Source organism: Drosophila takahashii, chromosome 2L (assembly GCF_030179915.1).
Source record: "Drosophila takahashii strain IR98-3 E-12201 chromosome 2L, DtakHiC1v2, whole genome shotgun sequence".
In the NCBI taxonomy this organism is placed as follows: Eukaryota; Metazoa; Arthropoda; class Insecta; order Diptera; family Drosophilidae; genus Drosophila; species Drosophila takahashii.
The window spans coordinates 17975501-18034647 of NC_091678.1; the positions used below are offsets into that span (position 1 = coordinate 17975501).

At 39.5% G+C, this 59147-nt stretch overlaps 4 protein-coding genes and 1 long non-coding RNA gene across 8 annotated transcripts; 3 read left to right on the forward strand and 2 right to left on the reverse strand.

Annotated features, from left to right (window-relative positions):
* The first annotated feature begins 5506 nt into the window (after positions 1-5506).
* On the forward strand, positions 5507-19858 carry DIP-eta (Dpr-interacting protein eta). 4 transcript variants are annotated; one of them, XR_011417575.1, is made up of 12 exons: positions 5507-5769; positions 6234-6331; positions 8119-8264; positions 8319-8380; positions 10997-11155; positions 14559-14687; positions 14757-14894; positions 16106-16258; positions 16324-16377; positions 17307-17399; positions 18469-18920; positions 18980-19858. XR_011417575.1 is itself a non-coding variant. In XM_044395039.2 (11 exons), the coding sequence occupies exons 1-11, from the start codon at positions 5649-5651 to the stop codon at positions 18657-18659; spliced, it is 1344 nt and encodes a 447-aa protein (XP_044250974.1). In that variant the 5' UTR covers positions 5507-5648; the 3' UTR covers positions 18660-19858. The 4 variants fall into 4 exon arrangements, 3 of the variants coding, with proteins under 3 accessions (XP_044250974.1, XP_044250975.1, XP_070067704.1); XM_044395039.2 differs by having other exon boundaries at positions 18469-19858; XM_044395040.2 differs by lacking the exon at positions 17307-17399 and having other exon boundaries at positions 18469-19858.
* Positions 19859-23694: 3836 nt separating this feature from the next.
* On the reverse strand, positions 23695-29072 carry LOC108067913 (serine/threonine-protein kinase dst2). Its single transcript, XM_017157190.3, has 2 exons — positions 28918-29072; positions 23695-25497 (listed from the first exon to the last, which is right to left on the reverse strand). Exon 2 carries the CDS (start codon positions 25486-25488, stop codon positions 23917-23919), a length of 1572 nt encoding a protein of 523 aa, XP_017012679.2. The 5' UTR covers positions 25489-25497; positions 28918-29072; the 3' UTR covers positions 23695-23916.
* Positions 29073-36200: 7128 nt separating this feature from the next.
* Positions 36201-38364, forward strand: LOC108067928 (coiled-coil domain-containing protein 34). Its single transcript, XM_017157207.3, has 2 exons — positions 36201-36652; positions 37558-38364. Exons 1-2 carry the CDS (start codon positions 36320-36322, stop codon positions 38170-38172), a joined length of 948 nt encoding a protein of 315 aa, XP_017012696.2. The 5' UTR covers positions 36201-36319; the 3' UTR covers positions 38173-38364.
* Positions 38365-46153: 7789 nt separating this feature from the next.
* Positions 46154-47635, forward strand: LOC108067927 (coiled-coil domain-containing protein 34). Its single transcript, XM_017157206.3, has 2 exons — positions 46154-46311; positions 46367-47635. The coding sequence occupies exon 2, from the start codon at positions 46388-46390 to the stop codon at positions 47483-47485; it is 1098 nt and encodes a 365-aa protein (XP_017012695.2). The 5' UTR covers positions 46154-46311; positions 46367-46387; the 3' UTR covers positions 47486-47635.
* Positions 47636-52295: 4660 nt separating this feature from the next.
* Positions 52296-52880, reverse strand: LOC138913890 (uncharacterized). Its single transcript, XR_011419770.1, has 3 exons — positions 52816-52880; positions 52497-52596; positions 52296-52425 (listed from the first exon to the last, which is right to left on the reverse strand). It is a non-coding gene; the product is annotated as an uncharacterized lncRNA (long non-coding RNA).
* Between the last annotated feature and the right edge of the window lie 6267 nt (positions 52881-59147).

A 59147-nucleotide genomic window follows, 5' to 3' on the forward strand; every position in this document is an offset into this window, starting at 1 on the left:
GTCTCCATTCAAAAAATCATAAAAAATACAAGGAAAAATATTTTGAAATTTTTTTTTTGCAGTTATTAATAATTTTGATTGGGGAACAACTTTGCATCAAAACATTTTTGTTTTAAGCCCCAGGAAAAAAGTTGAAAATTTGACTTTCGCAAAATTTGCTCACTTTTCAAAGGGGTCTTAATGGGTTAAGAACATTTTTGTGTCATTTAAACGGAATTGAAGTGCTCTTTCTATAGGTGCCAAAAGTTTATATTATTAGTTCAAAATATAAGTACAGTTAACATTTACATTTGTGAAAATACTTTTGACCACCCCTGTATGTTGGTCTTGTTTTTGGCTTATTTGTCAAACAATTTATTTACTACTTTTATTTTCCAGCCAATAATGTATAAATTTAAACTAGGAATTATTACAAAAATAACAAAATAACGAATAATAATCTTTATTTGAAAGCCGATATTTACATAATTGCGATTTACTAGAATGTATAAAGTAGGGGTTTGTATAGTCTTATTAATCGTAAAGAATAACTTGTAGGTACATTCAAGGGTTCATTCCTTACAATGGAGAAAATGGAGAAAACGATGACGATTTCGGGAAAAAAATCCAGTTACCCAACCTTTTCTGAAAAATTGAGTGTAATGTTTGTGTATCCTTGCGTGATTGTGCACACTATTATCGTACATCGGTTGCCAATTTTTCCGTTATTTTGTGTGTTTCAAAAATTATCATTTTTTTTTAAATATTTAATCTGAATGAATATTTCTCAGAAGAGTATAAGACCGTTAATAATTTGCAATGATCTCGATCGTCATCAGAACACACACAAGCCAAATGTTCAAAAAACAAACGCTAAATCTAACTATGCAAAGAGGGACTTTCGACACACTCGCCTCGATATGGCTTCGGATTGTGGTCAGGCTATGGGTCTGAAGGCACAGCCATCACCTGTCCCTGTCCCTGACTCCGACTCCTGACATGGCCCGCATGCTCTAAATTATTAATAATATTGCCATGCCCATTTGCTAGACATTTTTAGTGCCTGTGCCTACCGCGTTCCGAGTTCTTGCCCCCCTTAACCATTTGCAGTGCTGTCGCTTTCCTGTTGTCTTTTGTAGTCTACTTTTCTGGGCATGCAATGCGGATTTAAATGTATGTGTATGTATGACAAAGGACACATACCACACATGCCGGCAACTTTGCTTTCAATTCCGCTAAATTATGAAAAAATCAATATGAACTCAAAGGGAGGGGAAAAGGAATTTTAATGAAATGTCAGTTTAAAATGGTTCCTGTCAGTTTGCGGGCGCCAGAAAGTAGGCTTTTATTTTTTCCAAACGGAAAATCGTTTGCATGTAGACCTTCATGGCCGAGGCAGCTGGAAAGTTAATCAAGGTTTTCCAATCATAGGGGCGGACTTTGGAAAATATTGATATCTGAGTCGGACACCCTTCTACTTTTGGGTCAGAACTTTTTTAAGTTCTTTTATAAAAATAGTTTGTATAAAAAGTTCAGGATCAATATTGGATCAATAATAACAATGCTCAACGTTGTTTTTTTTAATATGTATATACGTATATAAACATATCTACATATTTACTTTACGATCCTAAGTATGGTGGTTATTATCTTAAAAAGCTGGAAATACGGCTCCTAATACACGTAAAATATTAAAGGGTATTTGGGTATCGACTCTCGAAGATATCTTAAGTCAAAACACTAAATGTGGTTCCTTTGTTCCAGCTGCAATTTTACAAAGACCATCATTTTTATACCCGTTACTCGTAGAGTAAAAGGGTATATTAGATTCGTGCAAAAGTATGTAACAGGTAGAAGGAAGCGTTTCCGACCCTATAAACTATATATATTCTTGATCAGGATCACTAGCCGAGTCGATCTAGCCATGTCCGTCTGTCCGTCTGTCCGTCTGTCTGTCTGTATGAACGCTGAGATCTCGGAAACTACAAAAGCTAGAAGGTTGAGATTTCCCACACATATTCTTGGGCTTCCTACGCAGCGCAAGTTTATTTTAGCCGAGTGCCACGCCCCCTCTAACGCCCACAATCGCCCACTAACGATTTTAAAATGTGTCTGGCGCCCACACCTTTTAAGATTTCCGAGAAGTATAAATGCAATTTTGTTGTGCATATTTATACCTATCGAAATGTAGAAGACATTTTTCAAATCGGACCATTCATTAAAAAGTTATACGCAATCCAAATTTCTATATCTATCTCCCTCGCACTCCCTTTAGCTGAGTTACGATTATTAGTCGGGACACCAACCCGACTAGTGAGTGACGGGTATTAGATAGTCGGGACACGAACCCGACTATAGCGTTCTCTCTTGTTTTAAAGTCAGTTTTGTTGTCCAGTGTAATAACCGACACAGAGAAATTTGTTCTAAACAATTCATTGTCATTGTGATGGCATATTTAGGCTTTAATTTTAATTAAATATTTATTTTGTCTATTCTTAGACCGCGATTGTATTAACATTGTCAGTGCTAAAATAATAAGAAATCTTACACATGCCTTCTTTTTATTTTTTCTTATAAATAGTAACAGTTGCGTTGCAATTCTGCAGGAAAGATCGTAAAAATTTATCTGTTTGTAAACATATTTTGCGCAGAGTAAAAGCTATTGACATGAATGTGTACAAAACGTATTTTTTTATGCTTTCCTTTGTTAGGCCTAGTACTCACTTCAATCGAAAAGCCTACGAAATGAAAATCTCCATACAAAATTTTGATCACGAAATTTTCCGCCTGTCATTTTTGTATAGAAATTTTCGTTTCGTTGCCTTTTTGATTGAAATGAGTACTAGGCATTAGGGTAAAAGAGATTTGCTATTTTATAGGATCAATTTTTAAAGATAATTGCCAATATTTTTTTGTATTGTATTTTGTTTTTTTGATCTTGGAATCGTAAAATCGTAATACAACATTTTTGTTGTATGTATTTTGTTGTTATCACTATGGACGGCAGTCCATGTAGTGACTAAGCGCACAAGGAGAGTGTGCAAAGGCGCAACATGATAAAAATGATAAAATGTTGGAAAGTGTGTTTAATGACGACTGTGATAATTTTTCGTCACAAATGTTGATATCAGAACTTTTGTATGTTGAAGGTGCGATCGTCACTAGTTTTTTACCTCGTTAAGATGTGTTTTTTTTGGATAAGAATACAATTTTAAATTGTTGGTCAACTTTTTTTTCTGGGCTTAGAGTGGTTAAGGTGTCTGCCCCATAATCTCTGGGTCTTTCTTCGATTAAAAAATAAAACTAATTAAAAAAATTGATAGGAAAAAACAAGTGATATTGTTAATGTACAATTTTACCCAAAGTTTTAAAACGAATTTCTGTTTTTAGGCCTGTATTTTCAAAGGACAAATTTGTGCAAGCGTTTTGCATATTTTCTAACTTTTTAAGCTTTGACGAGGTGTCGCTTCTAAACTAATGACGAACTCAACTTAAAGAGTTGAAAAAAGAAAAAGCTCAACTTACCAGTAAAATGAGTCTTTGATATCCGAAATCGGGTTATCAGCTCAAAATAAAAAATAAAAAAAAGGCCAATAACTTTTTTTACATAAAAACAAGAGAGAACGCTATAGTCGGGTGCCCCGACTATCAGATACCCGTTACTCAGCTAAAGAGAGTGCGAAGGAGATGGAGATAAAATCTTTGATCCGCCGTAACTTTTTAACGAATAGTCCGATTTAAAAAATGTCTTCTACATTTCGATAGGTATTGATAAACACCATAAAACTGCATTTTTAGTTTTCCGAAATATTGAAATTTTTAAAATCGTATATAGGCGATTGTGGACGTTAGAGGGGGCGTGGCATCCTTTTGAAACAAACTTGCGCTGCGTAGGAACTCCTAGAATATGCATGCAAAATGTCAATCTTCTAGCTTTTATAGTTTCCGAGATCTCAGCGTTCATACAGACAGACAGACGGACAGACAGACGGACATGGCTAGATCGACTCGGCTAGTGATCCTGATCAAGAATATATATAGTTTATAGGGTCGGAAACGCTTCCTTCTACCTGGTACATACTTTTGCACGAATCTAAAATACCCTATTACTCTACGAGTAACGGGTATAAAAATTAACACCATAGAACACATTTTAAGTACCCATTTCATAATAAGGAAGATGTATATTTCCGGAAAATTAAGGTTGTCTTTGATGAAGAAGTAGTCGATTTTATTTTGTATACTGGTGTCATTTAACACTTTTTTTATTTATAATTATTCGTGTATGCAATAGTTATTTTAAGTTCGAACTTAAATATATTTTGTTTAACAAAATCAACAGTCGTTTTTGTTTATGTTGTAGAGGAACGAAGTTGGTTCACATACGCAGACTGAATTTGCTAGAAATACAATAACTTATGTTTGGGATCGAATCGTGTGGAAGATCATTTATCTAAAAAAATAAAATATCCAAAAAATAAAAACGAATGACTTAGTGGGTAGAGCACCAAAACTTAGCCATTCATGACCCAATAAACCCTTTTCGCAAAAGTCTGATTACAACTGCATTGGCGAGCCTTGGCCCGCACAAGTTTTGTCGCCCATGTCACTCAAGAGGTGCCCTTAACTTAGCTCCGGCATTAAGCACAACTATTTCAGACCCATCAGTGGTACGTTAGGATGCACGATTTGATGCTTTATTTACGAGTTCACAGCGATGCGGCTGGCAACGAAACATTTCATTTCCGTTCCGTAAACAGTTTTGCCCTCCGGCCACGTTTAAAAGCCGTGAAACAAAACGAAGCGGGCTAAAATGAAATGAGCAGAGAGGCAGAGCATGCAACACCTTTTCCAGAAGATAGTTGCAGGTTGGTAGTTAATTTCTGGCAGCTGTTCGCCTGCAGAATTTACACAGCCAGAACACGCAAAATAAGCCAAGAGCGAGGGTCTACAGCCGGAGAAAGAAATATATGTTGAGCCCGCCTCGATTCGGTACGATTCAGGATACGTCCGGATTCCGGAGTACGGAGAGGAAGGCCGTTGGCCCTCCGGCTCTGCTTTAAACTTGAAACTTTTTAATTTGGCGTATTTTCGACCGGCATCGCGATTATTGTTTGCCATTGTTTCGTAGTTTTGATTCTGTTTTCAAGTACTTTTTGTTGAACTTTGCCCTGTTGCCTGTTTACACGCATAAATAGCAACAGCAATAGCCAGAAGTTGATGCCATTAGAGGGGCGCTAATGACTGCCAATTACGAGGCGCGCGGATATTGCCCACTCAACCCTCAACCATAATTTGAAGAGGTTACAGGTGCTGGGGATTTTATGAAAGTGGAATGGCTGAATTTCGGTGTCCTTGTTTGTCTTTTTACACCCCATTTAAGCAGATGTAGTTTTTTCATCAGTTCAAGCAACAGATCAGGATTGAAAATTAAAATATATATAAATTCATAAATAATCCAACTAACCAAATAAATTTTTTGTCTAAAAGAACACAGTTTATAGAGTAACTGCCTTGCTTAACAAAAAATCAAACGAATAAGAGAAGTCTAGAAATGTTTAACATGATTTCTTACAAAAAGCTTTACAAGTGATTATCCGCTAAGACAACCCAATGGTTTCCGGTCACTAACCAACTCAATCAAAGAAAGTGAAGAACACATATCCAAAATGCAAACAAAATCCCCCCAATACCGTGCCCAAACCTGTGCAATAAATGTAATACTGCTCTTAATCCTGATGAGTCAGCAATGCAATCCTCAGAGAGTGGAGGTGCCAGCTGAAGTAATCGGTAAGTCAATTTATTGGAGCTTATATAGAGGGCGATTGTTGAAGGGAAAACATCTTAAAATAACCCATAGCAGCAACTTCTTCTGTTTGATAGAAGAATAATTTTTAAATTCGCCACAAATTAGGAACAATAAAGATTTTTCTTAAGAATTTTGGGCGGACGGGTTTGGTATTCTTTTAATATTTTTTTGAAGGGGTAAATTTAAATTTTAATTTACCCTATTTTTGCTTCTAGTAAACTTTCGAAAAAATGATAATTTACTCTATTTATAATAAGCCATTATTAAGCGCTGACCGACATTTTTCGATTTCCCGAAAATATTTATATTTAACATCCCATGGGTATACCTAATTGTGGGATTAGGAATGATTATTTAAGCCATCCCAATTTGCATTATATTCCAATTATTTGCCAATCAAGCATAACCACCCTCTCAAAACGAATATCCCTTGACTTTATTACAGTTGATCCCAAATTTAGTTCTCCAATTGTGAATATGACAGCGCCCGTGGGACGTGATGCCTTCCTAACGTGCGTCGTTCAGGACCTGGGTCCTTACAAGGTGAGTAGAGGGGGCAGCCAATCCGTTGATAACTGAACTTAAATTAGCAAATCAGCTCGGCAGTGGTTCCGTTATACACATCCGCATCCCACATCCACTTCCACATCAACATCCACATCGCTTCGAGCCGTGGGCTCAATTACACACTCAATAAGCAGCCACAAAACCGAAACCGGCCGCATTAATATTCATTAACATTTCACCATCCCCGGACACAGCCGTGTAATCTCAAAGACCAAATCTCGACACCCAAAAGCGGGCAACAAGAGTTGAATGGCAGTCGGAATGAAAGTGAAAATAAAAACATAAATAGGGATATGCCGGGCTTACTGGATGACAAAAGCGAAAATCACATAAAAAGTAATTGAAATATGAATGAGGACGTGTTAAGCGAGTCCGGACCGGAGTGGCGTCCTCGTCCTCGTCCTCCCCCTCAGTGTCTGTGTTTTTATTTGTGTTTGTGTTTGCATTTGCATTCGTTTGTCTCGTTGGGGGAGCAAGTGTATCCGTATCCGTGTATCCAGCTCCCAACTCCCCGGCAGGTAACAGCAAATGTACGAGTGGATCTCCATTGAAGTGAAAAGCTTTGTCCTCTCCCTTCGCAGGGGTTGGCAGGTCCTGTGTAGTTCGGAAAGGGGACGCCACCCCTCAGTCAGTGCCGTGCACAATTAAGCAATGTTCCGCTCAAAGATAATTGAGCAGGCACTTGGGTGTAATTACTTACTTTATGCTGACAGCCTGCTGGGACCCAAAACAAACCCAAATTCAATTTAAACCAAAATAATTCATTAGCCTTCGATTGGACCGGCTGGATATTAGCCGGTATTTAATTTATTTATGTGCATACTTAAATATGCGGTTTCACAAATAAGTCAAATAGCTTCACGTGTTGACATGTCGGCCGTATGGAAAGGAATGGGCAAAAGTCCCCCGGCAGCTGAGCTACGATGCCTCATTTTCACATGCAAAGGTCGAAGCAAAGGGTTGGACTCCTTCCACCCCCGTATTCAAAATATTTCTGCTTTTTAGCTTACAAGCTGCGTGCTTTATCGCATAATAATTTACCTGGGTAATTGTACAATTACGGGCTCCTCGTCGGGACTGTGTGCCAGTGTGTGCGTGTGGGCTAAAATTTCTTGAATAGTTCTGGGAATAGATTTTTAGTGTATAATTGAACAGCGTTGCATGCTAGTTATGTTCAATTTGGGAATGTGATTCATGTTGACGAACTGCAATCGCAACTTGGTGCTAGATAACTAAATCACCGGAATGTGATACGAGTCTGGGATTTTATTAGTCATATTTAAATTACTCTTAAACAAACTTGCAGATAGTGTGCAATAGAAAAGCTTAGGTAAAAATAGTTCTGATTACATACAATCCATGGATTCAAGACTAAACCTAAAATAACTTTACCTATAGAAAATTACACCTAACATTAATTTAATGGTAAACCTTAAACGGTAAATTTCAACGAACTTTGCAACTTTTTAATGCGTTTTCATAGAATACTATCCAATAATGTCGCTGTAAATATTTATTAAATAGTCAATAAGGCATTGAGTACACAAATCTGTCACATTTCTATGGTATAAAATAAAATAAATAAAATACGATAGGGTTCTGTTATTAAAGTTTATCAAAATGTGTTTGAATTGCATAATTTAGTCGATGATCGAAGTTAATGTTTGACTTTCTAGAGGAAATTCTCAAATGTCGTTGAGAATTGTTTGTTACATTGTACGAGCTCTCCATCCTCTAATTATTACCTAATCTTCGCTTAACAGGTTGCGTGGCTTCGGGTCGACACACAAACCATTCTGACGATACAAAATCATGTTATAACAAAAAACCAACGCATTGGCATCGCCAACTCTGAGCACAAAACCTGGACAATGCGCATTAAGGACATTAAAGAGTCGGACAAAGGCTGGTACGTACACTAAGTGAATACCCCGATTCGTCATAATAATTGGTAATATTTCAGGTACATGTGCCAAATCAACACGGATCCGATGAAAAGCCAAATGGGTTACCTTGATGTTGTGGGTAAGTGGATGGGGGAATTGCCAGGGGTTTATTTTTTGCTCATTACGTTTCGGCTGTCAAACAATCATACGCCTCGTTGCCGGGACTGGCTCTCCCATTGTTCGAACTACCGTTCCGCGAAACAGAAATATTAAAAAACAAGAAAGGAAGCTACCTTCGGCCAGCCGAAGCTTATATACCCTTGCAGATAAAGTAATACTCACTCGGTGCAGTTCCAGGGATTCCAGATTCAGCGTTTCTATTTTTGAATTTTGTTTTTAAGTAGTCAAGAATTAAAACGCCTACTTCCTACAAGTAACAATGAATTTTCTTATATATGCTTGAATATTCCTATGGGAGCCTTAAGATATAGTGGTCCGATCCGGCTCGCTCCGACATATGTACTACCTGCAATAGAAAGAAGACTTTCGGGAAAGTTTCATCGCGATAGCTTTAAAACTGAGAGACTAGTTCGCATAGAAACGGACAGACGGACAGACGGACATGGCTAGATAGACTCGGCTATTGGTGCTGATCAAGAATATATATACTTTATTTGGTCGGAAACGTCTCCTTCACTGCGTTGCAAACATCTGACTGAAATTATAATACCCTCTACAAGGGTATAATTAAATGCAAAGAGAAGAAATGAGTTGAACAAAACGTTTCTGCCGTGCGCAAAAAAGAGAATAGCACTTGCCCGAGTATGGGAGTCCGTGGCTTATTAAATTCCACTGGCTAATACGACAGGACCAGGAGCCAGAACCCCTGGGCGACTTTCATTGCGAGTGCTTAAACATGTTTAACCGTCCACTGAACCGCAGAAATTGTTGATTTTGAATTAAAACGGCAACGCAGCAGCGAGAGGCATCGTAAGAAATACTCCCGGCCTATGAAGTGTTCACCGGGCACATTTGGGCTGTCCATTTGCGGTCGGGTCTGCCCCCATTCCAAACCCCTTCGCCCCTGTACCCCGCACCCATACCCGCACTCAACTCAACTGCCTAAATACCTCTCGCTGGCGAATCTAAATCAAAGCGCTAAATATTTTAGCCACCATTGCAGTCGGCGCGGCATTCACCGGCAAACACGAAAAAGTATAATCAACTGTGTGTATTTGCACTGGATAATCAGCGGGCCCTGGCACAGTGGGTCTAAATTAACTGAAAAGTGTAAATATATTTTTTATGTTGCCAAACCCATTTGCAATTTTTTGTATTATTGGATTTTTTCTTGAGTTCGCCTAGATAAACTTGCAATCCTTACAAAATAAAACCATGTATACTTCTAAAAAAAGCATCATAAAAATTAGATGCTTAAATCCCGTAATTGGTCCATTTTTAATTTACAAAATATAAATTTATATACATTATTTTTAAATGTCCAATGTGGTATTGGTTTATACTGTTTAGCCAGCCTCGTTACCACTGTAACCCGCTCAAAATGGTTGCGAGGGAAATCCAGAGGAGCCGGAAAATCGGCCACGGAAACGTTCGAGTTTCGAACAAGTGGAGGGTGGATTGTGGACGGTGGTCGCTGATGATTTTCGTGACCGAGTGCAGTTAAATAGTAGACGACAAACCGTGGCGGAAGCGGCACAGCTCTCACCTTTTTGGATTTCCAATGGCTCCCCTCCTGTCTGCTTCTCTCCACACATCAGGATGTGCACACAGGAGGGGATTGGCTTGTACCCTCATGGCGGCCGGCATTTGGGACATTTAAGCAGATGAAATATTCATATTAAAATGTCAAAAAAATTTAGATTTCCGTTATTTGTAGTCAGCCCTAGTGCGAGTTGTTAACAATTAAAGCCCCAAAACAATGCAACTGAGCAGGCCATCATCATTGGTTTTGCTTACACCGCCCCACCTTGTTTTCCGACAGTTCAGAATGGATCTTTAGAGCCGAGACCCACCACCAGTCCAGTTAAGTTTCTGGGGCTGCAATTCGCCCGCTCCCAGGCTAACCTTGGCCACTTAATGACCATCCAGTGGTCACCGGCCACCACACGGACTGACTCACTCGCTGCCGAGCTTAACAAGCTGTTTGTCAACACCAGCACATTTTTTGGTCATTTACCGACCACATAATTGCGGGATATTATATGCATACAATCCAGGGACCAGCCCCCTGGTCGTCCCACCACTCGCCTCGACCTGGTATTATTACGTTTTCACGGTTCATAGGTTTTCCGCTGTGGCTGTCCGTCCGCGCTTCTGTCCGCTGTCCTTACCGCAGCGACGGTTGTAATAATTTGTGTGTTTCGGGACATGTGAAAAGTTTGTCCTTAAAACAAAGGCAAATGCGAGGACTGAACTTCCCAGTTCGCCCGAGGGTTGAATGCAGGCGGGAATATCATGGTGCTGATGGTGGCGGACCAAATGAATCACTGCCTCTGCCCACCCAAAGGGCGAGCTAATTATTTTAATGAAGAATTACAAATTTAAAATATTTAAAACGATTGCAGTTCATTCTCAAAGGCCCGTTCTCTCTTCTTTTTCCCTCTGTCTCTTTACATGTGAAATGCATTATTTTCGTAATGTTCGTTATAAATATTATCTAACCACGACAAACGTCTGGCGACCTCGATGGCAACCCGATGGCAAACCGATGGCCAACTGTTGTTGCCGGCTGCAGTACCGCCGGATATCCTAGATTATCCTACGAGCACGGACATGGTCGTTCGCGAGGGCAGTAACGTGACGCTCAAATGCGCTGCTACCGGTTCGCCAGAGCCGACAATTACATGGCGACGTGAAAGTGGAGTGCCCATCGAGCTGGCCAGCGGAGAAGAGGGTAAGTCGGGGCTCACATTTTGCTATCAAGAGTTTGCACACTGCAAAAAGTTTAAATGCACTGCCTATATCGAGTTTTATATCTACAAAATGTTGTTCCAAAAATATATACATTTACATTTCATTTTGTCAATTTTTTAAATTTTCAGTTGGGTTTTTCCAAAATGTCTCTAAATGTCTTGCATATAATAATATTGTATTGAAAAGAGCTACTCACACAAAAAAAACAAGTCGCTGTCAAATCGATATGCGCATGGTAAATTATTGCATACGCATATCGACACATTCGAAACTCAGACTGGCCTGTTGTTTATTTTCGAGCACATAAATATTTGTTACTGATTTGTTGATTGAAGAAGCCAGTCAACAATTTGTTTGCCAATTTATTTTTAATTCCCAACTTTAACAAATTAAGTCAGACATTATTTACAACGATTGTCTAATTGTACCTTTTATTGAAAAAATTGTGATGTAGTTCGGTCAAAGAAAATATGTATATTAATTATCAAACGAATTTAATAATCATTCAAAATTATGTATTAAAATATTCGACATAAGTTCAGTTAAACAAAATATTTTTACAAATTACTAAACGAATTTCTTTAAATAATCATAAAAAATTATATCCAAATATTTTGTTTCTTTGAAAATACCTTTCAGCTATAATAGCTTTACCTTTCCAGATGTTTTTTTTCTGCAGGGTTGTATTGCTGATAGCTTCTTCCAGTTTCTCACAGTACTGTAAAGCCACCCCCTGTTTGCGCCCACCCTTCTGATTTGTAAGTACCTGTGCTGTTGTTGCCGACTCCACATAGCCTGCATGAGGCTTGCCATCCAACATTTTGGAGTACTTTTACACAAAAAGGCAGCGGCAACCGAGTTGGCCATCAGCAGTTATAGCTGCAAGCTGGCCCTAGGCCGAGTACTGCCCAAGGCTATCGAGTGGCGGGTGGTTCGTGGCCATGGCACCTGCACCTGCACCTGCAGGCTGTAGAATGCTTGGCTGTTTGGCTGTTGATGATGATGACGTCTGACTGACAGAATTAGCAAATGGTTAGGGACCGATCGTTGGTGGTGGCATGGTGGCAACTGGCGGTTGGAGCAGACCAGATTTACTAATTGGCCTTGAAGTGTTCGTCAGTTGAGAGGAGTGGCCAATTCGAAGTTCTTAATTTGGAAAGTTAGGCGGCCGCAATAACAAGTTCCATTATAATTTTAAAATTGTTTGTTTTTAAAAAGTGAATTTCAATTTGAATTTTATTCGCATCACTTTCTGTTTGAGATTATAAGCTTTTTTATTGGCAATTATAATTTTTAAATTTATTTTAAATTTGAAAAAAAAACAAAGTTTTGGATATTTCTGACTTCCTGATTTCTCACCTCGATTTTTGACTTATTTACTTATGTTATTAATAAAAAGCAATCCACTAAGCATAGTGGGCTGTAACGTAAAAAAAAACAAAAAATTTAACAAAGGCCATAAAAAGCACCGAAAGCAAAGTAATAAGTGAACTCAAATCAAAGGTGCTGCAGAAAAGATCCCCTTAAAACCCCCAAAACAGCAAATGTAAAACCAAAAAGAAAACTCATACGGCTAAATGAGAGGATGCAAAAAATCAGCATAAAGAGAACAAAAAGCTGGCAAAATGACCTTTTCGCCGGGGCTTAAATGGCTGCCACCCAGTTCAGCCCTTTCTCGGCCAAACGAGTCTGCTTCCTGTCCGGCAACTGCACTGCCTCTTTTCCGTTTCCCCGGCTTCATTCGTGTGTGCTTGTGTTTTGCAGCCAGTGGGCTAGACAAGATTGGAAGTCAGGGGGTGCCATGTATAAAGTTTGTCGGCGATGGAGAGTGTATAATATGAAGCTTTACCATCGGATACGGCCTGCCTTTAAATGTTCGTTTGTATTTCATGTGCGCGACTTTTATTTAGACTGTTCTTTTCCATATAAAAGTAAAGTCAACAGAGTTAGATACAATAAAATTATAATGATAAACTTATTAATTTTGCCTTAAATAAAAATATTGTTATTTTTACTAAAACTATAAAGAAATTTTCAGAATTTGTATAATGTGAAAAAAAATATCAGGGGCGTTTTATTACCAATAAAATGGTTTCTTGCTGGTCGAAATTAGTATAGTAAAACTTTAAAAAAATACTACAATTTTTAGATAATTTCATTTTAGACATTTCATTGATCAGGAAGTCCTACATAACCGGCAAGCCAAATCTCTGATCTCTAGTGCAAAATTGGGATTTAATTTTGTAAACTGGTGCTATCAAATCTCTTTTACCAAAGAGAATTTCCCATTCCGTTTGAACTTTTTTCTATTTTTTCGATCCCCCCTTTTGTTTTTCTGACCAAAGTTTGTTTCATTCGAAATTTGATTATTTCGTTCCGTGTTCGTCGCTGCTGTGAAATAAAATGAAATCGGCTGAACAGAAGTAAAGTTTTATGCCATGGCGGGGCCCAAACAAAATTACACGTATTTCGTGCCTATTACGTTTAATGACCGCACTGTGAACCGTCGCAACCGAACAGAAAAAAACATCGGGCTGGGGAGTTCGGCTAATAAGCGACTGGGTTGGACTAAAAGTGGACCCCGGGCTCAAAAGGCCAAATCAATAAACGAAAAATCAGCATATTATTAGGTGCCACAACTTTACCTAACAATATCAAGCGCAAACTAGCCAGAACTTCCGGTTCCGGCGCACCCAAACAGCACCACACTCATCCGTATCGTCGTCTGTGGGGTTGCTCAATTCCGTTTATATAATGCAAACCTCGGTTCCACTATGATAGCAGGATGTTTGTTCGGAGCACGAAAACGCCGAGCAGTGACATAAAAAGTCACCAGCATCCAGCATCCATTACATATAATTTTGTTATGTTGCAGTCAACTTTTGTTGAATGCGCAGCACTAGAGCTGCACACATTTAGTCCCCAGCTTAGAAAAATGTTATTACTACTATAATAATGGCAAAGTTTTGCTCATACTTTTGTTGTTAGGAGGTAATTACAACAGAGTATTTCCGTTTATCCAACAAATAACTTTTTAAGAGGAAATAACTGTCTATATGAAGTAGAACGCAAATCTTTTTGATATCAAGCTTTAGCCGAAAACGTATAGCTTTAAAATATATTAGACTGTGAAGTTACTCAATAACAAGAAGGGAAGCTTAAGTGCGCTAAATGGTATAAAATACAACATGATTTATTTGATTAGTTCATCAGTTTATTTTAAACCCCGAAATATTTTCTTTGAGGGTATAATTGAGGGTATTTTTAATATACATTTTTTAATATAACACATTTTTACAAAACTTTAAGCTTATACACCTTCTTTTTCTAAAAACTACCTGATACCATTATATTTAAACTTATCTCGAAAAATATACTTTCAGTTGTGAGTATCGAAGGCACTGATCTAGTAATACCTAACGTAAGACGTCACCATATGGGCGCCTACCTCTGTATTGCTTCCAACGGAGTTCCACCCTCGGTGAGCAAACGGATAACGCTTGTCGTGCACTGTAAGTTTTAAGCACTATATAGATAAGATTATTATATAATTACAAACATTTCCTTCTTTCCAATTTAAGTCCCACCTATGATAACTGTACAAAACCAACTGATTGGAGCTGTGGAGGGAAAGGGAGTAACTTTGGATTGCGAGTCTGAGGCTTATCCCAAGTCGATTAATTACTGGACCAGGGAACGCGGGGAGATTGTACCACCAGGTGAGAAGTGTAGCTTGTACCAAAAGAAAATCTAAAAGTAAGCCATTAAAATCTCGACCACAAGACCATTTAATTTCCTTATATAAGTACGTGTCAAAATGTACATGATTTATCCTAAAATTAAGGTCAATGGACTGTAAGGAATATTTTGCTGAGTGTAGGCACTATTAAAATAGAGGGGATTTAAGTTAAAAGATTAAATTACTGGTAGCACTAACAATTCCTTAATAATATATATTTTTTTTTCGTCAGTGTAACCAATTAATTCATTTTTTGTTTACAAATCAAATCAATTTTGGAGGCCCATATTCTTATACAATGTAAGACTTAAGAATTTATGATTTTTCTTAATTGTTTTACGAACTACGAACGGTTTGTTTTAATTAAAAACGGACTCAGATGTTTGACTTTTACCGTAAATATTCCTTTCTGATCCTTACAGAAAGTTAATTTCAGTGCTAAAATTATCTCTTTACATAAGCCTAATTACTTATTTGCATTGAGTACCATCGCTTTATTACTCAACACTCAGAGAATGCTAGGGGACATTTAAAAGGTCATAAACCGTGACGAGCACATTAGCACATTAGCACTAAGCCCGAAGCCAAATCAGACCGCCGACCAATCCCTGGGAAGAAAAGTTCGCAGCTTTCCCAGCGGAGCACACGACCAGCTAACCGGCTAACAAACTGATGACCGCCGAGTGCAAACTCGACAGACGCAGACACACCAAAAAAGTTGTTAATTAGCTGATTTAGACGCGGCACTAGCACTAGGAAGCAGATACTCGCCAGACAGGACCTCAGTCCTGCGGTTTCCCGAATGTCGGTGAACGCGGCGATGGCGATGGCAACGATGGCAATGCAATGGCTCGAAGATGTGGATGTGCTGGATCCGCAGCCGTTGTCATAACTGGGAATTAAATTAATTTACAATTTTGTTTCTGGCAGATTTTAATTGACACCAGAAAAACCGAATCAGCCCCACTCGCCCCACTCATGCCTCCGGTGTGACATGAGTTCGTGCATAAATTTATGCCTGTCAGCAACATTGTTGAAACTTTTGCCCGCCCGTACTTACGGTCGATGTGCGCGTGACATGCATTTAATTATTAAATAACGCAAAATTTCAATTAAATATTAATTAGTTTATTATTTTAATGAAATATTAACTCAGAAATCAAACCCCTCGCCCTCGCCCCCGCATTTCAGGTGGAAAATACTCCGCGAATGTCACGGAAATTGGCGGCTATCGCAATTCGATGCGGCTCCACATAAATCCCCTTACACAGGCCGAATTCGGGGCTTATCGCTGCGTGGCGAAGAATTCCCTCGGCGACACGGATGGCACAATTAAGCTATATAGTAAGTAGTTCTAAGAACCCATTGTAGTTCGGTTGCGAGTTGAGTTTGCGTTTCGTCACCAACAGGAATACCCCCAAATGCCGTCAACTATGTGGAGAACTTTGAGGCCCGGCACAAAGGTGAGTAATACAGAGCAGTTTAATAATACTTGGGTTTTACTTTTCTATAAGATACAAGGGCTGCCACAGAAATTCTTACGTTCAAAACTAAACAGAAAAAGAAATGACAAAAGATCAGATCTAGTTATTCATATAATTTTGATATGAATAATGATTATGTTTATCTTATTTTACAATATTTGTTCAAGAAATACTACATTTGGTATTTTAGAACCATATTTTTATAACTTTTTTGAAATGATTTAATATAAAGTTGATACGTTTAAATCATAAATTTAACATTAATCATAATCATAATCATAATTTTTATTGATATGAAATAAAGTAGAAATTACGGTATTTCATATGGAATATTTTTCGGTGTATGAATTCTTCCCGATTTCTGAGGGCACCCCTTCGGAAAGAATTCGATACGCCGAATACCCTTCATTCGAATCTCGAACCTGGTAAGAAAATTGGGCTACCCAACTCCCAAAAGTAGAACGAACGAGACAGAGCGCGAGAAAAGAAAAATTTAATAGCCACTTGGCATAAATTTAAGATGAGCTCGAAACATTCAACTTGGCTCGGCTGGCGGGGCAGGAATCATGGGAAATATAAAGCTGGGCGAAAAAGTAGAAGGCGAGCAAAAAAACGCATAAATAATTCATATGCCATGCAAATCCGTTTCAAATCGTCAACGCCACGGATCAGGTGAATGCTGGCAGACGAGTGGCGGTGGAAGTGGAAGCTGTGGTTGAGGTCAAAGCTTAAAACTCGGGAGTGGGAAACTCGAAACTGGGAAGAGCAAACAGCAAACAGCGACAGGTCTATTATGAATATGCATCGCAGATGCGAATCCTTTTCGGCAGTAATTTAAAGATACTCAGCGCCTGTGGTGCGAAGCCCTAATAAACTTAACCGCAATTCAATAATTTCTCGTTGCACAGGCAAGAAGCGAACGAAAAGCTCGGAGTCGCATCATCCGGCCAGAGCCCAGGAGCACAGTGGCGAGGATATGGAAAATCCGGGAAAAAGAAAAGGTAAGAGAAAAAGCAGAAAGGAAAAAGGAGAGAGTGCGGCGTGCCGATTAGGGTTATGGGCCATATTTCAAGCATTTGCCCTGCGGTTTGGGTCCAGCTTAACAGGCCACTTGAGACGGGACGAATGCCATAAAAAAGGGGACCCACTCCCCACGTCACTGTTTAACGGATTTTCACACTAATTTGCAAAGCAGAAAGACCCACAGAAAGTGGGGAATGATGAGAGGATGCGGCCGAGTGAACAAGCATACTTTTTCGGGCCAGGTAGCAGGTAAAAGTTTCCCTTATTCCGGGTCTCGGCGAATAATTGTATATCAATAAACACGCTCGGCTTGGCTTTATGGCAATTTAATGATTTGTAAATACTTGGCCACAATCAAATAAATTCTTTCCCAGTCGTTGGTGGCCGAAAGTTGAAATCACCGTGCTTTGCTTTTTTTATTGATTAAATAAGTGGCAGGAGAAGTACTTTATTTTGAAGCTAAATAAATTGGGCCCTCTGTTAATATGATAGCTTAAAGATGATTTGAAATACAATTATGATTTAAAATTAAGGTTGTCCTATGAACAATCGACTATCAGATACCCCTTTACTCAGCTACGAAAAGTGCGACAGAGATGGAAATATGCACGCTTGCACTGCTTGAATTCCATTATGTGCTCATAACTTTTGATTAAATGGTCCGATTTGAAAAATTTCTTCTACATTTCGATAGGTATTAATAAAATCTATCAAATTGCACTTTTACTTTTTTTACGAGTAACGGGGTATAACCATGTTAACAGATTTTAGTGGATAATATTTACTGTTCATTTACTGTTGTTAATACGCCATATAGCAAAAATAGGGGCAAAGTATTTCCAAATTGTTAAACACCGAGCTCGCAAAATTGGAAAGTGCCTGTGATTCCGTACACAAACCCACCGCAGGGCAAGTTTTTCCCACCCCAACTAACCCCTAACCACCGACCTGGCCAGCTAATCAGTTCACTCAAAAGCCTTATCCAATTTCCGCTGCTGCCCAGCCATCCCATTAACATACGAGTGTCTCCGTCTCCTCTTCCCGCAGCCGATTTGAGTCTGAGTGCGGAGAGTATTGACAGCATTTACGGATCCTCGGCAGCTGGGACTCGGCGGCAGGACCTCGGCGGTCTGCTGCTCCTGCCAGTGACTTTGGCCATGGCACTGGCACTTGCGACGACGGGAGTGATGCGGAAAACTCAGATGACACTGCCGCCACAAACACTGACGCATGTTTGACACAGACGCCGAGTTGACATGGACATGGAGTCGGCGCTAAATCTGAACTTGCTGCCGGATCTGAAGCTGGAGCTGGAGCAAGAGCTACAGTCTGTGGCAGTTGCAGGGGCAGTGCAATGATGATTGAGTTTGTCAATGCCAAACGCTGCTTGGCGCTGATTTATGGCTCGTTGCGGCTGCTTTTAGTTAAAGTTTGTCAACGCGGAATTACATATATCACAGCCATGATGCGGAACGCGGATCATCGCGCATCTGTAGCCAGTAAGTCAACTAGGCTTCCTAATTCCCAATCGCGCGATTATTCAGCAGTTGGATTCCAGCTAAGGCTTCAGTGCAAACTTTGTAAAATATCGCAGATTGCAAATCAAGTACGGCACATGTATATAGACTTATGGCAAGGTTTTTGTTTAACTCTAGCAGGTAAAGGGGCTATGTATTATATAGAGTTTGTATAAACCAGAGTTAAAGTGACTTTTAATTCCAGTTTGTTTCGTTTCCAATGTCTTCGAAAGAGAATTAAGGAAAATATATCATACTTACACAGGAGTTTAAACCAGTATTTAAGTAAAAACTACCCTATTCGGTATACAATAGCTATATCGCAAAACTGCAAACAGAAATTAATATCCGCCAAAAGCTTAACAGCTTTAATGTAAAAACCAAAATTATATATTAATTAATTAGCTCAGCAGCTGGCTGTGTTTCCCGAGGACTTTCTCCGTTAACAAGGCTTAATTTGTTGTTCTACGTCGCTTCATTGCTCCTGAAATTCCAAATGTTTAACAATTTTTAACTCTAAAATTAAAATAAATTGAACACATTTTATTTTGGTTTTCCTTCTAACAAAAATCAATATATTTAACAAAAAAAAATGATAACAGAAATACATTTCAGTTATTTAATGGTAATATAAAAATACTATACAGGCAGTAAATTTAATGCAAGAATTAATCTGACGACTAAGTGCGGATAAGGCTCCATTTAATATAGCTAAATGTATATTTCCAGACAAAATTAAATTGTTAAAAAAGCAAAATATATCAGTTATGTTTATATTGCTATTATGTACACAAACATACATACATCTATCAAATATCGATATTAATGAGTATTTGTAAGCGACACATGTACATGACAGTGTAAGCAAATTGCCGAACAGACAGGAATATTTATAAAATAAATAAAAGTTTAACATTAAATTGTTAGGAATAAACGTGTTTTAAGTGCTTGGGACTTTAGACTATATTTTGGTTAATTTTTAAATAAACTATCAAAGAGTCTTAGGGAGAGCAATAATTTCAAATACATCTAACTGGGTACTAAAAAACCAAATTAAAAGCGGCTACAAATTTGAAATAAAGCAAAAAATGGCTTTCATTAAGAAATCTTTAAGTGCTGGCTAACACGCAAAACCAAACCATCAAAGCAAAGCCGAAATTAGAAAATACAACTCGGAAAACTCTTCAAAAAGCTCAGGCTAATAAAAGCCCTTTCCAGTCGGTGAGAGTGTGAGTGCAAGGACCTGCCGGTGTGTGTGCGTGTGTATTACGGCTAGTTTTTATTACATTTGTTTCCAGGAATTTTCAGACATGCCAAAACAGGTGCAACCGCAGCACCATTCGGCTTACGTGAGTTGCTTGTTTGCTCCTTTTTTAGTGCATTTTCATGGATTTTTCTCTCGCATGGTTTTTTCCTGCCCGAGTGGCGGGGTGCCATGACCCATGGGTATATCTGACAGACATTTTTGCATATAATCCATATAAATCTCAAGGTTAAAGTGTTGTAAATATGCATTTACCTCACCGGAGATTGGGTAACGTTAACCGTAGCCATTGCCCAAATGACCTAAATATTTTCGATTTTAATAATGTCAAAATGTTTCTGGGGTATTATGCTGGGTGGTGCAGTTGAATGTTGCCAGCTTGCTTAAAAAAAGTGATCAAAGTTTAATTCTCTTGCATTACAGGCAACGCTTATAACGAGTTTCAAACAGCTTTTATCGTTTAAAGTACCTGCAAATGGTAGATGTGTGTTAATATAAATCGATACAAACATTCAAAAAGTTCATGTTCCTGAAAAAGTTTTACTTGGTTTTAAAGGTAAAACTAAGGACTGTAGAAGTTATCACTTTTAAAATACAAGTCACCTGATAACTGTTATTTTCCCGACTTTTATTTATTAAGTATAAATACGAAAATACCTTTTCTTATATCTGTCCCAAAAAAACTATGAAAAGACTCTCTCAAGAGTAGAATATTGAAATTGGGGAATTCTTCAGTGTATGAATTCGTTACTGTAATTTTTGAGAGAGAGATTTTTTCAGAAAAGAATGGAAAGAAATCGCATTTCGATAGCCCAAAGAAACAAAGAAAGCAGATTTCTAACTACTTTATAAACAAGAGATGGAGATATGAAAGCAGCAAAGCGGACAGTCGCTTGAAGTGGCGACATCTAACGAAAAATTCATTATTTGTCCATAACTTTTTAGTGAGTATTCCGATTTAAAAAAATTGTTATAAATTATAGTTGGTATAACTACTGAAATCATTATACGGTTTTTTCTCAGTGTCCTGATTGCTTTAAAATATCCGTTACTGCTGGATGTTCTTCTTACACTAAAAATTTCTTAGTGCCTTATTTAATTCTCGAATTGCTCACCTTCATTCTGTGAAATTCAATTAACAGTAAGCAATTACACAAGTTTAGATACGCTACCCGAAGCAAATATATATTAGCATAATTACAGGTATTTTGCGAGGGGAGGCAAAGGAAATTCAAGCAGTGGCGCCAGTTGTCGGCAGCAAATGGCATCTGGCAGCTCTGAGTACAATTAACATTACTTAAATACACATTAAGGTTAAAGACGCGCAATTTCTTCATGTTTTGCGGCTATTTTTTCAGCGTTGAGTTGTTTATCAACTGAGGGGTCCTAAAAATTGCGTGACGCACAAAAGAAAAGCATTTCAACGCACAAAGCGAAGGGAGTGGGAAATGGCAGGAATTGGGGAAAAGGGGACTCAATGGTGAACAGGAAGGGCAATGAAAATAAACACAGTAATTAAGTTAATGAGCATTTTGAGATTTATTATTAATTTTCTTTTGTTCCCTCGGAATTGTGGTGCAAAAAATCATTTCGAAACATTTTCTGTGGTTATTTATTATAATTATCGGCAAGCTTTCGCTTTCGTCCTGCTTTTTTTCCTGCCTTTGATTTGCATTTAAAATACTCCGAGCTTGCTAAAATGCGCTAATCCGCATTCTGTATTTTGTTTTACAATAATTGTTTTATATTGTTTGTGGCTGCGTGCGTGCCCTTAATTGTTATTTAAATGCTTTGCAAATATTTTTAAATATTTGCAGGCAACTAACGTGATCTGAAAGCTTTGGTCGAAAATGTTTCGTTAATTTATAGGCAGTCGTAAAAATCAGTGCCGGCATGAACATTTTGTCATTGTGCCAGTGATTACGCCATTCTCATATGAAAAGGGCCCCATTTAGCAGTTGTCCCTAAATTTTACGATTTCGCATTAAAGTTTATAGCTTCGCAAGAAAATGTAAAAATTCGAAGCAGCTGAGGAAGAGGGCAATTCGTGACCCAGACAAAGTTGCCAACATATATATGAGTAATACGCAACTGAATACGCAACACTTGCAGAAACTATTAAAACAATCATGAAATTCAATAAAGGAATAGAAATATATGTTTGATTAATAAGCCTCAAATGAGCTTAATTTATTTATCAGTCACCGTACAGTTAGACAAAAAAGGCCCATTTAAGAAACATATCACAGCCCAAGACATTTTGAATTGAAACCATTATCCGCGGCTCACAAAATAATGATAGTGCTAATGACGAGAGGCCCGAAAGCGATTAGGCGAGCTCACAAAACGTGTAAACAAATTGCCAGCTTACTAAAGGACTAATCACCCGAAAAACCCTCCCTTCTCACACTCACATACACGCAAAAGCCCATAAGCTCCCTTGGACCCTGTCAGATAGGCCCCATAATCATGTCCGACTCGCTACCATCGTGTAAACAAAACTACAATTAATCAAAGATTTTTACCTAACGGGACTATATTACACGAGGCTTTGGTTAATTGCATAAATAAAACTCTGACGACCAGGGTGGATAGAAAAAAAGCTTAATTAAGCCTGCTCCACCACCTGCCGACTCCCCATGGACCTGGCAAATAAATAATAAAAACACAAATTGACACAAACGCACACAATGGTGGGGAGATGGGTAATGAAACAAACACGGCAATGGTCTACAAAATACAAGGACGGCATTGCCAACAAGGAAGTGCAGTGTCCTCAGACTCTGGGATTGGGGAGGATGAGGGACATAACCATAACAGACCCAGGCCAAAGGTTATCGTTTGTAGTTTCTTTCATGGGACGCAGTGAGCACTGCTTTTATTAACCTTCTTGGTCTGGGTACGTTAAGTGGTGCCACATGGCACTATCTACGGAGAGCTCTGTGTTTAGCCACTTAAACAATTTTAATTGTAATTTTTGGGTATGTGAAAAAATACACTTTTATACATTTTTATTCTACCTGCTTGTAGGGTACAAGTTTGTACAATCGTCTTAAAGGACCTTAAAAGAAGCCTGGCGCCCATATCTTTACGGATTTGTATTAGTGTAAGTGCCATTTTATAGTGCTTATTAATACCTATCGAAATGTAAAAGAAAATTCGTAGATCGGATGATTCATTGAAAAGTTTTGAGCAAATAATGGAATGCAAGCAGTGCAAGCAGTCTTTACTACTTGCATAACTTTATCTCCCTCGCACTTCCTTTTGCTTAGTATGGCTATCTGAGGCTATGGCTATGGCTATGACGAGGTGCTCGACTACAGAGTTCTCTTTTGTTTTTTTTTAGATTCCCCAGGCCGATTTATAGAGTTTATATGGCTAAAATGCGGGAAATTAAGGATCTTATATCGCAGACTGACTTTCTATGGGCTACTGAGCTATACAAGTTATATAATGACTCCCGAGGTTCTACAACATACAAATAAGACATAATTAAAGATGCTGATCCTGTGGTTTATTGGTTAACTTGCGAAGCTAAAATAATGTGGGATCCACCGCCACTATTGAAAAAACAAATATATAGTAGGTTTATAATATTTTGTCTGGTCCAGCAACCCTGGTGATGTCATCCTGACTTTTAGAACCAATGGTTCTTGTCCGTTTTTCAGCTTGAATGGGCGATGGACTAACGAACTTTTGAATGCGCAATTGATCTTAACGACTGCGCCCAGACTCCTGCGGATCGATGTTGGACACCCACTGCACGGGATTGATGTAAATGTTCGAGATGGTGCCGCGCAGTGTATCGAATCCCTGGTTGAGGGGCACCGGCTTGGCCCGCTTATCCACCTGCTTCATCCAGTTCTTCCAGGCGCCCTGCGAGCGCTGCTTGCGATCCTCCTCCAGCTTCTGCTTGTTGTCCTGCAGTCTGCGCAGGCGCTCCCTTTCGCTCTGCTGCTGCTGCCTCTTGACTCGCTCCCACTCCTGGATCCGTTGCTTTGTGACCTCGGGCGGTACTTTCTTCACGGGACCGACGCTCGAGCCGGAACCGAAACCGGAAGCAGATCCGAAACCGGAAATATAGCTCGAGGCCGAGGAGTTGCCCGAGCTCGACTGGCTGGAGGTGGAGGTCTTCTTCCGGTTGAGCTGCTGCTGCTGCTGTTGCTTCTGCTGCTGCAGCTCCTTGCGACGACACCACTCCTGGAAGCGTTCCTGGGACAGCTTTTGGCGCAGGGCCACCTCGGCCTCGCGCTTCTCGCGCTCCTGCTTGGCGGCCAGCAGGCTCTTCTGCTTCTGGGCCGCCTTGCGCGCCTTCCAGTCCTCGAAGGCCGCCTGGCCGTGGCGCTCCTTGCTCTCCTCCAGATTCTTGAAGTACGTGGACGTGTCCGAGGTGGCGCTGGCCAGGCTCAGCGAGGGCACGATGTTGCTGCGCCCATCGGAGGGCTGCAGGGCACCGCCGTACATCTCCGACCAGCTGCAGGTGGACATGGAGGAGCCGTCGTGGAGGCGATTGCTGCCCCTGTTACTCCCAGCGTTGCTCAGATTGTAGGTGCGACTAGACAGCTGATCCAATTCGAGGTCCGCTGGTGATGGCAGTCTCTTATCCTTGAGGGCAGACTGCTTGTGGTAGGTCCTGCCGCTGAGGCCATCCAGTTTGTCTTGCTTGAAAAACGTCTTGGTGCTGACGTTGTCCAGCGTGTCCTGCTTGAAGAAGGTCCTGCCGCTGACATTGTCCAGGTTTTCCATTTCCTCACCGCGCTGCGTCACCGTTGGCGTGCAGCTGTCGAAGGAGCTCAGGCTCATCACATCCTGGTCGAAGTTCATCACGGTCTCCGTGTCCGTGACAGCCGCATCATCCCCCTTGTCCATGCTCTTTTGATCCACATCCTCTGCAGGCACATCACCCGATTCCTCCGGATCCTCGTCTGTGAAGTTCATCATGCGACTACGCAAGGCATCGATGGCCTCCTCCTCTTCCAGTTGATTGCAGAAGCTCAGAATCGAATCCGTTTCACTGCCCGAAACGTCGGCTGGATCCTCCAGAGAGTCCTCAGTCGCTTCTTTGGGTTCGGGTTCCACCTCGCCATCGATCTCGGTCTCGCCGTCTCCCTGACCCACAAATCTCACGGTGGGAGCTCCGTATGTCCGGTTCGTATAGCCGAGCACCGATTCCGAATCCTCGTCACTAACATCCGACAAGGACAGCGGATGCATGGTGCGCCGACCAGACACCTGCTGACGATCCACCACCGAGCCATCGCTACTCCGACGCGCTACAAAGGCCATTCCGGCAGTCTGCGGAGAATCGACTAGAGTAAGGAGATGTGGAGATTGGTTCAGAAAGGAATTCTCTCGAGATGTCGAGACGATTTGTTGTGTCGGCGAGTGTCTGTAGACTGCTGATTGGTGAACTCTAAACACAGTCGAAGTGAGGCTTCCAGCACAGACTACTTAGCTGGTCGAGAGACGTGTGACTAAAATAAACCCATATTAACACAAAAAAAAATGTCAAATCGATATGCGCCTGGTAAATTTCTGGTATTGCCTTGCATTTCGTTTTTACCGAAATCTCTCTCTCTCGGAGATTCTCTGACTTCGAAAAAGAGAGAAAAAGCAATGGGGCGACTTAAATTACGTGAGTGGGAGCGAGACACATTCGAAATTCGAACTGGGCTGCTGCTTACATTTCGAGCATATCGAATTGAGGTGCCGGCATATCAACATCAAATCAATCATCATTTCATATCTTTTTTTTGGTGTAGTAAAATTGTAAAAACTTTCCCGGTTTTAATACAATTTTCAACGAAAATCAGAAAATATTATAGCAAGTAATTTTGATCAGATTTCTCGCCAGACACTTAACAAATTTGTTATTTTTTTCTGACTGCGCCACAGTGCTGCCATTTTGTCCTCTTTCCGGACAGATCTGTCCTTTTTTTAACGGGTTTATCCGGAAAAAATTTCAAACATCCCCTATCCGGAAATCTGTCCTTTTTTCAAAAAAAAGGTCTTGAGTGTTATTTTTGCCAGTCGAAAGTGTGTAAACCTGTTTTTATATGCTAAAACGCCTTTTTAACCATCAATCTTACAGTTCGGCACTTAAAAAATAATTATTTTTACAAATTATCAAAGAGACGTAAAGCAGTCGATGGATTTTCTATATAGTACGATTTTTTCTGTAGCAAAAAAAGAGAAAATCACTTTAAAAATTTCTCAATTTTTACTCTCTGCTTTTTTGTCAGAAAAAAATTTCAGATTTTAACGACTTCTAAGGCCGGTTTCTCGAGTCCCTGTCAAAGTCCCTGATAGCTATCTGTTCGAAAAACTTAAATACCAGATAAACTGTTCGTAAAAGCAAATCCGCTTTCTCGACTGCTTTAATTTATCTGAACGAGAAACAATTACAGAGTGCTGTTTACGCACAGAATTGTGCTGTGAAGCGCAAAAAATGGCATGCTTCGATTATTTTATCAGCTGTTTGGGTATAATTTTAAGGAAAAGTCAGCTGTGATTTCGTTTCTTCTTCTTAGTTGGCTTTGGGAAATCAGCTGTCATTCTATCGAGTCGAAAACGCTTAACAGGGACTCCGAGTCCCTGTCAAAGTTATCTCTCACATTTATGCTCGAGAAAGCCAAAATGCCTTAGCAGGGACTTTATCTGTTCGAGAAATGTTAGCCGGCACTCGAGAAACCGGCCCTTATTCGGGTTTGACGCAGATATGGCATTTTTTTGTATTACCAATATAGTTACTTGAAATGCTTTTATTATTTTAATAATTTTAGATTATTACGTATACGCACAAAAATTAACCATGGTAAAATGATCAAACAAAGAAGGATGTGAGTCGGGCGCAGTAGGTCATTACATAATTGAATTTAATATAAAATCCATTTAAATTAAGTAATTATATAACCCATTGGTAAAACAGAAAAATGGAGGCGCATTTACTTTTGTCCCTTTTTTTGTCCTTTTTTAAAATTTTTTGTCCTTTTTTTCCCAGTTTTTTTTGGCTTATCTGTCCTGTTTTTCAAGCTGAGTGATGGCAGCACTGCTGCGCCAGATGAACTCGTTGGTTCGGTCCGCGCTCGGAACCGAGGCAAAATGAAAACATTTTAACTAATGACAAACAATTACTTAAACAACGAGTCGAACGACAGCGAGAAGGGTGAAACCGAAGGTAATTAAAACCCTACACCACACACACATGCCCGCACTCCACTCATTTTGTGGGGTTTTGGGTGTTTGAGCGTAAAGTCGCCGGCTCAAAAATCGTTTGTTGTCCTATGTGGGCCGGCGTGTTGGTTATTCCCGTTCCTGCTCTCGGCCAGGTAATGAGCCTCTCTTTCGTTTTTAATGAGTCTCGGCACACAGAGATATAGTACGGCTCACATGCGGGCCCCACTCAGGTGTAATAAAAAACTTATCGCCGCTGGCTTTCGGGCGCTTTCGGTCGCAACGTTTGACAAACACAATGAAATGATTTTGTACGTCGTTAATTGTTGTATCGTCGTTTACCATCGTCTTGGCTCTCAAATTAAATCTGAAAGGTGGGTGACACAATTAAGTTGGCCTTTTTTCAACGAGCTGCCAAATGACTTGTCAAAAAGTGGGTGGGGCTGGCTGTGGGGCTTGCGTGTGTGGGCCGTCTATTAAAGCCTCACTGTTCTATTTCAGGAATCAGGTCAAATGATAATGTTTTTTAAAAGCCGTTAACCGAGTCTTTGTATATAAAGAAGTAGTGAGGGTTTTTTTTCGGAAACCAATAAGTTAAATTATGTCATTAATCTTGTATTGCAAACCAAACCTGTCTTTTCCTTATAGAATTAAAGCAAGAGAAAACGCTTTATTTGAGTGTCTCGACTACTCGTTATTTAGGCATGCAACTTTAAAACCATAATTAACGGGCGGTAGAGTTAATCCCAACTTTCTAGTTTCCGAGATCATAACGATCACACGGACGGACGGACAGATTTACGGACGGACATTATGTATATTCTTCACAAATCGCGGTCCATCAAGCATAATTTTTTCCCTAAACTAGAGTATTAAATAACTTTATAAATACCTGTCAAAGATTAATTACACTGTTGCACAGCATGAGGAAATTCCAACAAGTGGTTATGCCATAATGAATTGTTTAGTTACTTATTTCAGGCACGCACCCAATAAAACTTTTATTTTAAATTATAATTATATTTTTTACCCGTGTTATTGTCACGGACCAAGCCATTGATTATTGGGCGATTGCTCGCTGGCTGTTGCTCTTTGGGCGCTAGTTTAATTAAAAACGTGACAATTTTACCTGCGGCCAATGCGGCGCATATTTCATACGCCATGTGTGACCACTGACCGACTCTCCGATTCCCCGACAGACGTTGTTGTAGCCAGGCGCCTGTACTTCCATTTGAAAATACAAAATACATATATAAAATGTTGTTTACATTCATAACAAACATTTCACGTTTCGCAGTCGAATGTCGTTACATTTCACTTTCGCCTGCCACAAATTTAATTAAGTGTATGAATATGACGGCGGTGGTGGACGAGGCCACAGGGGATTGTTTTTTAATCAATGAAGCGTCAAATTGAACTGATTAATATTTCCTGTTCCCAGGTTAAACAATTTTGTTTACACTTTTTTCATGAGTTCATATAAAAGGTTTTGAAATAAACGGATTTACGACACAATAGGTTGGCAAGCACACTGTGACTTACCAAAAATGCAGCTGATTTCTATTATGTCCCGCGTAGCCACCTCTATTCTTAAAAGTGAAAAGAAATATAATTATCTTCCTGTATTTTTTGGAAAATGTAGGACTAAATATGTGTGTTAAGTCCGACAGCTTCAAAAAGCTAAGGCCCACTGTGATCTGTGCGATTTTACCTAATTAAATCGAGTGAATCTGGCAGACAGACTTAAAAAGTCGATGACAATCTATCCACCCCATCTTGGTCTCTTCATTGACGGCTTCAATTCTTTGGCAGCTCACGCACAACTCAACCGCAAACAAATCAGATAAGTAACTCCCCAAACGAAAGAAAACCTGTGAGGAGGAAAAATAAAATGCGACAACCTCTGGCAGACGAACTTTGTGGGCCAATTTACTTAAGTGACTTAGTTTCAACAGGTTAAATATTTTAACTTGCTACATTATTTTGCAGTGTAAATTATTTCACTATATAAATATAATATATTTCTTATTCACTGGTATTACATGTATGAATATACAAATGAATTATTTTATTTTATTTTAAGTCATTCAAAATTAGAGTTTCGCTGGGATCGAATTTATATTTAAATATAAAGATAGAAAGATCATCTTTAAATAACGAGGATTTTCAAAAAACTTTCGCTCTTTCAGAGTTTTATTAACTCAATTTAACACTATGCACCCTCGATGTCAACAACAGCAGCGGTGGCAGTTTATAACTTCAATTAGCAGTGGCCAAGGTGAGCTGATTGGCTGGCAGGTATTTCATATTTAATTAAGGAACTTTTAAACAATCGCTGCTGAAGAATTGCCGACGCCTTATCAGAGTGGTAGTTAAGCCAAAAAATGGAGTTTCCCGACTCGCAGGCAAACTAGTGAAAATTTGAGTGTCGCATAAAATCCCGTCTGACATAGTTTTTGAGGGAATATCGGTCTAGAAGGCAGACGCCGAGCAGACACAGTCAACCGCAGCACACACCTACACACACATGCAAACCGAAGGCTGAAGGATAAAGGACGATAAAGGAGATGGTGCGAGGAAGATGGCGGCGAGACAGCAGTTGCAGTTACAGTTGCCCCTAAGCCGTAATTGGTTGCGTCACTGCGTAAGTCACGAGTTCGCCTCTAGTCCTTCGAGTCCTTCGAGTCCTTGTCGTTTCCATGACGACACCAATACAATCACACTGACACACTCTGACGCACACACATGCACCGGTCGGAAAGTATGCTGTATTTAAATAAGATAAACGCAAGCGCCCACTAATTGAATTGCTGACAAGATTTGCCAAGCACCGACCCACAGCCTGGGAAAACCCGTCCAGATTGTTGTCGTCTCCTGGAATTTCGGTAATTAATAATTCCAAGTAAGCGGAAATGTGAAACAAGCATGGAGACCGTATCAGGATCAGAAGGAGCACGAGCAAGTTTCTCCATCTAATTGTTGCCGAGCGAAATTTAGTCTCGGACTGTGTGTCAGTGGTTTAAAGTTTATAGTGGTTGCAAGTTTGTTGAGCCATCAGCAGTTCATGAGCGGAAAAGTAGAGCAGGATGAGTTTCGCTGAAACATGATTGTGAGAAGTGTAGGCTAAGCAAAGAACTCAGCAGATACGGTAGAATAATTCGCGAAACCGAGGAAGAAAATTAAAAAAAACCTTTTTGGGTAGGTACACGATTATAATTAAAGTCGACACCTATTGCCGAAAACTTTGATTGCTCATAACTTTGTAATAAATAGTCAGATTTTAACAATTTTGAATGAATACTTTAAGCAAGAGAGAACGATATAGTCGTGTATTTCGACTATCAGATACCATTTCCTCAGCTAAAGGAAGTGCAAGACAGATGGAGTTAGGCATTATTGAAATTCATAATTAGCTCAAAACTTTTTAACGAAAGGTCCGATTTAAAAAAATGTATTCTACATTTCGATAGGGATTAAAAAAAGCAACAAAATTGCTTTTAATAAAAGCCTTTTATACTTTTTTCAAAATCTTTAAGTATGTGGGCTTCATGCAACATATCCTCTTACTCTTTGAGTAACGAGTATATGTATATTATTTGACTATTAAACTCTGACTTCTAACACATCAACCATTTACCAACTTTAAGAATATTTAATATTTTAAATTCCTAATATAAACAGCCCCAAACAGACAGACAGTCCGATGGTAAGTGAGTTGAGGAGAGTGCCGTATGCCAGACGATGCCGGAATGGGCTAAAAGCCTTAACCTCTCTGGCGAACACTTTTAACTGCATTCCCACTCTTAATTCTTTATTTGTGGGCCTCGCTCGGCAATTCAGGGCGGGGACGGTGGTGAAGAAAAAACGAGGAAATAAGCTAAAATAAAACTGATTTCATTACCTTGATTAGTTGGTCTCTTCAAGTCTTCCCCTGCTATTTGTCCGTTTGTTTGCCTGACTTTTTCTGCACACACATTTTGAAATCCCACGATTCGCTTATGATGGCAGCCAGCGGAAAGATGGTGGCAAGGATGGGAAGGCCAGGACCTGATGTCGAGGTTGGGCTTTTGCCCAACATCGCTTTGCATTCGCCATTTTTTGGGTTCAATGCAAACATTAACCTCATTAGCATTCCGCTCTGAATGGATACGTTTACCCGGGCGGATGGTACCTGCCCTCCCTTCGGTTTCATTTACAATGCCCCTTTTTTATTTTTAATGGATTAATTTTTATAGTTCAAACCGATTTGTTTGTTTTCAATTGAGCTGTAAGTGGTATTTGAGAGCAACGTTTTAACAGTATTTTTTTTACCAGCTAATTAAATAAAAGGACTCGGCGGAAAACATGGTGATTTCAGCTGAGAAACTACAATAATATTTCCTTTATCCCGCTATTTTACTATTGATTTAATGGATATATCTATAATATTTATTATTCTATAAATTTATATCAAATAATTTATATCTGTTTACAAACTTTTGGTATTAAGTATAGGTTATATTTCGGCGGTTTAACATTTTTTTGGTTTGTCCATCATCTGCAATTTTACACCATTCAGAACTCTCTTGAAATATCAAGAGCTCCACTTGAACACGACTTACTCCTTACTATTCCGCAGTTTAAGCAGAGGCACTCGTTTAATCTTCACCTTTTTTCCAGCATCGAAGTTGCAACAAGGAGCAGAAAGCAGCTTAATTAAGCATAATATGGCTCTCATCTCGCCTGCAGCCTTCCAACAAGTTCTGCACTTTTTTATGCTGCTGCCTAAGTAGCTGTTGGTAATTTTTTCTAAGCCACACTCACAGACCAACACTTCTCCGGGATGCCGTGAACCTTGCACAATTTTAATTGCATTTCCGCTATTTTTGATGCCCCTTGAATTTATAATTCCATCGGGCTGGCTGTGCTTTTTTGCTTCTTCGTCATCTGGCACATCTAGAGGACACGTCCTGAGAAAAATAATTCAATTAATTACAAAGCGGACAGGTGCAAGGCAGCTACACTTAATATTAATCATACGCACTGCAAAACATCATAAAAAGGCTGTGAATTTCGTGGCCAAAAAAAGCAAGGCCCTCTGACTCGCATTTGTATTTGTAACAAACATGTTTATTTCATTAGAGCTACACATGCGGCCATTTCATCCAACCCCTCCCACCGTCACGCCCCCGAGGGATATCATTTGCCCTAGACCCAACGATTCCGACATGAAAAATGCGTTCGCGAAAAGTTGCCACGAGTCCGCGCTCACTTTATGATTGGGGATTTTTCGTGGCGCCACTAATGTGCCATAGCCGCCTTGCGTTTTCCTTTTTTTTCTTGCTTTTTTACCCACCTTCTTCTACAGCATTTCTTGCCACCGTTGGCTTTTCCCAGAGAGGCTCTGCTGTCGACATCATTACAAATAAATTGAGCGTGAAAGATACATTTCGCCAACATTGACATGCAGCAATGATAGGCACATTTCCCTGCACTCTCTAGGGGTTTTCCACGGGTTCTGACTGCTCGTATTTTACTTTAAAATAACCTCAGTTTTTTTTGAGCAAGTAGTTTACATGCTGACTGAGAATATCTAATTTTATTATTTAAATCCGAAAATTGCTCTTTCTTAGTAAATTTAAACGATCCTAAGAAAATGTTGCTATTAGATAAACGTTATTCTAAAGATTTAAAAAATATTCTAAAAATATAAAATTGGATAATAAAATTAATGTATTTATACGTGTCAGGTTGCCATATAAAAAATATAAGCCTCTAAGTCAAAGTCCTAATTAGCTTTCTTGTTATGATTAGCCTAAAAGGATTTAAAATGTCGTAAAATGATTTAATTATATAGTGTGCTCAAAGAAACACGAAGCCTCAGTATACATTTAGATTTTCCATTGCCTCCCTACGACGCACACAAGATGCAAAGTATGTATGAAGCAATTTTATTCGAGTATCTGTCCTTCATGTGCGAAAATTTCAAAATGCGAATACAAAAGTCAATTTGTTGAAAGCGAGAGGGAAAAAGTTAGAGAGATGGCTGCAAGAAATGTAAGCATATAAACATAACCATGAAAGATATTTGATATAATAACATACGTGACCGCATTTACAATTTTCAAATCAAATCTTAGCAGCTGAAGGCTAAGGGGCGTGTCGGGGCATCTTGCCATTGTCTGTCTATTGCCATGCATGTAAAATGAATTCGATGCTGAAAGGCAAGAGTGTTCTGGAGTGGGGCTCCCCTCCCCCACAGTTAAGTGTGCTTGGCATGCTGTGAAATTTGTTAACATTTATGCATTATCATTTGGGCTTACGACATTTAATGATAGCTAAGATATGCAGCATATTAGGGGGAGGAAATGGGGAATGTGCCAAGGCTATCCTTGCTATTTAAGGGTGGTGTCGCTCAAGCTTTCTCTAATTCCAACAACTAATTCTCATACCCGGTCAACTTTGAACAGGCTTTCATTTAACAATTTGATTTTTACCATCGAACTTATTAATTGCCATGCAGTATCCAAAAAATGTTTTAAATGATCTAATTGCATGTTGCATCTAATTAGCATGTTCAAATTAATAGCCAGCTTATTTTTATTATAAATTAAATATACATTTAATTGTTTTTAATTATACATTTACTTCAGCAGATAAAATTACCGTGTTCAGTTCTAAATCTAAAGGAGAAACAATAACACAGTGCCGCCTAGCGCCCACATCCTCAAAGATTTTGTAAATTTGTAGATACCATTTTGTAGTGTTTAATACTACCAATAATGCAACATTTTTAAATCGGACCATTCACTAAAAAGGTTTAAGCAAATATTGCATTTTCCGCCCTTTCAAGCGACTGCTTTGATATTTAAGGTACTATAGCGTCTTCCCATCATTCATCTTATGAACAAAAAATTTTATGTGATGACAGTTTAAGTAAAACACATGTAAAAAACTTAATTTTCGTGTACCTTAAATTGATTTTGAGAGTTAAAGCGTTTTTGCTCTGTAGGTAGAATCTACCTGATAGATATGTATATAAACAAATTAATGAAAATAATAGTTTCATTATACCGAAATCATTTATTACCCACACACTCGAACACATGAATATTAGTTTCCACACTCAATCTATAATCTGCACACGGTGAAAAATTAGTTGGCTCAGTGTCGGCCCGTTGCCATAAGCCCAATTAAGTTTGTGGTTTCCGCAATGTCATATTTTTGAATTTACTCGTTTACCTTTTTTGACAGTTGCCTGGAGAGGAATGGGCCTTCTCACGGAACATTCGGTATGGCCCAGAGTTGTGGAGGAGGCTGGCATCGCGGCGTATAATTAACAATAATGAAGTCGTAAAACCGCAATGCAATCAGCGATGCGCAAAACACACACAACTGCACCCACCCGCTCCCAAACAAACGGTCGAAAGGCCGAATCGCACAAAATGCACACGCTGCCGAGGGGGATTGGTGTTCGGGTTCAGGTATTTATGTGTCTGAATTCCTGGGCATCCCACTGCCCCCCTTATTCAATCTCCCAACCCACCCAACTCGAAGTCAGGGTCACACGGGCATTATAAAATATTTATAAACCATTTGCACGCATAATTAGCCTGTCATTACATTTTGAGATTTTCGGTGTTCGGTGTTCGGCGATTCTCCTGTTGGTTTGCGTATGTGTCAGTTGGCTCAATTGTGCATGCATACGAGTGGGCTTAAATTCGTGACGATGCATCTTGCCCACCAAAAATTACTACATGCATTAAAGCATCCTGCTCCACTTACCTACAATTAGTTAAAAATATTACACATCAAAAGAGATAATTAACCACACTCAAGGAAATGTTAAATTTACAACTATAAAATATTATATTCTATTTACCATGCGCATATCGATTTGATCCCGTAGTATGTTTTTTGTTTTGGGTGTTATTTACTTTAAGCAAATAAGAAACAGGAATAAGGAAATAAGTCTTTAAAACACTTTAGTCTATTTATAAAAATTCTATCAAATATATAAGCCCGGAAAATTTCAGATCTGTAACGATAAATATAAATTTGAATCAAAATTTGTAGGTTCTTTGAAATACAGTTTTTTATACAAAATAATCAATTTTAAATCGGTCACATGAATAAGCTTTGGTTTAGCCATCCCACGAAAAATAAGTTTTATATTGTACCTGCACGATATCATGATTCCTGAACTCTTTATAGAGTTTCGAAATGTCAACGCGGTCTCCTGATGGAACCATTTATAGGTATTAAATTTTTTGCAGGTCGAAAGTAATACGAGTATTATTACAAAGTAATTATACCCTTCGAAAAATGAGACCCACGACCGGCGCGAGCTGATGGCCAGAATCCAGGGGAGTGGGCGGTGGGTGGGGGGTGGTTTCGGTGGGTTGGGCGCCGAAATGTCATGTCATGTTGCGACAGGCGTCGGACCGTTATGCACTGCGCCGGCGAAGGTCCGTGTACATGTGTTCGGCCATAAAGTAATCAGCGGAAATGTCAATGGGCCGCCGCCATTTACTGATGTGTCGGCAACTGAGGTTTACACCGTCAGCCTCGACGTCATCGCCAAGGCACGTGTATTCTTTATATTCGCTAGTTCGTTGGCAGCCGTCGTTGTTGTTATTGTGGCACTGTTGTTGTTGTTCCCGGCATTGTAATTAAAATTTTCCGGTGCATATGGAAGTGCAATTGGTCGGGCTGCAGGTTTAATTGCGCGGCTATGTGCAGTGTCAAGCATTTCAGGGGTTCCACATTGACGAGCCCTGTATGGGGAAACTGAATAACTGAAAGCCCTGCTGACAGCCGAACAATTGCGTAGGCATCGCTTTTTAGTTACAAGTTGGAATCTTGACAACCCGGTTGAAAAGTTGAAAAGCCAAAAAATTATTTCGTTCAATAGTGTCTTTACTACTCCTTCGTTCAACAGGCTTACACACTCCAAATAAAAGCAATGGCATTTTGTGGCCACGTCAGCGCCTCAGGGGAAATAGTCCTCAGGGACGAGATCTTCGCCAGCAGGACCCGCGTAAGGAGATCCTCATCGCCCAACGACTCTCCCAACTCGTTGTCGTCGACGGATTCACTCCTTCAAGGCACCGCTACCACACGGACGTACTCCTTTAAGGACGAAAGCGACCATCCGTCGAATAAATCTACGGATAATTGGTCGGTCATGTACGCCGGAGTCAAGCGATCGGAGAGCCAGAGCAACTTGGTGCCCTCGCTGTGTCTCAGCTCTCGAGAGAGCTCCCTCAACTACCTCAGACACATAGAAGGAATAAAGGTAGGATTTTCAGTTTTTCGGGGATTAAATAGCACTCCTTCCAAAAGAAAAGTTAACAAAAATGTTAAATCTTAACTAAATTAGGATTAAATCCGCAAATATGGGAGTTTAACATTAATTATTTTAGATTTTTTCACATTATTTTAGTATTTTATACTTTTAGACCTATTTATAAAGGCTTTGGATCAAATTGATATGCGATTGGTGCATTTCTGGTATTTACACGAATATCGTTTTTACCATGCAATACCGATTTCTCTCTTTCGGAGATTTTGTGACTTCAAAAAAAAAGAGAGCAATATTCTTTGGCGACTTAAATTACATTTGTGGGAGCGAGAATAATTAATTCGAAATTCGCGGATATCAAATTCAAATTGATACCACATAACCTCAAATCGATCATTGTTTCGTATCAAGTTTTATTTGGGTGTAACCTAGGGCGGTCTAAAAAATGAAATTCTATTCTCACTCCATATGCACATGGTATATAAAACTAAGCAAAAAATGTATGTGAAAACAAAACATTTTTTTTTTCAAAGTTTGCTTTAAAATTACTCATACGACATGTATAACAGTTCGAATTTGGTCGAAAAAATCATTCTTCCATTTCTTGTCTTGTAAAATTATGAATTTCGTTGAAAGAGTTGGAAAAAAGGAGAGCAAAACATCAACTGAATTGTTCATATCTATGCCACCTAGGTAAGAAAAACTTGTTGATCGAAGGCAACAGTGCGTATGGGTGATAAACTTTGGAACCAATTCGCAGACCCCAAATGTGGACCGCCCTAGTGTACACTAACACTAGATTGATCATAAATAGAATCCACTGAAGAGTAATTTGTACCCCAAATGCTTTAATCCAAACATTTTCACCTTGTAACCACCATGATCTCCTACGCGTCCAGGTGGACCGCGAGCCAGAGGCGGCCTATGAGAACTGGTACTCGGCCAAGCAAAGGCAGCTCCTGGAGAGGCAGCGGCGGCTGAAGAAGGAGCAGGACTTCAAGCAGCAGCGGGCGGAAGAGCGCAAGCAACTGGCCCGGATGTGCTACGACCAGTGGCTGAAGGACAAGGCTCGCCAGGCGGCGAATCTGCAACTGGAAACCCACCTCCACACGGCGGCCATGAAGGCCAGCTTTGCGCTACGCAAGGACCCCTTGCTATCCACATCTGCCTCATTGGGCTCATCTGGCTCCAGCTCTTCGGCGACCAACAGACCCAGTCGCAAGGTGTCCAAGGACGAGATCCGAAAGGTGGTGGAGGACTGGTGGCTGAAGAAGCAGCGGCAGCAGCAGGTGCAGCGCGAGGAGAAGCGTCGCGCAATGTTGTCCAAGGCGCTGGAGGAGGAACGGCGCAAGCGACTCGCCCAGGTGGCCTGGGAGAAGTGGATGAGCAACGTGGACGCGAAGCCCAAGCCGGTGCCCCTCAACCAGGGCATGGACTCCCTGCGAGGCACCATCTCGCAGCTCTACGTCAACCCCGCTCCCTGGATGGGTCCTCTGAAGCCGCCGCAGAAGTAAGCCGTCTCCATTCAGTTTCCATTCGTCTATGCAAACTTCATCAGTAATTCAAATCGCCCAAAAATTGTTCAAATATAGTGTCGTTGTTGTTCATGCTTATGGGAAAAGTATAAAAAATGTAATATGAATTGGTTTAAATATACCTTCTAAGTAAAATGGCCAAACACTATCGCCAAGCAATTCAAAAGTCAATCTATACAATTGCACCAATACACAGTTTAACCAATTTTGTAAGCCAATACGAAAAGAAGGGCAAGGGCGACTCCGCAGGGGCACTTACGATAGCAAATAACAATTTGCAAGAAAAACACAAAGCAATAGAGGTAAGCAAAAATCGAAGCTAAAACTGCAGAGGACAGGACACTCAATAAGATTTCAATTGTGCAAGACACATTTTCGGCCAGGATATAAGCTGAAGAAGTACACTTAGAAAAAATCACGTCGCGGTCAAATCGACATTCGCATGGTAAATTTGAGGTATTGCATACGCATCTCGCTTTTACCGAAATCTCCCTCTCGGAGATTCTCTGAATGCTCTGGCAAAATTTATACCACATAACATCAAATTGGTAATCGTTTCTTAACAAGATTTTTTTGGGTGTAGATGATGCCAAGGAAATGGTGTAGAAGCTCTGCCCATTTTCATTAGATTTCCATGGCTGGCCGACTGTTGTGTGTCTGATCCCGTGCGTCTGAAAAGTTACAAAATTATATTGTTCCAAAATAAAATAAAGCATGTTTTGGGCTGCATCAAGTGGAAAACAGAGAGGCGGGCAGGCTGGGTAGCTGGGCAGCTGGGAGTGGGAAACCGAAATACAAACAAACAAAGCCAAAGGCCTAAAGTTCATTTGCACAATTTCCCAGCGCTTGGCTTGCTCGAAGCTCTCCCCTTGCAGCAAAGTCAAAGGCCAGCCGGTGGTCCAGGCAAACAAAAAGACCAAAAAGACGTTGGAAATCCTTTTGATGAGGTCAACGTTGGTTTGGTTTCCAGTTCACACACACATGAGCCGGCACACGACGGCATGCGAAGTGCACTGTGATTGAAGTAATGACAAAAATATGAGAAAATCCCTGTCACCTAACCGTGGTATTAATTTTAAAGCGATTTGTTTAAAGTATTAATATTAAATTATTGTAATTTTCATAGACATTTTTTAAATTTTCCTTTATTTTATCTTGAAAATGTGCAATAAATTAAGAAACATTTTTGGGTGCGATTTATCCACCACATCCGCTTATGAATCCAGGCATTGATATACATATCACTGCTTTACATATAACTCTCCAATATGTTTATCTTTTTTGCCAATTTAAATTTCACTTTTTTCCGCCATTTCAGAAGCACTTTTAGGCCTTCTTTTGACAGTGTGCACTTGGCCAGGTCGATGCCTACTCATGCACGTTCGCATGTTTGTTCGAGATACTGGGAAATGATGGGGAACCAGGGTTGGTTGGCAAGGGGCAAGTCCCGAATATCGAGCATTGGCAGGATTAAATTTGGAAGGTATTGAAGCATGTTATTCGTCATCAATGTTGTTTGCACTAACTAGTTTGTGTTGCTTGTGCTGCTTTTGTTGTTAATGTTGTTGTTGTTGTTGCACTGCTGTTTGTTTTCATCATCCCAGTGTTGGTGTTGTTGCTGCTGTTGCAACTCGGCCAGGGAGTCAAGGGTAGAGCTTAGAGTCAAGTCGTTTCCAGGTTGTTTGCATTGTTTACGCACTTTCGCTTTGATATTATTGTAGTGTGCATTTCAGCTTGATAGCCACCTGACCAAGGTAATGGCCAGATTGAGCAACCGCCTCCGGGACCACAGGCAACCCTGGAGGCAACACATATGAAGTCGAACGCTTATTGGCCATCAGATAAAAATTTGGACCCTAAAGAGCACCTAAAAAACCTGTAGTAATTCAAGAAAGATTTATTCGTAGATAAATTATACATAGTTTATTATTTATTTAATTGTCAAAGACACAATCAAATTGTCGAACTTTAAGTTTTTTTTAAATTGTTCAAAAATCAGCTGCTTGTTAAGATTTGGGTCACTCAACGTTGCTTGTTCTCTTCAATTGTTACTGCCCATTTTATTTATAAGTCAAAATTTTGTAAGCCTGTTTATCGCTTCTAATGTTTTGTGACGCGGATGAACTGGTCTTCTTAGGCCCCGTTAATTTTATTTTAATTTAAAAAAATGACAAAAAGAAACGTTTCAATCTATATAAATGCATCTCAACTATTTATTACCGTACGCTTCAATAACATGGAGTACCCACTCGACACATAACGTGTTTTCGGTAGACCAAAACACAACTGTTTTGTAATATTTAAGTTATCACTCCGTAAAATATATATATCAGTCCTTATATACAATGGTTTTCTTATTTTCAGCTGCTCCACAGCCCTTGTTTTCAGGCTCAAACATCACTCATATTCGCCCCTTTTGGAGGCTGCAGCATTCCCTATCGTGCCGCCCACACGTTATTGATCACACGACATCAGCTTGATAAATATCTGGTCCATTGTCTGAGCATAAAACCTCGGCATCGACGGATCCGCTGACCTCCCTCAGCTTTCCTTTATTTTGCACCTGCCTTTGTCGAACACTCAATGGTCGGACGGACCTGACTCTCCTTTTTCCATTGCATTATTTATGGGCACAGCGGGCAGTCCACCTTTGCACGGTTGTAAGAAAAGCAGGGGTTTCATTGTTTTTACCACTAAACACGTGGCAATATATCTTTTTTCTGCCACTGAAACTCGAGTTAATCTATGGACTGGCACTTTTTTGCTCAGCTTTATCTTAGTGAAAGGCCATGAAAGATTGGGCTTTTCGTATGTAAAATTGCTCAGGGGGAAAATGGTCACGGTATTCAAAGGTAAATCATTTATTGAATAGTAAGAGTAAAGAACTAATTTTACATGATTTTTTCAAAATTTGTATCACAGAAAAATACGAAGTCTACTTATTATGACTTTGTGCTTAGCTGCACAGCTGTCTTTCCAAAGAAACTTGCTGAATCTTATGAGTGAATCTTATCTGCCATTAATGAATATGGTTAGGAAGTTAGAATCATGTCAAAAGACACATGTAACTATTTAATTTTTAAATGGGTATTTATGTGGGTTGACTATTAAAAAGTTTCCTTTTAAATTCAAAGAAACAATTTTAAGCGCAACTTTTATGCTGGCATTTGACTAAGCTACGAAGTTCCATTTGCACGCAAAGAGTTTTAAAGCAACAATTAATTAAGAACCAAATTGAAATTCATGACTGGCGCTAATCAGGCCCACATTTACATGAAACCAATAGCCAGAGAACGGTGAAAAAACTATTAAAGGGCAGAGGCAAAAAACCGGGAAAATTATGTCAGCAATTAGGCAAACTATGACACTCGAAAGAGACAGACTGCGGGGGAAAGAGAGGGAAGAATCGAGGGCTGTAGAGGATTTGAGTGTAGCCAGCAAACGTGGACATCATTAAAAACTCATTTACATGCAGGCTGGGCTGCGTCGCAGGACATTTAGCCGGGGAATGGGAGGGATCCGGCTAACTCACGGCTCTACTTGGTGGCCCGATGACTCGGTGACTCTGCGACTCGCTGACTGACTCGGGCAGTTTGTTAATTTTAGATTTGAGACACGTTTCCAACTCAATTTTATCGCATGTTACGCCCTGCTGCCTTTTCGCTTTCCGCCCAATGTCGACAGGCTGCGGACATTTTCCAGCGATTTTCCCCTTCCCCACGTGAATTTTGATTTCAAGTGTCGCCTTCGCCATCGTCGTTTGACGTTGTCGTCGTCATTTCCATGCAAAGACTGGTCCAATTAGGGGCAAGGTATAATTTATGCGCCTCAAGAACCTTTCTACAAATTGGCCATTGTTGCCATTGCTATTGATAGGTCCCCATTCCGCCCTTCATCTGACTGAGAGTGTAGTCCTACGTCGTCCTCACACACCGCTCCTTCTCACAATATAAAGTTGAACAATAGCATCATACGCAAAGTTTTAATATAATTTTTTGCATAATATTTTCTCAGCCAACGAAAGTTTTTGGACTAGGCCGAGCACCTGACTGACCGCACGCATGGGAATTTCGACAGGTGCTTCGGTGGAAACTCATAAAGCTAATTAAGAAATGTGCCAAAGTTGGTCCACAAAGTTGTGTAGCTTACTTCAGGGCCAATCTACCCTCAGTCCAGCTCTCTGGAAATGAGGTAAATTTATTAAAAGCCGGCAAACAAAGTTTAAATGTATGGCCAAGCGGTTTGTTTTAATTCAATCAAGTATTTTGACTTGCATAATAAGTCCGATGTTGGTGTGAAACTTTTTCAAAGGGATTTACAGAGATTCTGGTCTCCTTGGACATTACTGAATTCTTTAGCAGTTTAACCTATTTTATTTATTTATCATATGATATTATTTATTTATATTTCTTAACATTCGATTTCCAGAAATACATAATAGATTACAATTTGTTTGTATAAAGCATAATTAATATTTAGCAGTAATCCAACTTAGGTTCTATGCAAAAAATTCGAAACCAGTTAATGATCGCGAAATGTACATAAAAATTTTATTACATATTTTCTTCCTTCTACAGTGTGGAATCTAGACCCAAAACAAAACTTTTCCCTTATTTCCCAGTAAATCAATGCCGATGCTGTTACAGGGTCAGTCAAACTTGTAATTAAAATTAAATTACCCTTTGCAAGGGTATTAATATCCAGAAGATAGACAAGTAGTTCTTTACTCTCGGCGTAAAGTGTAAAAGATGTAAAGTCCACAATTCCCGAGATGGAATAATCACTTCTTAGATAACAATTTTGCATATTTGCTTATGCAATATAAATATCTTCCCATGCACAACTAAGCTCAACTTCTTCTCGGGCTTTTATTTAATCAGGCATAGTTCAAAAGTTGTAAGCAAAAACTTTTGGCCCTGCAATTGTTTTCCCCAAATGCCTTTGACGTTTTGTTTTTCTCTGTCCTCGTTGGGACATGAGATGAGAATATTTGTCGCAATCAAATAAAAACTTTGCAGGATTATAAAAAGGAAAAAAAGGAACACGAGAATCCCCAAAGGAAATCGTAGGCAGAATGTAGCAGCGGAAACGCAATAAGCCTGCCTAGCCACTTTGGGTTGAAAAATCTAATAACTGTTAAATCACCTTGCAAAATGTTCATTTCACAGCGCTATAAACACGCATCGAGCCTCGTCCTTGGTTAGCCCCTCGTCGACCCCTTGTCGACTTAAACACTTACAAGGACTTAACCACCTTTTGTTATTTTGCCTGCGTAGCCCTGTCTGTCACTTTAATCTGCCTGCCACACGCAGAAAAGCCGGCAAGGAAGCAAAATCATATGAAGGACACTCACATGGTAAAGTTTGCATGCCTAGCAAAGTTATTAACACGCGGCTCCGACTTAAATAAGTCATATTCTGGCCGCCTTTCGGGCTCACTTCACTGCCTCACTGACTGACTTCTTGTCTCGGCTTGCCAAGGGGGTGAGCATATTAATGGGGTTTTCCCATTAATTGCACGACTGGCCTGAAAGTGAAAGCTCTGAGCGGGAAAAGTTAGCTGAAAGGACGGCTCCGAAATCTGCAACCAAAGTGGTGAATTTTAATTTAAGGAGAGCACCTTCGGAATTTAAAGAAGGTATTTTATTAGGAAAGTAACGATGAGAGCAACATTATGAATGATAGAGTCTCGAACCCGGATGGTTTTAAGTCAAATAATGTGATATTTAATTCATCCAGGGAACACTTCTTTAAAACCAATCAGGGAAATAATAGTCAAATAATAGTTGGGGCAGGTCAGTTACATTTTTTCGCCTTGGCTTGGGATCTTGATCTTTATAGGATCGGAAAGTTTACAAATATGTTTATATACCCCTAATTCGTCTGTCTTTATGGACGGAAATTTTAAGAGCTAAACGTTTTGTAATGTAATTGATGTAGTAGTCGATAAAGTCTGCGCTAACTCCTATATTTTCATTTTAGTTTTTCGGTTTTATTTATTTCCATTTACAGTATACCTATAATCAATGACATTGTTCAACCTTTTCATTACAAATCAAAAAAGATTTCATACAAAATTATGCGTTCCAAATAATTTTACCTTGGGGTAACAATTTCGATTTCTATCAATGAAAGTTTTGGGAAATACATCCACGGCTAATGGAACTTCGTGTTTCGAGGACTTCGAGGGGCAGCGACCGCCATCTGCGTCTGCTGTCGATGAAGGGAAATCTTGTTGCAGACGTCGCTCTGGTCGTGCGACTTGTTTGTAAATTATAAAATAATGCCGGTTGCATTGCCAACGACGTCTGGTGCTCCTGGTTGTTCTACTGTTGCCGTTTTTCCACTTTTCCGCTTTTGTTTTTGGATGTGGTTAAAGGCATAAGGGGCGTGGAGGCACTGCGCGGCAATTTTTATGCCCCTCGCCTAAGTGGCACATTTTTGGCTTAGCTTTTAAACGCCGCGACTAGGAAGCCAAGAGCTCAGGGGCGGAGGCTCCTTTATTTTTTGGGGGGCTATTGATTAGATGGCGATCAGCTGGTTACTATTTTGTGTAACACTCCGTAAAAAAACTATGTCAACCTTCGAAAACTATTTTCCTCGGCAACTTTAAAATTCCCAACGAGTTCTAGCTGCTAAAGTGATGGTATACTTTTTAGGTTCTTAGGATCGTACTTTTGCAATAGCACATTTCTTATCGCTTTATTGATCTCTAAAGCTCATAATCGACCAATTCGATTTTAAATATCACTTTTTGTAGAGCTTGAAAATTATCGGTATTGTCGATATTAGAGATTCGATAACATCGATTTTAAATATCACTTTTTGTAGAGCTTGAAAATTATAGATATTGTCGATATTAGAGATTTGATAACATCGATGCTTAGAAAGGAAAACACGAATTGAATATCAAAAAACTTTCGATATTTTTTCAAGCTCTACTTTTCAAGCTTCCGAAGCTGGGACAATAATTGGAAAGGCAAGTTTTAATAAAATAAATAATTTCGGATTCTTAGGCCCCTCTCCTACATCCGCCACTGAGCTCGACAGTCGATGTGGCGAGACGTTTGGGGCTGTAGCAGCTAGGCAGTATGGCCCGCATGCATGTCTGCCCCGCCATCGTACTGCACTGTCGGTGCTGTCAAATAACTGACATTACCCCGCCGCCACCACTGCACCACTTCGCCACTTCCCCCTGACCTGCTGAACCGCTGCACCACCGCAGACGACGCCGTGTTGTCGTCATCGCTCCATCGTCGCACAGTTCCGTGACTGTAAACAATAAAAATTTCGATTAGAATGTAAGAGCAACAACCGTTCGCGGCAACTTCAGTTGCATCGGCAACGGTAATCAAGTTGTGCGAGGCCCGATCGGAGTTTAGTGGACCGCCAGCGGAGTGCGGGCGGTGTGGCACAGACGTAAAATTATAATGGGAAAAAATAGCTAAATTGTATATTAATAGAAAAAAATGAAATCTAAAAGCCGAAATTTTAGGGGGCCCACCCTTTTGCGGGCAGGAGTCGTAAGGGTTTGCTAAAATTAGTAGCTCAGGTATATGTATCCATTTGATATTTCATTCTGAAATCGAGAGTTCGTGGGTACTTTCTAAGTGCTCCCTCATGATAATCAAAAAAAGTAATCTGTGATGTAAAAAAATTGAAAAATTAGTTATTTTTCAAAATATTTTATTTTTGGCACAACATTTTATGTCTGAAAATTAAATTGATGTGCGCTCGTTACTACTGACTGACCAAAATAAGAAGATTTGTGCACTATGTCTGAAGGGAATAATTTTTAAGTTATCCTAAAGTTCACAAAAATTTAAAATTCAATATCAGTGTTAGCCTAGGGTACCGAAAAAAATCTTCATAATATTTCCGTATGTCTTTGTAGTTTAAAACTTGAAACACCGAATCTTTTATCAAAAGTTACCCTAATTCGATCAGTGCATTTTTTGAGACTTATGTCAACGCTTTAAAGGTTTATTGTTTGCTATTCCCACACACAAACTTAAACACTTTCCATTGACTACAGAGTTGACTGGTTTTGAAGACTTCAAGGTGTTACAAAAATCGTCTCAGACGACGTATTGAAGTTGAAAGTTGGGTTCACAGGAAGGTAGGTGCATTTTACCAGTAAATTTTACTATTTCGGCTCACTAGAAGACCCCCAGATAAAGAAAAAGCTCTGCGAAATGGCGTTTCTCGGACGAGTCGACGGTCAAGGAACCCTTATCGACTGTGAGGTATTCTGTGGCCACATCACGAAGATCCAGCCTCATCAGGATTCAGCCTCCCCCATCAGAGAAGACGAGGCGAGTGTACTGCTGCCACGGAAGAAGGGCTCCAGGACCTACATCAAGACCTACGACAAGGACAGCCTGCTGCGCTCCATGGGAAGCCCCAGCACGGTGCGCTACGTGGGCAGCTCCGTGTCGTCCAGTGAAGTCAACTCGTTGGACGAGACGGAGACCTCCACCCTGCGCTGCTGCTCGGTTATATCCTCGGGCGACCCGGCGGAGCACCACGATGATCTCGACCTGCTGACCGAGTCGGAAACGCTCTGCCTGGCCATGGACAGTCCCAGCAGCAGTTGCAGCAGTAGTCAGAGCAGCGGCAGCGGCAGTAGCAGATCCTCCTCCTCCCGGGATGACCAGCCAACGGACAAGGACTCGACGACCTCCATGTGCAGCTGGGAAGAGATGCCACTCAGCCTCAGCCTGCCGCCGCTCCACCTGGGCTCCCACGGCGGATCGCCACCGCTCACCTACACCCGCCGCCTGGATCCCATCCGGGTACAGCGATCCTCCAACGAGGCCTACGAGAACTGGCTGTCCGGCAAGCGACGTCAGTGCCAGTACAGGATGCAAGCGGAGCAGGCCGAGAAGGAGGAGCAGCGGCAACGAGTGGCGTTGCGTCAGCGGATGGCCAAGGAGAAGTACCAGGAGTGGTGCCGCCAGAAGGCGCGACAGACCAACTTCAGTTCCTCCAAGCCCGTCCGGCCTGTCCAGACACCAATCCCAAAAAATCCAGCCTCTGTGCAGCACCACCTGCAGCAGTGGGAGCTGCAGAAGATTAGGATGGTCGAGGAGCGACGCCAGGAACTGCGAATGGCCGAGCGGCGGCGACAGCAGGAGAAGGTGAACCGCCAGCAGCAGGCGGAGCAGGCCTTCGATCGGTGGATGAGCAACGTGGCCCAACGACCCAAGCCGGTACCCTCCAGCCAGGGAATTCAGTCGCTGCGCGGCACCGTTTCCAAAATATTCATTAACCCCAATCAGTGGGTAGATTGAGGAAAAGGAGGTGGCTTGAAAGAGTTGTCGAAAAAGTGATTGGCCTAGACAGGATTGTCCAAAGGCGAGACTCAGCTCGCCCAGTGAAACCAAAGTTTTTAACACGTGAATCCATATTTACCCATTTAACACTATTAAATACCCGAAAAATTTACAAATGTTTTATTTTGTTTAAGGAATAATCAATATTAATAATTAAGTTCAATTTTGGATACCATTTGAAACTTTTTCAGTCTTCATTAAAAATAGGCTTCCAGATATAGTTCCTATGTTCGTATACGGACAAAACATGATTAATGTTAATTAATTTTGTACTTCGAATAGACCACTGTCCTTGTAAAAACATCGATACTGTTCACACCAGGGACCGTAAATAATCATTATTTGAGATTTTTATTTTAAAAAGACTACTGTGATATTTGGTTTTAAACGTCAAAAATAACGTTCTTTTTACTCTTGTCCACAAAGTATATGCATTTCAACAAATCTGGAAAGCAAATTAACTGTTATTTGTTTATGTCTATAAAGTGCATAAAAACCAGTTAAATTGTTGATTAAAACTTGTAAAAACCTCAGTAGGCCTTTTAAAATAAAAATCTCAAATAATGATTATTTACGGTCCCTGGTTCACACTTTAAAGATAATTTCTGCATAGCTGTATCCGTACCTTAAAGCGCTTTCGCAATAGTGGTAAATCGGAGCTCAGCATGAGTCAAAGGTATTTAGAGTTTGCAACTAACCGAATACGCAACGGTAGTCCAACAAACTCAGCCGTATCCCGTTAATGACCTGCACTAAGCTAAAGCCACAAAGGAGCTGGAGCAGCCTACTGGGTATTACATCACATGCATTACCCTCATCCCACACAAACAATCTCCTGAAATCAAAACATGACATGAACATTAAGTACTGACTTATCATCGACCACAAGTTATCGGAACATCAATATCCTTTTGAGCGTTTGCTTTGCCTAAATACTTTTCTAACCCACTTTTTGGCACTCACCTACGTACATATGGATGTATCAAATAATGTATTAAATGTATGTAAATGGATGTATTAAATAATTTTCTAATTTGGACCTTTTGTGCAAACAATGCGTGCTTTTTACCTTCACAGACATTTTCGAGAGTATTTCGGTATTCAAAAAGCATGCAACATACAATTTGTTTTATTTTATTTTTGTGTCGCCCATTAGATTTTCGTCACCAAATCGACCCAAAAAATAATTCAATTAAATTTGTTTATGAAATTAGAGATAACATTTTAGGTAAAATTAAAGAATTTCCAAATTAAATTCAAAATTATTTCGTGTGCTTTTCGAGTATTCCTAATATTAGTATAATGAATGTGCCGTTAACCAAGCATTTATTATGCCGTAATTATTTCACTTCCCAATCGAATAGGAATTCCGTTGAATTTTTAGACTCGGAAAATGAAGTGATAAATGGGAGCACACAGCAGCAATGGCACCGCAAAAGAAAACAAAACCGGCGGCCGCAATTAATTTTTTCACACAAATCACGCGAATAATCAAAAATTAGATAGCACCTGGTGGCCTGGTGCTATTGTTTTTAATGCAGCTGCATTGAAAAACAATAGAGGCAGAGAGATGCCCGGAAAGCTGTTATCCCATGATTGCGGTGAGTTTTCGGGCGGCTTTGCTTAGGCCTCGCTGGTCGTTACGCAGTTGGCAGTCATGAAACAATAATGTCCGCAAATTGACGCCACAAGCTGTTGGTTCAATGAGAGGCCCACTGCTCACAGCCCCTCGCCCCTCCCACACAGCACGTGTGCCCGAATGCGTCTGTGGCACTTCCTCTGTGCCGCCATATTGAATTTGAACCTCTGCAGGCTCCATCGGCTATGTCTTTCCCGCCTCCTCATTTCCGCTGACCATAGCTTTCGAGACCCGCTCCGGGCTCTTTGTCGCTCCTTCTGCCGTTCGACTCTGTGTTTTGGTGCTGTTTTTATTTGCCAGCTTGCTTTCTGCTGGTTAGCTGGTTGAATTTCCCGAATTTTCCGGCTCCCAGGCAGTCCCTGGTTCGACGTCATCATCGCTTCGCGCGTGTTGCCGTCTAAAATACAAGCCGACATATTGGCTCCCTTTGCTGCCGATCCATCCCCCATATCCCCCTACCCGAGCAATAATTATCGTTGTGGGTGCCCTGGCAACACGTTGGTTAAAATGCATTGTTAGGGAATTGAAGGATACGAAATCTGGGAAAAAACATTAGTTTTACTATTTAGTACCGGAAAACCAAGGTTGTTTTCGATTAGGAAGAAGTCGATTTAATTTTGTAAACTGGTGTAATTGAAAAAAAATTTAATTTATTTGGAAGAAATTTCTATGGTCTAGTAAATTTATCAATTCCTTTATGGGTTACATAGGGCTTATGGCCCGAAAACCAAAACTTTTTCATGATTTTTCCGATGGAAGTCATAACTGGTTTTACATGTTAAACAAAAATTTAACAAATTTGTCCTGTTAATTCTTTTGGTTCTATTGCCCACCGTATGTGAAAAAAAAGGGTCAACACCTATCAATTCTTCTCTTGCCCATATATTCAGCAGAAAAAAGCCTTCAGTAAATCTATCTTTTCCACCAGGCAATCTACAATCTGGCAAGACGCATGTTCATTAAACATTGTCCCTAAAGGCTATTTGCAACGCATAGAAAATCCCATTTCCTTAAGCATTTCTTTGAATATTGGTATTGCGAGCCGATGGGTCTGAAATAAAGGTCAGTTTGTGGCTAGTTGATTGATTTGATTTTCAAATCAATGTCCAACTAGTGTACTCTGTTAGAATTTCTAGAAATCCAACATTTTTGGAGACCACAATATAGAGGAAAGTGGTAGTATTGAGAATTGAGCTTCAGATGACAACATGCATTCATTTTTAATGACGATTTCATTTTCCTCCAATACTGTTTTCTTTGCACTTTTGACATTGCAACTTTGAACTTGGCTTTAAGTGGAACTTCTTTTTACCGCCTGCCAAGGTTTCAATTTCAATTTTCCTTTTCAAAATTTGTCTATTCTGTTGCATGCGAAAGTTTTGTCATTTGCGGTTTTAATTGAATTAAACCAAACACATTTTTATATTGCATTCATATTAAAGCTAAATACTTTTACAGATTGTTGCGTCACATTCTGATTTAATTAATAAGTAAATATTTTCATGTTTACATGAACGAAAATGCCAATTAGTTTGTGCATATCAAATTTCAATATACTGCTGGCGAATTTCTTCACCGTGCGTTGCAAAGTTTAAGTTGAGTTCTGCCGTAAAAAGGATAAGCAATAAAGGCATTGTTAAATTATACTAATTTATATTTGTAAAGCGTAAGCCTTGAAACTATTTTGCCTTTTTTTGGCTATAACAGCAATAAAACAAATATATTTATCGTATGCTCAATTTTAGGTATTTGGTTGAAAGGGAATTTTTCGCTTGTAAAAATATCCTCGTTGGGAACTGTTAAGGTGTGGTGAATTAGTCAAAGTTGAGTTAGCTGAGCTAAGGATTTATAATAATAATGCTATGCGATTCAATGTCTCCCCAATTGTTAAAGGTTAAAAGGATGCTATAAAAAAAGTGTAATGCTTTTTTAAAGACCTTTACATTACTTAATTCCCCAAAAAAAAAACCGAACCAATTTTTTTTAATGAACATACGTTACATATGACGAGATTTGTAAAATTAAATTGCATTTAATTCAGTTGTAAGCACCCAAAAAAAATCGATACGAAATTATGATCCGTTTGATGAAATCAAAAAAAAATTTCAACTTGATACGTCATATATCAATTTGATATTACACCCAGAAAAAAATCCGTTCGAAACGTTCAAAAATCAAGCCCAAACGGGGTCAAAAAGTGCGTAAGCCTGTTTGTTGTCAGTTCATGAACGCTTGTTCATAAAATTTGACCGAAATATTGGCATGCTTTGAACGAATGGGGTCACTTTTAAAACATATTGGTGTTGAATTAGGAAGATTTGAGAACAAACGTTCAAAATGTGAGAACAAAAAAAGGAGAACAGATTGTTCGCAAATCAAGAAAAATGTTCTTGATTTTTTTCGTTCTTTTTTTTCTGGGTGTACGTATACGAAAATGTGAATATATAGGTAAAGCTAATAAATGTAACATATTATACATAGAATTGCCTATTCGATTTTAAATTAATTGGATAATGATAATTTGGTAGTGGTGGCCATTGGAATTCTTGTTGGGATTCGATTAGCTGCACCGAGAAAAAAAACCGTTCTCAACGTTCTTGATTTCAGTATTTCCGTGCTCAAAAGTGAGCCAAGAACGGTTTTACTAAAATCAAGAACGAGTGTTCTTGATTTGAGACTACTTTTTTGAAAATAAGTATTCTTGATTTCAGTATGAGTCTTCTTGGATTCAAGAAGAAACATTCTTGGATTCAAGCATAGGCGTTCTTGGTTTCAAGAATAGGCGTTCTTGGTTCCAAGAGTAAATCGTTCTCGGGTTTAATAATTTCTCTCTTACCAAGAAGAACGTATTCTTGGTTTCAAGAAGACAAATTCTTGGATTCAAGCATGGGCGTTCTTGATTTCAAGAATAGGCGTTCTCGATTTCAAGAATGTTCCACTCTTGATGCAAAAAGGAATTTTTCAGAAAAATTAAAAATTTCATATATTCACTTTTTTTTATTTTATTAATTTTTTATTTATTATTATAGATATAACATAATTACAAATTACTTATAACTAAACATATTTAAGTCTAACAGCAATTTTATCATTATTAAGTAAGTACGAATAAATTTAAGTAATATACATAAAACGTACAATAAATATAAAGTTTTATAATTTTAAAATGTACCTTGCCAAGCGTGCTACCTCCTCTAGGTGGACCGATACCAATCAGCGATGTTTGTTTCTCGCTCTTTTCCTGATTACGTCCCACAAACTGCAAGATTTATATATAGTTTAAATAACAATAAATAATAAAAATTGTATATTGTTTATATATATACATACTTTCGAGTTTTGCGAACAGCTTCTCCCGGAACACAATACGTAAACCAATTGGCCGAATCGCCTCATTGATCTCTCCTTGTCCATGAAGACACTCCAGCGCCTAAAAATAGTTAAAGTATTATTTCATATTACTTTTTTAAAACAGAACCTTACAAGCGCAAGCACGCTCCTGCATAAACACACATATGTATACATACATAGATGCATTTAGCGTGGCGTCACTTTTTTTCACAAACATACAAGCTCGAAGTATTTATTTATTTTATAGCTTATTTTCATTATTTTTATTATTACACTAATGTTATTATTAATTACTTACGTTTGAGGAAGGGGAGCGCACTCAAAATATCTAGTTCCTCTCGAAGGTTCTTTAAACGTGTGTCGTCCGCGTGTGTACTCCGCTTCACTCGCCGAAAAAAAACGATCATTTGACGAGAGCCGAAGTAAACTTCGGTAGCTTGCCGAAAAATTCCAGAGAGAATGTCTCTCTCATTTTTTCTCTCTCTTATTTTTTTTCATCTCTGAGACGAAGTTGAGAACGATTTTAAGAATGCTTGGGGACGATTTCAATAACGTTCATGCTTGATAAACGAAATCGAGAATGATGTATTCTCAAAAAGCCAGATCAAGAATGGTTTTATTCTTGATTTCAAGAACGTTTGTGCTAAAAAAAGTGAGAAGACAAAATACTGAAATCAAGAATATTCGTTCTTGATTTTTTCGTTCTCAAGTTTTCTCAGTGTGGGTTCATCTCTCCATTGAAAAAAAAACTTGACTGGCATCCAAATGTTTAGAGGGTAAATCTTCGATTTGCATACCTTACTTATCCCCGGGCATCCATATTGCGTTGCAGCTGGCTATTATGCTCACGTGTATTATTAACTTGGTTGTAATACTCGCAAAGTGCATGCTTTTGACTTTGCTGCATTCGTTTCAAAGTCATTAAGCGGCTAACTCGCAAAACAGATGCTAACCCAATGCATACGAGGACTGCGGACTGTGGACTGAGGACTCCGTCCGAACCATGGTCATTATGCGGCGGGTTATTTTCCACATTTCGTGGCTCAAGTGCCTATTTGAACACGGGCAGGGGAAGCGACCGAGAACCGCTCCAACTAACAGTTCGAGTTTCAGTTTGCTTTCCGCTTTTCCACTTTTTTCTGCTACCTCGACCATTTCAAAAGAAGCACTTAAAAATCGACACGGTATGCAGTTATTTGTTATTTACTGTTGGCGAAAATTGCTTACTTGAAGTCTCGGCCCCCTCAAGCCATCTCCATCGGCCCCACAGCACGGCCCTATATCTCCGGTTTTCAATCAGCCTAATGACAGAGACGGTCGAAATTTGCTTTTTAATTAAAAGAAAATACCATTCAACATTGTCGAAGAGCAGACACTCGAAAAACTCAACTACTCGCAACACAGAAACTTGGGCAAAAGAAAGACCTGACTCAGATAAAAGAGAAGCCAAGGCATAATAACAATAATAAAGAAGTTTGCCACTTCATTTTGAACGGTCCGGCGACGTTCTGATAGCTACTTAGTGCCCATATTAAAATCCAGCCACAAAGCCAATGCAATGCCAACTTTCTGTTCAAATAGATAAACAGCAAGGGAAGCCAACATCAACAACATAAATAGAAACAACAGTGGAGACGCTGCAGAATGCAAGTTAATCAGCATTTATGGTAGATTTTTTAAACTAATGCTGCACTATACGAAACTAAACTAGCGAACGGATATAGCTGAAATTCGTGTTACGATATTTACTTCTAAGGTCTTTAGCAAACCGATTTTGATATGAAACAATGATCGATTTGATCAAATCAAAATATCATTGTGGTATTAATTTTGACTTGATATGCGGGCACCTCAGTTCGATATGCCCGACACGCTATCTCGCTCTATTTCGAATTGAGAGATTTTATACTTCTCCCTATCACTTACGTTATTTAAGTCGCCTGTCTTTTTTGAAGTCAGATAATATTCGAGAGAGAGATTTCGGTAAAAACTATGCGTATGCAATACCAGAAATTTACCATGCGCATATCGATTTGACCCCATTTTTTTTTAAACCCTTAAAACGCTATTATGATATTTCACCGAAAGAAAGAGTCTTCCAACTTTCGTTTACACGATTTGTTGCTTCAGTTTCGTTTTTTAGAGGCTAATAATTTCATATTTTTATGCTGAAGCACTTATTTGCTTCACTCACAGACGGCTGCTTGTTTGGCTGTTGGACTGTAATCTGCTAAATGTAGTTGCCGAATGTTGGTCCCAAGTCCAAGGCATCGTCCTCGCCACTCGAGCTAATGACACTTTATGTGGCCGAGTCCGAAGAGGCTGGGAACGGAACTGCGGGAAGTCTACCAGTCTGCAACCAGCTCGCCAGTCATTCAAAACTCCAGTGAAGCAGCTCGCCAGTAACCTGCTGCCTCGGTTTGGTGTCTGGGTAATGTGCTTCATGCCTCTTGTCTGTGGTAAGTTTTCAAACCAAAGGCGTAATCTCCAAGAGCGCTTAGCTTTGATATGGCCCTTGAGAGCTTGTTTTTTCCCCTTTTTATGGTTGCATAAGTTTTTAATCTTCGTTTACATGCCAATATTGATGAACTCGGTAGTGTTTTTAGTTTTTACTCTATCGAGAGTTGCGGCTTAAAGCCAATAACCATATTAAAGTAGCTGCTCGGCGTGCCTTCCGAGCCATTTGGGCCTATCATTTGCATCTAAGTATCTCCATTGGAGTGGATGAGGCGTGTCCGGGCTTTACAATTTTAAACACTTCCGCCGCACAATGAAAGCAGAAAATAAATAAAAAATCTTTATTCCAAGCACAGTTGTCCGCACATGAAACTTTCCCATTCAGTTGTCTGTCTGGGCAATAAACAGAAAAATTTACGCGCTGCTAACATGCAACTTGTGGCTTGATCCTTGAGTCAAGGTTTCGCCGGGCGGATGGTTTGCGAGGGGTCAGCGAGGGGTTAATGCAATTTGCCCACGAAGCTTGCATAAAACTTGCAGCTGGAATTTTCCCCCGAGCAATTTCATATTAGAGTTCCACTCGAGCAACTTTGTAATTGAAATCAAAGTGTGTAAAGTGAGCTCGAAATCAAACCTAATGCAACACACATGAACACTTTCAATCCAGAACCCTTCCATCAGTTTCGCCCTCAATTGAACTGGGAGACAAAAGACATGGCAGCATTCGGAGAACTTGGCCATTTATTTTGATTAAAGTTGGCCAACAATTAAACAATCTGTAACTGGAAACAGTTTTGAGAATTGTCGACAAGTGTTGGCCAATTGTTTGCATTCACCTCGACTTGGCTCACATTTCACGTGATTGGGTTTCTTACTCGGAAAAAGGAAAACAAAAGAGAAAGATTGTCGAGAGCGGTTTGAGGCTGATTTTCAATGGCTACTTTTCTATTGAATTCCAAACTTCCACTCTGCTTTCTTTTTTACAGTCCTAAGTTCTTTCAATCGGTCGCGTTTTCAGGTTCTTCTCTTAAACTTTTTCCCAGGAGCTACTTAATATTGTTTTTAAAGCAAAGTATGTTTTAATTAGATTTCTATTACATTAAATCATTATTTTGGGCAAAATCAGCAAGATTTAGTTACTTCATGTTGCGTACACTCATCAAAAAAATCCTCAGAATTTCCTACAATCTAGAATATTATTTCTTAAATTTTTGTTAAAAGCGATCTTGCCTTTGTTCTAAGAGATTATTTGTTAACCTTTAGAACAAGTGGCGGATCTAGGATTTTGTTGTTTCACCCCATTTCACCCTCCGAGTGGGGGGTGCATGCGCGGATCCACGGGGGGTTATATGGGTGATATATCACCCCCCACTCGGGTAAAAAATGAAAGAAATTTTGGTATTCAAAAAGTATGCAACAAAAAAATTGTTTTGATATCACCCCCCACAAAAAAACCCTGGATCCGCCATTGGGGGGTGATATATAACCCATATCACCTCCCGTGGATCCGCGCATGTTTAGAACAAGAAAAAGTTTTATTTTGTAAAAAAAAAGTGATTCTTATTTTTAGAGTGGGTTTTTATACCCGTTACTCGTAGAGTAAAAGGGTATATTAGATTCGTGCAAAAGTATGTAACAGGTAGAAGGAAGCGTTTCCGACCCTATAAACTATATATATTCTTGATCAGGATCACTAGCCGAGTCGATCTAGCCATGTCCGTCTGTCCGTCTGTCCGTCTGTCCGTCTGTCTGTCCGTCTGTCCGTCTGTCTGTCTGTATGAACGCTGTGATCTCGGAAACTATAAAAGCTAGAAGATTGACATTTTGCATGCAGATTCTAGAAGTTCCTACGCAGCGCAAGTTTGTTTCAAAAGGGTGCCACGCCCCCTCTAACGCCCACAATCGCTTATATACGATTTTAAAAATTTCAATATTTTGGAAAAGTAAAAATGCAGTTTTATTGTGTTTATCAATACCTATCGAAATGTAGAAGAAATTTTTTAAATCGGACCATTCGTTAAAAAGTTACGGCGGATCAAAGTTTTTTCTTTTTAGCTGAGTAACGGGTATCTGATAGTCGGGGCACCCGACTATAGCGTTCTCTCTTGTTTTGTATTTTGAAAATAAATATCCTAAAACAAGATTTTTAAAAAAATAAAGAGCATTAATAAAAATTTTAAGAATTTCGTGTGGCAATTTTCGCCTTTAAAACGTAGAAAATATGTTGGCATAAAGACATGCAAGATTTCATATTTTTAAGAAAAATGCTTCCTTTAAAACTTTTTATCAAGCCGGCATTTCTATACTTAAAGGCGAATTTTCTAATAAAAATAATTTTTTTATATTCAAGGGCTGGCTGATTAAAGGAGAGATTTCTTAAATTTGTTTGAGTGTAAGTAAATCATACATACTATGTATGTATAACAAGACTATCGGGAAAATTGTAAATTGATAGCTTGCGGTGACATGTTAAGAAACTGGTGAAAATCTTAAATTTGTCATGAAACACAATATTAACGAATAATAAAACCTTTCAAGCCTATTACGTAATTAATTCTTAAAATTAGAAACGCATACGCAAAGCCATGACTTCTTGCCATTGAATTTGGGGCATTAATTAGTTTCGTATTCATTACAAAATCTATAATTTATATGAAAATAATTTGAGCAACAGCCTGCAAAATGCATGGAAATCATCTTAATAGTAAATCTCAAATCAATTTGCCAAATCCCCAGCACACCTACACATTTGCAGATACTCGCACACCCACACACACGTGCAATCGAGCAACTATAATCACAGGAATTTATCTAAAGTAGGCAGCCAGCGAGGAATCAGGACGACGTCATCGAGGTAACGACGACGGCATTTACATAAACTTGGTGGACATTCGGACCGTCTGAGTATCTGCAGCTGCAACTGCAACTGTGTAGGAGATGCATCCCGCAGATAGGCAGGATCTGCAATTGAAGACATTTATCATGCCCATGACGGGCCGAGGACGATGACGGGCGGCCTAAGCAACTTGGTTAATTATAATGGGTGCGGCTTTTGGGGGAGTGCAGTGATTAAGGGCCGATGGGACGAAGGACGAAGGACGAAGGGCGCTGGCAAATTGCAATTCCAAGAGAGACGACGACCGGAAGGAAGTGTAAAATTCAAATATGACAAATGACATGAACTTAAGCGGCTCCTGGGTTGAGAGACAAAGACAGAGGTTGAGGCAGATTGACTGGGAAAGACGGGAGCTGGCTCACTCAAAGCCCAAACTCCGTAAGATTTATTGTGTGCCGGGATATGGAAATTATTAATATCGTAATGTCTTGCCATAATTTTAGGCACAACGGAATGCCATACACAACGACCAGGAGTCTTAATTAGCAATTTCGTAATTTGTCATTTTGCATGCTGGTCAGGCGCAAACGCAAATATTTTGATGACCTTACGACCCGAAGGAATTGGTGGTAAATTGAAATTATGGAAAAGGGGTGAGCGAGGGGCGACAAAAGAAGATTGCCCTGATTAATATTTGATATTCAAAGACCTTGGCTGCAATGATGAATCAATGCATAATTTAAGATGATAAATTGGCTTGTGTAAGCTTTTAAGCTGTGTAAGCCACTTGAGGTTAAATTATCATTAACAAAGCTCGCAAAAAATTTGATTGCATTTAGAGAAAAGTTTAAACTTACAGTGATTAGACGTGATATCAAGCCGAAATGGTATTAAATGTTTATTTCACTCTTGCCTATGTAAGTCTAAAGTACTTAACTATTTAATTTAAATCTTGAGGGTCCAAAATTATAAACTTTTCGAAATAATCTAAATGTTTTTAATAACTCATAATAATAAAATCTTTCTTGAATTTTAGCCGCGACATTCCCTTTGATTGCACCAATTTTGTATAAAGGAGCCTTTAAAACATAAAATAAAATTTTTTTAAAGAAGAATTTTAATTCTTTATAAGCACGATTTTTTATATATCTCAAGTCTGGCCGATTAATAAAAGATAGAAAACATTTTTTTCCACAATTTTACACATGTGGCAAACAGCATTTTAAAATGTATATAGTATAAAAACGTTCTGTTTGAAATCCCTTTTACATAAGCACTTTGAACAAATCATCCTCTTTAAAAATAATACCTACAACCTCTGACTCAGATTGCAATAA

Bases quoted from the DNA above. Each gene is read 5' to 3' on its own strand.
- DIP-eta (XM_044395039.2), top strand. From the start codon at position 5,649: ATGCAAACAAAATCCCCCCAATACCGTGCCCAAACCTGTGCAATAAAT. The intron at 14,688-14,756 runs GTAAGTTTTAAG...TTCCAATTTAAG, and splicing joins GATAACGCTTGTCGTGCACT to TCCCACCTATGATAACTGTA. The intron at 17,400-18,468 runs GTAAGAGAAAAA...CTCTTCCCGCAG, and splicing joins AAATCCGGGAAAAAGAAAAG to CCGATTTGAGTCTGAGTGCG.
- LOC108067913 (XM_017157190.3), bottom strand. From the start codon at position 25,488: ATGGCCTTTGTAGCGCGTCGGAGTAGCGATGGCTCGGTGGTGGATCGT.
- LOC108067928 (XM_017157207.3), top strand. From the start codon at position 36,320: ATGGCATTTTGTGGCCACGTCAGCGCCTCAGGGGAAATAGTCCTCAGG. The intron at 36,653-37,557 runs GTAGGATTTTCA...CTACGCGTCCAG, and splicing joins GACACATAGAAGGAATAAAG to GTGGACCGCGAGCCAGAGGC.
- LOC108067927 (XM_017157206.3), top strand. From the start codon at position 46,388: ATGGCGTTTCTCGGACGAGTCGACGGTCAAGGAACCCTTATCGACTGT.